Here is a 72,089-nt window from a genome sequence, read left to right as displayed (position 1 = left end):
CTAAGTCAAATATTTTGGGCGAGAGAATTAATTTAATTACACTACATGCAGTAGACGAGCTCTGAACTTGCTCTTTGGAGATACGCTATCGCTATAGTTTTATAGTTATTCAGTTGAAACTTCTCACATCTTTATGATCATAGCGAATCTCCCTCCTACTTAAATTTAAACATCCTAGCTTTATTTATTCGCCTACTTAATCTATCTTGCTTCCTTAATTTCTAAGACAAAAACCAGAAAATCATGAATTTCAACTAAAATGTTAATTTGTGAGATCCAGAATACTGTTTCTACTAAATTATTATGCAAAAGGAATCCAAATATAAATTTTTAAGTTTCTAGCTCTTTTCTGTTGCGCCAATGATTTTTACAGAAAAACATCCAAATTTCGAAAATGGTTAAAGTTATTGAACTGATATCCAACACATATAGATTTTGTATTAGTCCTGACATGCTAGAAACGTTTCAGGTTATTTACTTCATTTTAAAGTATTGCGCAATATTTATGATGTCAGAGCTAGTTACAGCGGACTGGCTGGCACACAATGGAAAGACTGATGTGAATTTTATAAGGCTTGAGTATGCTACTTCCCTACAAAGTTACAAGTAATATTTGTTGCCTGAGTGCAATTAGTCATCCTTTACAAGATTTACACGTTTTGTAATATAAATAAAATAAAATTTAATGTTAACTTTCAGCATGACATTTTACGAGGGTCACTCCAAAAGAAATGCACACTTTTTTTTTTAAAATCCATCCTTTATTCTATATTTTTGAAAGTTTTACAGTATGTAGATACATCCTTTAGGAACAATATTTTCATTTCTCCACATAATTTCCGTGCCTCTCCGCTGAATTACGCCATTTTGGAACCAGCGCATGTGTACCCACACTGTAAAATTCTGGACCAACCTGTTGGAGCCACTGTTTGGCAGCGTGCACAAGGGAGTCATCATCTTCAAACCTTGTTCCACGAAGAGAGTCTTTCAGTTTCCCAAAGAGATGATAGTGACACGGAGCCAGGTCAGGACTGTAAGGTGGGTGTTTCAGTGTTGTCAATCCGAGTTTTGTGATCGCTTCCATGGTTTGCTGACTGACATGTGTCCTTGCATTTTTTAACGCCAACACGTCCAGTATTCTGCAAACACTTCCTTCCCCTATCCCAACGTATCGTGACAATTCGTTCACTGTGATGCGTCTGTCAGCAGTCACCAATTCGTTAACTCTCTGCACATTGTCTGGAGTGTGTGCAGTATGAGGCCTGCCGCTGCGAGGACAATCATCAATATTGACGTCCCCGCTTTCATCATGTAACCTGCTTGCCCACCAACTAATTGTACTGCGATCGACAGCAGCATATTCATTCACCTTTTTCAACCTCTTGTGGATGTTTCCCACTGTCTTGATTTCACAGCACAGGAATTCTATGACAGCACGTTGCTGCTGACGAACGTCAAGTGTAGCAGCCATCTTGAAGACATGCTGTGACGGCGGCACTCATGGGAATAGGTTGAACTAGGTTTGAGAACAAGTGGGAAGGATGTATCTACACACTGTAAAACTTTCACACATTCAGAAGGAAAACTATTCTTACAAAAATACTGTGCATTTCTTTGGAGTGACCCTCTTATAATAAAAAAATTAAATTGTAATTTCATATCTAAAATATTGTTTACTCATATTTGGCGGGTTATGAAGTTACTATATTGATAATTATTAATAATAATTAGTTAATCGTATGTTTAAAGGTGTCATTTTTAATTACGCTTTTGAACTGGATAAAATACTTCTACAAATTAAATGACATTAAATGGAGTAACTCAGGTGAATATGTATAAAAATAAGTGTATTTAAGTAAGTAATTGCGGGATAAGTTAGTCGATACAAAGGCTGAGTGTAGGCATCTTTGGATTATATTGGTGCCGTATTATGGGGTGCAGTCTTAGTTGCTCACACAGTGATGCATTACAATTGGTAGCTAATGGTGTCGATTAGATGATGACAGTTTCCGTTCACTTTGGCTGCTTGTCGGCGTGAAGAGCGGTATTGGGGTACTTATAACCCTACTCTTGGTTCTATAGCTATCTTAATTGTAGTGTGCTTAAATCCTGCGTGCTAGTACTCGTATATGTGTGTGTGTGTGTGTGTGTGTGTGTGTGAGAGAGAGAGAGAGAGAGAGAGGTTCAAATGGTTCAAATGGCTCTGAGCACTATGGGACTCAACATCTTAGGTCAAAGTCCCCTAGAACTTAGAACTACTTAAACCTAACTAACCTAAGGACATCACACACACCCATGTCCGAGGCAGGATTCGAACCTGCGACCGCAGCAGCCTCGCGGTTCCGGACTGCAGCGCCAGAACCGCACGGCCACCGTGGCCGGCGAGGGAGAGAGAGAGAGAGAGAGAGAGAGAGAGAGAGAGAGAGTAAGCGTTTTGATCTAGCCTGGGGGTGAGTGGGGGTGAGGGGGAATGGGAGGGATATTGATACTTCTCTTTTTAGAGGTTCCATTGCGGGGACGGGATCAGGATACTATTTGGAAATGTTGCGGGCAACTGTATGTGCTAGTTATATATATTTGAATATGGGTCGCCTTGTTGGTCGTGATCTTGTTGTCAGGATTTCTTCCGTATCTGGTCGATTATGTCCTTGGATGGATCGGGTCAAGTATTTAAGCCTTGGTGGCGCTTTGTCTAGTTTTTATGCCTTGATGGTTCTAGCCGCTCCGTCTGCCGTCCGCAGCGCCGCAGGCACTATATTCACGGTCCGCGCCCTTCATGGGCGACTCTAGTTGTGTCCTCCTTCCGCTGGTGCTCCGACTTCCATTCGCACCCGGCTTGGCCAATGCCGGATCCGTCGTCTGATGCTCAGTTTCGGATCCGCGCCCCGCCAGGGGTTGCATTCTCTCTCCTCCGCTTGTCTTGGGCGCTCTGTATGAAGCACTATCAGGCTGGGACAGGGCTTCGGTGTTGCATTTTTCATCGTGCGCTACAGGTGTTCCGTCTCCGTCCGGTCTGTAGTGTCTGGTGCTCTGTCCAAGGCCCATGTTCTCGTTCTCCACCCCCACCTCTGTTTCTCACGGAATCTTGATGTCTTACATCGAACAGATCCCCAGGACTGTGATCATGAGGTGAAAAGAAACCGGTGGCATACTAGACTAAGTCATTCAGCCAAATCAGAAATAGCGGAGCACTGGGTACAACTCGGTCGCTCAATGAACTGCAATGACATCAAGATCATGACACAGATACCGAGATAGAGTGACAGTATCGCAAAACAATCTATCGAGGTAAAGGCTGCGGAGAATCTCATCAACCGTGGCACGGGATTCCAGGTCAGCACCGCCTGGTATCCGAAACTCGAGCCGCTGATAACGAAGACATTGAGATAAATAATCAAATTAATTGTATTTGTACATCAAAAGGTTAAAAGGAATATTGCATGCCTTCAAGCAGATCACTCCTCCCATTCAGCGAAGAGCATTATTCAGCAACAAAACTCTTTGATCATTCGCCCAACAACATAAAGTGTCTGGCAGGTAGCAGATCAAGTTTTAAATCTAGCTTAAAATCACTTCTTTTAGACTACTCCTTCTAGTCCATGGACGAATTTCTGCTTCAGAAATAGCAAAAAAAAAAAAAAAAAAAAAAAAAAAAAATTGTACCTCTAAATGTAGTTGCAAATGTAGAACTAAAAATTTCAGTAATATTAATATTAGCACTATTCATGTATCCATACATATCTTGTAATCTGACTTGTTCCACATCATATCGATAAAGTAATCGGAAAAATGATCTACGGAACATGACGTAACTAAAACTAAAAAGGTAATGAAAAGAAATTCTTCCAATCCACATGTGGCATGCAGCAAACCAGTGCTTAACAGTATTGGTTAAAGACGGTCTTCGTTGCAAGTTTAGTTTTTTTATTTTTCAACGACGCATTTAGCCTTATTTAGGCATCTTCAGGCTATCTTTTCTAGATGGACGTGAGAGGCACCAAGATCTGCATAACGCGTTCCCGTTCACAGGAGCGAGTAACAGAATAAGATGGGGGCTCAGGTAGTAAGCTTACTACGGCGAAACGCGTCGTTGAAAAATAAAAAACTAAAATTGGAACCAAGGCTGTTTTTAACCAATACTGTGATGAAAACAAAAAACACGCAAGGACCAGTCTCAGAGAGCATTTGAAAAAGACAGCAAGTCACGCCGTTGAAATATCGTGCGGAAACGACAGGAACAACCGGCAGAAGACACAAAAAACATGTCACCTTCTTTCTTAGTCACTAAGTGGCAATTCCCTTGTGAATGATAGGAGTAAACGGCCAATGACTGTCATCAAGGAAACTGTCTGTCGATTCTTTGGTGGCTGAAAATCATGTGCATAAAACAATTTTTAGCATGCTTTCTCGTTTCCCTTTTCATTTTCGTTGACAGAAGTCAGGTCAGTGATTACTTAGAACAGCGATGACAATTGCAGTAGGATTTGTTACACATAAAGGAGAAGTCCGTTGCACTCAGTGTGTTGTACATTAGTGAGTGATTTGAAAGCGCTGTGTAATCTCATAACGCGATATCTTGTTGTTCCATCCACACCGCCACCCTCCAGTGCAATCGTACTTCTTCTTCGTGCTATCTGTACTTGCGTCACACAGTCAAAGAGGACGTGATGAAAGCTACAAAAACAGTAAGGCTTCTTCCCGCAGTGACAGCAAAATATTATTCTACTACAGTTTCAAAACTACAAAGGAGTAGACCCATTACACGAGGGAGGGGGGGTTCAAATGGCTTTGAGCACTATGGGACTTAACTTCTGAGGTCATCAGGCCCCTAGAACTTAGAACTACTTAAACCTAACTAACCTAAGGACGTCACACACATCCATGCCCGAGGCAAGATTCGAACCTGTGAGCGTAGCAGTTGCGCGGTTCCAGACTGTAGCGCCTAGAACCGCTCGGCCACTTCTGTCGGCGGTGGGAGGGGAGGGGCGGGGGTGAATGGAATAATAAGATATACGATTGTGAAGAAATAGCACATGAGCTGCGTTAAACAACAATTTTTAACGCAACTAGTACCCTATTTCTTCACATCGGCATTCTTTTCAAAAACAGTTGCTGAAAAATGGTTCAAATGGCTCTGAGCACTATGGGACTCAACTGCTGAGGTCATTAGTCCCCTAGAACTTAGAACTAGTTAAACCTAACTAACCTAAGGACATCACAAACATCCATGCCCGAGGCAGGATTCGAACCTGCGACCGTAGCGGTCTTGCGGTTCCAGACTGCAGCGCCTTTAACCGCACGGCCACTTCGGCCGGCAAACAGTTGCTGAAACTGATGAACAAAAATATAAATGACAAAATTGGTTTTTGCAGTGGGCGGAGACGTATGAAGAGTAATGCTACCAACAGAAACTGCAGCGTTTAACTTCACCACGCAATTTTGACACTACTACTGCTAGGTCACTACCGTTGACTGAAGTGGAAAAAAAAAAAAAAAAAACAGGGAAGTCGGCATGAAGTGTTCCACGCAAATCCGATCTGTGACGAAACCGAACGACGGACCCATTTTATTATTTTTTGATCGTTGAGTCGACTTCGATGCTGATTTGTCTTCTTCCCATCTTTGGCACGCCGGCCGGTGTGGCCGAGAGGTTCTATGCGCTTCAGTCTTGAACCGCGCGACCGCTACGGTCGCAGGTTCGAATCCTGCCTCAGGCTTCGATGTGTGTGATGTCCTTAGGTTAGTTAGGTTTAAGTAGTTCTAAGTTCTAGCGGACTGATGACCTGAGATGTTAAGTCCCATAGTGCTCTGAGCCATTTGAACCACATCTTTGGCGGCGGGGGATTTTAACTGCAGTGCCCGCGCTGTGCAGGGGCTGGTATGCGAGTATCCGAGGTGTGAGGTAGAGTGACGTGGGACTGTTTGTATGCAGCATGGCGAGAGGCCGGGTCGGCACGACGAAGGAGCGTGGCCAGCCGCTATTGTGAGTTTAGCCGTTGTAATGCAAGTTTTCTGATCATGGTGATTGGGACTTCCTCGAGGTTGGAAGGACAGGTTCCGTCGAGTTGGTTAGAAGTTACACAGGCCGAATGAATTGGAGTCGTCGAGTTGCTTCGGTGGGTAGTTTTCATGTAAAAAATATTCCAGTGTACTAAAAACCATTTGGAATTGTTCCAGTTGCTTGTCACTGAATTTTGGTGTCGTCACTTGATACCTAGACGGCAGTTAAGGAAGTGTAACGACGCCCACCAAACAGACACGAAGCATGGCTAAACACGCAGCTAGTAGCGTAACTAAGTAGTGCGTAAAATTGTGTTTGGCGTTCCAAGATACGCTGAAATATTTTTCCTATTCTACCTATTACGTCATTACTTTAGTCTGGCCTTTAAATGTGCGCCCAGATTATTCTTGCTATTCTTTTACGTCATTATTTTAGTGATGGTTTTAAAGGATTCGCTAACCAAAATTTAAGAGTCGTGACTGCCCAAGTAAGTCACGGAGGTTAATTCTGTTGGTTTCATTTGTGGAGTATATCATAGAAAGATATTAATAATTAGTTGTGCAGTTAGGACTGTGTATCTCAAGCCTCATAATATGAAATGATACGAACCTGCTATATGCAAGTAGCATTGTTCTAGTTAATCAGAAGTTGGTAGAGTAAAGATTAATAATTTTGGGGTTTGTTGAACTGACAACTTTGATGTAAGTTAGTCATGTTAGTCATATTTTATGAACATTGTATTAGTTAATGAAAAATTGGCATAGTAAACCTTAAAATTTTGATGTTTTGTGGACTCAGAACTTTCTGAGATAGTTACGTTAGTCATATTTTATGAGCATGCTTTTATGAATATTGTGTTTGAATTATGAAAAGTTGGTCAAGGAAGCCTTAAAACATTACTGTCTTTTGAACACTGGGTTGGTTATACAAGCCATATTTATCTTAATAAAGGATTTATGAATAGTGTTTCATTTAAAGAAAAGAGGCCTGAGTAAACCTTAAAAATATTGGTGTTTGTTGAACTCAGAACTTTTATCTGAGCTAGTTAAGTCAGTTTTATTTTATGAAGGATTCTTTTATGAATGTTGTCTTTAAATTATGAAACGTTGGCCACAGAAGTTTTAAAATATTACTGTCTGTTGTACTCCGAACTTGGACGTGAAGAAAAGATAGATAAAGGGGTTTCCATGCAAGTGATGAAATAGGTATGATTTATTTGTCAGTCAAATTGAACTAATTATGGGTCCATGGATATGGTTTAAATTAATGTAAGTGGTTGAAAGAAAACGGATGTGGAAGATATCTTCAAAGATTTTTGTGTTTTATAAGACAAACTTTGTTGCAATAATGGTTCCTGTGAATGTATTATGAGCAAGCTGTTTGTAATAAAGAAGTCTGTGGCAACCACAACTGGTTTCGATCGTGATTTCGATGAGTCCTTAGGGACCACACACCAACCTGTAGTTACCATTGTTAGCAAAGTGGTTATCACCAAGTGTGAACGTGCATTGTTAATTCTTGCTGTAAGGGGATAAGCGAGCTTGTAGCTTGTTGATGTACAGAATATCTAATAATAGATCAATAAAGCTGTAACACTGACTGTATATTTACAAGGTGCAGCCGATATTTCTTTTGGTCGGTACGTCGATATTTTCCATGTCTCTATATCGGTATACCAATAGTCGATAATGATACTTTCTTGAATATCGATATGTCGGATTCCCAATATTTTTAAAAATGCAAAAGTCATAGCGGACAGCACAGAGCGAAATGGCGCAGCAGTTAGCATTTGAGGCTTGGATTTAAAATCACTGTCTCGTCGCAAAGAAATAAATGTTTCGAGGTTTCTCCAAATCTATTACGACGAATGTCCGGTAAGGAGGCTAACGAGTTACTTCTGCATCCTAGTCCCTGCCAAGCTTTTGCTCCATCTTTCAATTTTCTCGTCGTCGACGGAATCTTAAATGCGAATATTTGCAACTTTCTAACGTGCTTATCAGATCACTCAATAATGAAGAAAGTAACTAGCAGACTGATGCGAGTTTTACCGCATATCGAGAGGACCACTGTATGTATCTATATACACACCGGAGGTGAGGAAAACAGCACGGAAGGGCAAATTCGTTGAGTTTCCGAGCACGAGTCACCTTCTGGAAGTTCAGAACTTCGATAGGTTTACGTACAAGTGCAGAAATGGCTCGAAAAAATGAAGAAGATGACAGTAAAGTAAAGGAAGTGTTTTCCCCGCTTTTGTGAGGAAGGAAAATCTCCGTGAGAGAGTGGCAAAGTTGTAGAAAGCAGCAGCGCACGGCGTCCTCAACCGGTTGCCGGGTTAAACTTGCCTCGTAAGTGGAGGAAGACGAAGCCGGCTGCTGAATTTCAGTTCAAGAGAACAAAGGAGCGTCACAGAACTTGTTAGAAAGTGCACCAACACTGTCTGTTTTGTAATGCGGGCGTATATCGGTCTGCGGGAGCTAGGGATGAAAATACCGATATATATGAAAATACTACAAGTAAATGTGCAAACTAACCGAGCACCGCTTGTCAGTTTGTACTTGCAAAAGGGCATATAGCTAAAGTACGCTGCAGAGATTGGCCAGCTGTTGGCACTGCACACTCGACTCGAGCAGAATTTGCCGAGACCGTTAACAACATATCTGCACGCGTCTCATTTTCCTGTTCAGCCTCAGTGGAATTCTTAGCACAGGGTGTGTATCATAACCGGTATTATAACTGACAGAGTCAAATCTACCCGGTACTAGATGAATAAATGATGTCGGTAAATAGGAGTCTGCACGCAGAGCGTTTGCGAGCTAATGTAAAATTTGTTCTCATCACTCTTATAATTTCTTTGTTTGTAAACATAACACTTAGGAAGACATAAATTCTTAAAAATTTATCGAATTCTTTGCTGAAATTAAGATTGCTACTGATGAACAATCAACACAATCGTACTTTAGCATGATGTAGTTACTTGTTCAATAGCTTTAGACTCATATTGTTAAAGGATGGGCCGGCCGCTGTGGCTGAGCGGTTCTAGGCGCTTAGTCCGGAACCGCGCTGCTGCTGCTGCTGTGTGTGATGTCCTTAGGCTACTTAGGTTCAAATGGCTCTGAGCACTATGGGACTCAACTGCTGAGGTCATTAGTCCCCTAGAACTTAGAACTAGTTAAACCTAACTAACCTAAGGACATTACAAACATCCATGCCCGAGGCAGGATTCGAACCTGCGACCGTAGCGGGCTTGCGGTTCCAGACTGCAGCGCCTTTAACCGCACGGCCACTTCGGCCGGCAGGCTACTTAGGTTTCAGTTTTTCTAAGTCTAGGGGACTGATAACCTCAGAGTGATTAGTGTTGTGGGTTGGCAGGAGAGCCAACACCGAGTTGCTAGAGGAAGCCGAAAGGCACGCGTTTTACCTCACGCAGGCTGGCGTGAGGTCTGGAACAAGACAAGGAAATTAGACTTTAGACAAAAAACGGACGTAGCTGGTGGAATACTTAACTTTAAGGTGAACGTCGCTCTTGACTGTACATTATTCACAATATCAATAGTAACTGAACATGCCGCCTTGCTAGGTCGTAGCAAATGACGTAGCTGAGGGCTATGCTAACTATCGTCTCGGCAAATGAGAGCGTATTTTGTCAGTGAAACATCGCTAGCAAAGTCGGTTGTACATGGGGCGAGTGCTAGAAAGTCTCTGTAGACCTGCCGTGTGGCGGCGCTCGGTCTGCAATCACTGATAGTGGCGACACGCGGGTCCGACGTATACCAACGGACCGCGGCCGATTTAAAGGCTACCACCTAGCAAGTGTGGTGTCTGGCGGTGACACCACATTCCTCCCCCGCAAATCGGCGCACGGTTGTGGCATAAGGCTTCCGCCCGCCTTGGGGAGGACCCCATGTTGACGTATGCGACGAGGTGGGGAGCCTAACAACAGGCGAGGCTGTGCCATCCGCACCCTGCCATTCGGACCGCGGGGAGCTAGGAAACTCCTGAAAACCTGCTCCAGGGTGCATGCCAACATGCGGTGTATGCGCCCGCAGAGAGACAGGAGGGGCCGAAGGGTCGATCTCCATCGGGCCGGGGCAGCCGACGGGCGAAGACGACATATGGTCCGGAGCGGGCAAGAGGTCCATGTCGGAGGACAACTGGGCACGGGAAGCGATCGGCGGCGCGTGACCCAGGGGGCGCCCGGCGGTTGCAGCGACGCGTCCACTGCGGGCGTCGCCGGCGGGAGAACCGGTGGCGGCGGCGACGGCGGCGGCGGCGGCGGCGCGTCGCCATGGGGCAAAATGGAAGGCAGCGTCGGTAACACCTTGGGCTGAGGCGAGCCAGTAGATGGGTCCCTAGAGCGCTGACCGGACGGCACCGTCGCTGAAAGCAGACGGGGAGCGGCAGATCCCGTGCGACGACAGAGGTGCAGCTGATTGAGATGCCGACACACCTCACCAGAGGGCACCAAAACCAGATACATAGCGCGGCCGAGGCAGCGAAGAATGCGCCCTTCGAGCCAACGCCGTGAACCTCGATAGTGGCGGTAGTAGACAACGTCGCCTGGGGCAAAAGCAGGTGTCGGCCGCTGCACAGGAACCTGATGCGGCGGATGCAGCAAAGACATCAAGGTTCGATGAAGGAGACGGTGGAGCAACTCGGCCGGCGAGCGACCATCTCGGGGCTGAGAGTGATACGAGGACAAAAAGAGCAATAACGCGTCCTCCCGAGAATGCGACTCTTTTCAACTTCAACATCTGTGACTTGAAAGTCCTGACCAATCATTCAGCGGCACCGTGTGACTGTGGCGAAAAAGGCGCGGACGTCAGATGTTGAACACCATTGGCCTTGTAGAATGACTGAAATTCTGCAGACATGAATTGTGGGCCATTGTCGGAAACAATAGTCTGTGGAAGACCTTCAATGCAAAAGATAGCAGATAACGCTTGCATGGTGGCAGATGTCGTGGAAGACATCCGGACAACAAAAGGAAAATTACTGAATGAATCTACCACAACCAACCATCGAGCATGTCAGAATGGACCAGCAAAATCGATGTGCAAACGTTGTCAATGGGAAGTGGCTTTTGGCCATGCAAAGAATTTCCGCGGTGGGGCTGATTGTTGTTCGGCACACACCATGCAAGAAGAACACGTATTGGTAATCGCGGCATCGATTCTGAACCAAGTACAGTGCTGACGAGCAAGTTGTTTCGTTCTCACTATAACCCAATGTCCTTGGTGGAGAAGCTGTAAGACAGAGGACTGTAACGAACGTGGTACCACGACCCTGGACTGATCATTATCTGAACGCAACAGCAAAACACCACGTCGTACAAAACGTCTCTCCTGGTGAGCAAAAAATCGGCGAACCAACGGATCCCTGATCTGTGACTTTGACAAGGGCCATTGCGTAGCAACAAAACGCAGAACGGTGGCAAGGACAGGGTCGGCAGCTGTGGCTGTAGCTACACGACGAAAATCAATCGGAAACGATTCGATCACGTCATCGGTTTCCGAATCAATGAACATGCAAGCAAGTTCGGAGGAATCGAATGCTCTATCCTCAGCAACAGGCAAACGGGACAACGCATCGGCGTTTCCGTGCTTAGCAGTGGACCGATACAAGATATCGTAGCGGTACTGCGAGAGGAAAATAGACCAGCGAATGAATTTCAGCGCTGTACGTGGAGGTACAGGCTAGGTCGTATGAAAAAGTGATGTCAAAGGTTTGTCGTCTGTGTTGGTGGTAAAGTGACGACCATACAAGAAATCATGAACCGTTGTAACACCAAATACGAGAGCCAATGCTTCTTTCTCGATCTGGGAATAATTTCGTTACGCAGACGAGAGCAATTTGGACGCAAAGGCAATAGGGCGATCGTGCGATCCATCTTTGTGCGCAAGCACAGCACCGATCCCGAAATCCGATGCATCCACCATCAACAAAAGGGGCTTCCGGGGATCGAATGGCGTAAGGCAAGTATTGGAAAGCAACGCCGATTTCAACTGGCGAAAGGCGCGTTCGCATTCCGTCGTCCAGACGAATGGAACACCTTTACGGCGTAAGCGATGAAGCGGAGCTGAAATGGAAGAGGCATGGGGAACATAGCGATGATAATAGTTAATTTTGCCCAGCACACTCTGTAGCTGCTTCAAATTCTGCGGCGAAAGCAAGTCTAGTATGGCATGGAGGTGCTCGGGACTGGGATGTATGCCTTGGGCATTGAGTACATTTCCCAGGTAGGGTAAGTCACGAGCAAAAATCACACATTTGTCCTTCCACAAGCGAAGACCATTTTGCCGCAAGACCTGAAATAATGTTCTGAGATTGGCTAAATGTTCTTCTTCCGTCTTTCCGGAGATCGCAGTATCGTCCAGGTAGTTTGCTGCAGTAGGGACCGACGCACAAACAGTTTGTAGATATTGCTGAAACAATGCAGGGGCGGATGCACACCCGAATATCAGTCGTTTGAATCGATACAAACCAAGATGCGTGTTAACCACCAAAACGCGCTGGGATTCTTCGTCCACCGGTATTTGCAAGTACGCATCTGCTAGGTCCAACTTCGAAAAATATTTACCCGGGCACAGTTTGTCAAAAAGATCTTCCGGGCGGGGTAAAGGAAAAATTGCAATCACTAGTTGGATTCACTGTTGCCTTGAAGTCAACACAAAGTCTCAATTTTCCCAAAGGTTTTGGCAAAATTACTAAGGGTGATGCCCAGAGAGAAGCCTGCACACGTTCAATTACACCTCGTGATTCCAAATCGTGTAATGCTTTTGCGACCTCATCACGCAATGCGTGGGGAACATGCGCGCTCTAAAAAATTTCGCCGGCCGCGGTGGTCTCGCGGTTAAGGCGCTCAGTCCGGAACCGCGCGACTGCTACGGTCGCAGGTTCGAATCCTGCCTCGGGCATGGATGTGTGTGATGTCCTTAGGTTAGTTAGGTTTAAGTAGTTCTAAGTTCTAGGGGACTGATGACCACAGATGTTAAGTCCCATAGTGCTCAGATCCATTTGAACCATCCATTTGAAAAATTTCGGTTGCGCGTTGACTTTCAGTTCCAAATGTGCTTTATAGTTCTTAGCGCAACCGAGGCCCTGTGCAAAAATGTCTCCAAATTCTTCACATAGACGAGAAACACTGTCAGAAGGCACAGTCTGGTTCACTGATAGGACCTGATTTACTATAGACAAGTTAAACAACTGAAATAAATCGAAACCAAACAAGTTCACTGCAGAAGAAGAACGATGGACGTAAAATGACACAAGTTTTGTTTGTCCCTTGTAAGTTGCAAGAAGGCTGCACTGTCCTAACACAGGGATCTTGTGACCTGAATAGGTAGTTAACTGAACAGTTGCGGCACGCAACGGAGGTGTGCCCAGCAGTTTGTAAGTGTCTTGATTGATCAGTGAAACTGCAGCCCCGGTATCGAGCTGGAATGGTATGACTTTGCCATTAATGTCCAAGTCCACAAAAAGTGTATTGCCCTGCTGACGACAAGAGCGACTGTCTCGTGCAACGTGAACTGACACTGGTACAAAATCACTTGCGACTTGATGGGGGTTCCTGCGATGTCGACGCACACTATTTGTGGGACGAACACAGTCACTGTCAGAGAGAGTGGCACTAGGCGGATTCCGAATCCGGCGCGAAGCAAAGGGCCTGGAATGATTTTGAGTTTCCGATCTGAGCTTTTTCTGGCAAACACTTTGAACATGTCCTTTTTTATTACAGTAAAAGCAAATAGCTTGGCGTGATGGGCAATTCCCACGCGAATGTCTAGTAGCACACCGCGGGCATGATTTTAGCACTGCATTTGTTGCTACACACTAGTGAAATCAAGGACACAGTAAAACTTCTGCTCACACACACCTTTATTCTCACACGTCCATTTTACAGTTATAGTTGAAATATATCCGCTGCAGAGGGCAGCACAATGTACAGACTTAACAGAATACCAACAGATGGCGTAGGAGTCTTCTTTCCCCGACATCCTCCCCACCCTGGTCCATCTCGAGGGGGATGACCAGCTGGACCAGTCGACAGATCTTCATACCATCTGGCTGGCGGAGGATGATGCACCGTATTTTACTGTCTCTGCCATGCCGCGCTTCTTCTACCACAGCCCTTTTCCACAAGTGCCGTGGTTTGCTGTCTTCTTGGAGCGGAACAACCTCTCCAATTCTCGGTTTCCTTTGCTAAGGGTATCCCTTCACCTCATGATATTGCCTTAGCAGCAGGAGGTATTCTGTCTTCGACCTGCGCCTGATGTCGTCATTGACCTTTTGTCTGAGTCGGAACTCCTTGGCAAGGTCCTTTCTAGTTGTTGGCTCTGGCCCACATGAAATTGTTACCAATTTCCCACCATTCAGAAAGTGAGCTGGCGTCAATGCAGTGTCGCTCTCTCCTTGAGTGATGGGTCGTGAGTTTATTGCGGCTTCTATGCTGATCAAGGTGGTGTTTAAGCTCTCTTCATCCACCTGGGAGCGACCAAGAACTTTCTTCAGGCAGCGCTTCACTGAGCCTATTATGCGTTCCCACCAGCCTCCCCACCAAGCCGCACGTGGTGGTATGAATTTCCAAGTGATTTCATGGTGGGCGCAGTAGAGCTGTACGTCAGTATGCTGCATGGTTTTGAAAAGCTCTGACATTTCTGAGTTGGCTGCATGGAATGTTGTAGCATTGTCTGAGTAGAAAGTGACTGGTAGGCTCCTACGTCCTGCAAAGCGTTGCATGGCCATCGAAAATCTGTCAGTGGACATGTCACTTGCAAGTTCAATATGAATGGCCCGTGTTGTTGCACATGAGAATAGGACCATGTAGGACTTTTTTGTTTGATGTCCAGATTTGACATATAATGGTCCGGCAAAATCGATGCCTGTTACTGCAAATGGTCTTGAAGGCTGAACTCTGTCCAGTGGTAGTGGGGCCTGCATCTCTTTATACCGGCGACTGTGTATTATCTTGCATGGTAGGCAAGAGTGAAAAACTCTCCTAACAGCTTGTCGTCCTCGCAGAATCCAAAATTCTTCTCGCAGTTCCCCTAACACAATCCGCACACCGAGATGATGCAGTCTTACATGTGTGTATCTGATGAGAAGCTCAGTGAAATGGTGGCGTCCATCCAATATAACTGGATGCTTCTCTGAGTGTGACAGTGCAGCACATTGCAGCCTACCACCAAGACGAAGGATGCCATCCGATATAAAGGGATTGTATCGAGCAGTCTTTGATTCCTTGGGCAATTGTTCTCCCTTACGCAATGCAGGCAGTTCACTAGTGAATAGTTCCTCTTGAACTCTTCTGATCCAGTAGGTGCGGGCATTTTGTAATTCTAAAGCACTAAAACTTCCGGAGATTCTATTTTTGTTTCTTGTTGCGCTGATAAATCGAAATACAAAGGCAGTTATATGCAGTACTCGCCAATATGAACTAAACCTTGCAATGTTCAGTAGTGGTTCAGTGATGGTGATCAGAGTGATATTTGCTCTCGTTTTGGCTTCTGGCATTGATGGAGGTGGGGATGAGATTTCCAGTGGCCACAACTGCTTGTCTTCTGAAAGCCATGGTGGACCACCCCACCAGATATCAAGAGTGGCTAGCAGATTTGCTTCTAGTCCCCGCGTGAGATGATCTGCAGGATTTTGGCTTCCCGGACAATGCCTCCATTGGCTGGGTGTGGTGTATGTCAATATCTCTGTCACGCGATTACAGATAAATGTTTTCCGTTTGTTTGGATCACTCCATACCCATTCCAAAGTGACTGTCGAGTCGCTCCACAAGGTAGCTCTGTTGGCATCAAACCCTGTTTCCTGGAAAAAGTAATGAAGGAGTCGTGATCTGACCAATGCAGCAAGTAACTCCAACCTGGGTAGAGTTACCTTCTTGATAGGGGCCAGTTCTTGCTACAGAGAAGGTGCACAGTGTATTCAGTTTCAGTAGATGTACATATATACAAAACAGCGCCGTAGGCTCTTTCAGATGCATCACAGAATACATTCACCTCCGCAGAGCCACCTGTGCCCAGCGTCCCTATCCATCTAGGAATATGTAGTGATGACAAGTGGTGAAGCTTTGAGACCCATGAGTGCCAACGACATGCAAGATCTGTGGGCAAAACTTCCTCCCATGTAAGACGCCTCAGCCATGTGTCTTGGAAAATTATCCTTGAAACGATCCCAACAGGAGTGAACAAACCCAGGGGGTCATAAAACTGAGCAGCAGCTCGAAGAACATTTCTCTTGGTAACCAGTTTGTCCATCAGATTTTCAGCTATCTTCTCATAGTCACTGCAGATGGAGTCATCTTCTGTGTTCCAATTAATTCCTAAAACTTGGGTTGAGGTCTTTGTTTCAAGGCCTTTGACATCCCATATTGCCTTCAGATCATTCGAATTAGTCGCCCATTTGGACAATGGAAGACCTATCTGCTGGAAAAGTTCTGTCAGTTCATGGTAAACACTTGCAGCGGTGTCGCTGTCTCTAACACTGGCTACGAAATCGTCCATGAACACTGACTTGTTTACAAGTCCTGAGGATAGTGGATATTTTTCACTATTTAGTGCTGCTAGCTCCCTTATGGGAGCTGACAACAGGAATGGGCTTGGTGCAAGTCCAAATGGCAAACTTTTGAAGCGATATGTAATCACGTCATTTGTGGTCATGTAGGCGCCACTTCCAGCTTGCTCAGCACGATACGAAAGGAACCTCGTGAGGTCTCTGTCTTCTTCTTTCAACGTTAACTGCAGGAGAGCTTGGTCCACATCACACACTAAACCCACCGGAAGTGTGCGGAATTGTAGTAAGATTGCTAGAATATCCAGAAGTAAATTTGGTCCCTTTTAGAGGGCATCATTCAGCGATAGAGACTCTGGCTCATGTGAGGATGCATCGAAGACTATTCTGTACTTCACACTTCCACTGACGCATTTCTTCACAATGTGGTGTGGCAGGTAGAATGTGTTTCCAGCAGTACAGTCCTCAGGTGCTACCTCTACCTGGTTCTTCCCAATATATTTCGACACGGTCTCGTGGTAAATGACCTTCAGCTCTTCATTCCCTCGCAGCTTGTTTTGTAAGGAGCGAAGACGCGCTTCAGCAGTTGTTCGGTTGCAGGAGAGAGGCATATCCTTCTTTCGAGGCAGAGATACAACTCTGCGGCCATATTACACACAGTATGATTCTCGGAATTCCTGATAAATGGGGTGGTCCATGGGTTTTAATGCTCGCTCTTGATGTTCTGTTATCCCGATTGTCTCCAGGTCCCAAAATCGGCGCACTGACTCATCAAATATGTCACTGCAGCTGCCCTGAATAAAGTTGACAGTTGCTCTGTTGACGGTGGTGCTAGATCTGTTTCCACTCAGAACATATCCAAAGATTGTTGGGAGAAGAGGACAACGAAAAAGGCTGCCGCTCGTCACCTTGAATTCTGTAGGTGGCGAGATGGAATCCAAATTGGTGTGACCACTCTGTCCAGCTTTCCAGTGCAGCATCAAAACGACGAAAAGTTGGTGCAACTGCGTGTTGTGGCTGCGTTAGCTGTGGGACGACAGCTGCCGCATCGTTTTGCATTGCACGTTGACCCTGGACGAGCTGTCCAAGGGCATCCAGTAAGACCTGCGTCTGCTGATTCTGTAAGCGATAAAATTCGGACAGTACATCTGGAGATGGTGGCGATGCCATTACACAAGTAAATCAGGGCAGTATACCTAAGAACGCGGTATGGCCTCGTCGCCAATGTTGTGGGTTGGCAGGAGAGCCAACACTGGGTTACTAGAGGAAGCCGAAAGGCTCGCGTTTTAGCTCACGCACGCTGGCGTGAGGTCTGGAACAGGACAAGGAAATTAGACTTTAGAAAAAAAAAAAAAAAAACGGACGTAGCTGGTGGAATACTTAACTTTAATCCATAACTGGTGAACGTCGGTCTTGACTGTACATTATTCACAATATCAATAGTAACTGAACATGCCGCCTTGCTAGGTCGTAGCAAATGACGTAGCTGAGGGCTATGCTAACTATCGTCTCGGCAAATGAGAGCGTATTTTGTCAGTGAACCATCGCTAGCAAGTCGGTTGTACAACTGGGGCGAGTGCTAGAAAGTCTCTCTAGACCTGCCGTGTGGCGGTGCTCGGTCTGCAATCACTGATAGTGGCGACACGCGGGTCCGAAGTATACTAACGGACCGCGGCCGATTTAAAAGGCTACCACCTAGCAAGTGTGGTGTCTGGCGGTGACACCACACTTAGAGCCATTTGAACCATTTTTTTTAGCTGTGTTTTGGTTCTCCACGAATGGGACATAAATGGAAACGGAAATTTACGGAACATAAAGATTTTGAAAAAAATTAGTTGCTAGAATTTTATTTAGATACTACGACAGAAGAGCACGTAAGACGGCTAGAAAAATGCAGGGCGATCTTGATTAAAAAATTAATTATTATGAAAAACGTCCGTTCTACGTCTTCTCCGCTCACCTGGTTATTAATTCAGAAAGTGTAATAGTGGACGAAAATTTTTGATGAAATATAGAAATTTTGCAGTGGGAGGAACCAAGTATTCTGTACAATGCTAAGGACAATAGTCTAGTAATATACTTCGACAAACCTTGAGTTTCACAAAACCATCGCACAAAATATTTTCTCGATTTCAACGAATGTAGCGACCTAAAGTACCTACAGTTACTTTTTATTGTGTATATCCGCGATATAGGTTATGTGTGCAATGACGAAGGATCAGTAAGCGCTGGAAACAAAAAAACCAAAAAATAAATAAATTCAGGCGGTAGAGTATTTCCTCTGCCTTATTAAGGAGAGTCGCGCAACAAAAATCCTCGAGGTGGCATACAAATTCACGCACGCTGAGGCGCAAGAAGACTCTCGCAAATAATATCCGATCATAGGTGACATGATACAATAGTGTCTCATATGTTACCAAAATTAATTTTATAATTCCCTTAGAAGATTTCTTGCTGCAACTTTCTACAAGGTCCTACAGAATGCAAATTCATCAACGACAATATGTTGTTGCTGTTGTGGTCTTCAGTTCTGAGACTGGTTTGATGCAGCTCTCCATGCTACTCTATCCTGTGCAAGCTTCTTCATCTCCCAGTACCTACTGTAACCTACATCCTTCTGAATCTGTTTAGTGTGTCCATCTCTTGGTCTCCCTCTACGATTTTTACACTCCACGCTACCCTCCAATACTAAATTGGTGATCCCTTGATGCCTCAGAATATGTCCTACCAATCGATCCCTTCTTCTAGTCAAGTTGTGTCACAAACTTCTCTTCTCCCCAGTTCTATTCAATACCTCCTCATTAGTTATATGATTTACCCATCTGATCTTCAGCATTCTTCTGTAGCACCACATTTCGAAAGCTTCTATTCTCTTCTTGTCTAAACTATTTATCGTCCACGTTTCAATTCCATACATGGCCACACTCCATACAAATACTTTCAGATACGACTTCCTGATACTTAAATCTATACACGATGTTAACAAATTTCTCTTCTTCAGAAATACTTTCCTTGCTCCACAAATAGCAAAACACTATTTTAAGCGTGTCATTTCCTAATCTCTCAGCACCGTCCGATTTAATTCGACTACATTCCATTATTCTCGTTTTGCTTTTGTTCATGTTCATCTTATATCCTCCTTTCAAGACGCTGTCCATTCCGTTCAGCTGCTCTTCCAGTTCCTGCGCTGTCTCTGACAGAATCACAATGTCATCGGCGAACCTCAAGGTTTTTATTTCTTCTCCATGGATTTTAATACCTACTCCGAATTTTTCTTTTGTTTCCTTCACTGCTTGCTCAATATACAGATTGAACAACATCAGGGAGAGGCTACAACCCTGTCTCACTCCCTTCCCAACCACTGCTTCCCTTTCATGTCCCTCAACTCTTATAACTGCCATATGGTTTCTGTACAAATTGTAAATAGCCTTTAGCTCCCTGTATTTCACCCCTGCCACCTTCAGAATTTGAAATAGAGTATTCCAGTCAACATTGTCAAAATCTTTCTCTAAGTCTACAAATGCTAGAAATGTACGTTTGCTGTTTCTTAATCTAGCTTCTAAAATAAGTCGTAGGGTCAGTATTGCCTCACGTGTTCCCATATTTCTACGGAATCCAAACTGATCTTCCACAAGGTCGGCTTCTACCAGTTTTTCCATTCGTCTGTAAAGAATTCGTGTTAGTATTTTGCAGCCGTGACTTATTAAACTGATAGTTCGGTAATTTTCACATCTATCAACGCCTGCTTTCTTTGGGATTGGAATTATTATATTCTTCTTGACGTCTGAGGGTATTTAGCCTGTCTCATACATCTTGCTCACCAGAAGGTAGAGTTTTGTCAGGGATGCCTCAACCAAGGCTATCAGTAGTTCTAATGGAATGTTGTCTGCTCCCGGGGCCATGTTTCGACTTAGGTCTTTCAGTGCTCTGTCAAACTCTTCACGCAGTATCATATTTCATCATCCCCTACCTCGTCTTCCATTTCCATAACATTGTCCTCAAGAACCCTCTATATACTCAGTCCACCTTTCTGCTTTCCTTTCTTCGTTTAGAACTGGGTTGCCATCTCAGCTCTTGATATTCATGCAAGTGGTTCTTTTTCATCTAAAGGTGCCTTTAATTTTTCTGTAGGCAGTATCTATCTTACCCCTAGTGATACATGCTTCTACATCCTTACATTTGTCCCCTAGCCATTTTGCACTTCCTGTCGATCTCATTTTTGAGAGGTTTGTATTCCTTTTTGCCTGCTTCATTTGCTGCATTTTTGTATTTTCTACTTCCATCAATTAAATTCAATATCTCTTCCGTAACCCAAGGCCTTGTCTTTTTTACGTACTTAATCCTCTGCTGCTTTCACTATTTCATCTCTCAAAGCTACCCGTTCTTCTTCTACTGTATTTCTTTCCCCCACTCTTGTCAATCATTCCCTAATGCTCTCCCTGGAACTCTACACAACCTTTTTCTTTCAATTTATCCAGGTCCCATCTCCGTAAATTCCCTCATTTTTGCAGTTTCTACAGTTTTAATCTACAGTTCATAACCAATAGATTGTGGTCAGAGTCCACATCTGCCCCTGGAAATGTCTTACAATTTAAAACCAGGTTCCCAAATCTGTCTTACCGTTATATAATCTATTTGACACATTCCAGTATCTCCAGGTTTTTTTCCATGTATACAACCTTCTTTTATGATTCTGGAACCAAGTGTTAGCTATGATTAAGTTATGCTCTGTGCGAAATTCTACCAGGCGGCTTCCTCTTTCATTCCTTAACCCCATTCCATATTCAACCTACTATGTTTCCTTCTCTTCCTTTTCCTACTATCGAATTCCAGTCACCATTTCCCTTTTTAAATTTTCTAACCTACCTGCCCGATTAAGGGATCTGACATTCCACGCTCCGACCCTTAGAACGCCAGTTTTCTTTCTCCTGATAACAACGTCATCCTGAGTAGTCCCCACCCAGAGATCCGAATGGGGGACTATTTTATCTCCAGAATATCTTACCCAAGAGAACGCAATCATCATTTAACTATACACTAAAGCTGCATGCCGTTGGGAAAAATTATGGCTGTAGTTTCCCCCTGCTTTCAGCCGTTCGCAGTACCAGCACAGCAAGGCCGTTTTGGTTAGTGTTACAAGGCCAGATCAATCAATCATCCAGACTGTTGCCTCTGCAACTACTGAAAAGGCTGCTGCCCCTCTTCAAGAACCACACGTTTGTCTAGCCTCTCAACAGATTCCCCTCCGTTGTGGTTGCACCTACGGTACCGCTATCTGTATCGCTGAGGCACGCAAGCCTCCCCACCAACGGCAAGGTCTATGGTTCAGGGGGGGGGGGGGGGGAGGGGGGAACGACAATATATTTTGTTACAAATACAGAAGAGTTTCGCACCTCTTACGGTATTTTGTTTTTTATCTTGGAATACCTTTATGTTCATACCTTTATGTTCATATATTTTTTTCAGGCCGAATGTCAGTGGACTTTTTTCTTAACAGGTTTAAGTACAAAACTACTTTTCTTCAAAGTTTGCAACATCAGTTTTTAATCTTTTAGTTGCGGCTGACAATAATGTTCTTTCGGAAACGTTATTAACATTCTACATCTCTATTCTTCATGTCTGCGTATTTGTTTTTGAACACAGTCACCCTGGCGAAGAGCAAATTTGTCCAAATGAGCGAGCAGATTGTTGATATCGCCACTGTAGAAGGTTTGACCTAGTTGAGGGTGTCGCAACCTCACCTTTGCTGACCCCGCTTCATCACTATCAAAGTGAAGGCCTCAAAGGAGTTCTTTAAGTTTTGGGAACAGATGAAAATCGTTTGGGACCAAGTCGGGACTATACGGAAAATGATCGATGACGGTAAAGCAAGGCATCGGATTGTTGCAGGTGTCGCAGCGGTCCTGCGTTGCCTGTCACTGTCATGCTGAAGGTGAGGGTGTTCCATGTGTGGACGAGCTCGAAACTCCATTACAGCACGTTGTTTCTCACGCACAAAGATAGTTACGTGGCACACCGCCTTGTTTCACACTACGATTTGAATCCCTCTAGCGGCAAGGGGCTGAAAATATGTAGACGTGAATAATAAAGATGAAGAATGTTAACAACGTTTGTTTTATTTTAAAAATTTCAAGAGACTTCACATAAAAACATTCGAGGCGTTATTTTTCAACACTCCCTTGTAGACAGATCAGGGGCGAAAGAAAGTATCACTATTTAACATCCTTTTTAATCTGAAAACTGCTCCATGGTCTTTCAGCCTTATTGTTCTTTCTTGGTTCTTGAACATATTTTATATCACCCCGATTTCCCTGTAGCTTACCCGCGTTTTTCTCAGAACTTTCAACATTTAACACTGTCGAACGCACTTTCTGTGTCTACAAATCCAATGATCGTTCATAGTTTTTTCTTCATTCTTGCTTGCGTTATCAACCGCAAAATCAGAACTGCCTCTCTGATGGCTTTCTTTCCTAAAGCCAATCTGATCATCATCTAACAGATCCTCAATTTTCTTTTCTATTCACCTGTATATTACTGTTGTCAGCAACATGGATGCATGAGATGTTACTGATTGTGCGGTATCCTCGGAATTGCGTGGATGATATTTTTGCGTTTAGTGGTACGTCGATTGTCTCAGTCTACACACTAGCCTGAGTAGTCGTTGCTATTGCCCCCAATTTCCCCTCATGATTTCATAAATTCCGATAAAATGTTCCGTGTATCTCAAGCCTTACAGAGCTGTTTTAAATGTTGACTCTAATACTAGATCCCCTATGTCTTCCATACCGACACCAGTTTCTTCTTGTATCAAGTCACCAGACAAGTCGTCACGCAGTGTAGTGCTTCCACTTATCCGCTCCTTCCGCTCCCACTGCATTCTTAATGATATCACACTCACATTTAATTTTGCCGCAGGTTGTTTCTATACGCTAAGTCAGTCCTTCCGACAGTAATTCTTTTTCGATTTCTTCACATTTTTCCTGCAACCATTGCGCTCTGTCTGCCGTACACTTCCGATTTATTTCGTTACCGAGTCATTTATATTACTGTATTTCTTTGTTTCACTGACAAATTTTGTATTTTTTTTTCCTTTGATCGAACAACAGAAGTATTTCTTCTGTGGTTTTCCGTTACTTCAGTATCCTACTTCCTTCCACACTGATTTATCCGTGCGATTTTCTTAAACTTCTTACGCCGCAATTCTTCACCTGTCATTACTGATGATTTTTAATCATGATTTAAGCAGCGACCAGTTTGGAAACCGGGATCCATGGCGTTTTGATTACTAGTCAGAGACGATACCCATAGACCAACGCTTCGTCATAAATCGTAGCTGGTAGACAATTTTTAATAATCGGTAAGATCAATTATTCGATAATGATGTCTACAAAAGTATATAGGAAAAATTTTGCTGGCATCCATATCGATTTCTAGTAACTTTGCAAAAATAAAAGAAAAAAATTCACTAAAATATTTTAGTTAATTGTAAAAGTCGTAATCAGAATTTGTCATTTCAGTGCTGGTCAGCGTCTTATTTTATATTTGGTATTTATTGGGATGGAAATACGATTTTAAGTTGTCACCTAACCTCATCTTGACGCTGAATGCAAGCGTATTTTGATCACTGGATATAACAGGTATCAAGATGAAGGATTTACTCAGCTTTTAGAAAAGTCAAAACAACCTTCGGTGAAATTAAAAGCAAGGGAGGTAACATTCAGAGTGTAATAGGAATTCCAATGTTAAACGCAGAGGAGAGGACGGATAGGTGGGAAGAGTACATTTAAGACCTCTCTGAGGTGGCGGACATATCCAATGACACGATAGAAGAAGAAACAGAAATCGATATAATCAGCCTAAGAGCAGCCGACCATTTGCAAAGGATAAAGTAATCTTTACCTAGGTTTCAATAGATATAAATCTATCTTCTTCAGAAGACGGCCTGGGGACAATGAACATCGTAATATATATTAAGGTATGGAACATGAGTCAAGATTATTTTTTTTTTTTTTTTTTTTTTTACTTTATTGTTATTTTGACACCTGAACAACCAGGTAGGCTGGCAGTGGCACAATACGCCGCTCTTCAGCCGAAGAGAGTACATGGAGATAAACAAAGAAGAGACATCATTTAGTAAACGGTGGGAAAAAAACAGGAGACACAAGAACATAAAAGAACAAGAAGCCGTTCACACTTGATGACAATCCACACTACGAACTGGAGACCCGACGCACAAACACTGAAGAAGACGATGGCACTGGTGAACAATGGAGCGTGACGGCGAAACTGAACACTAAACATGACGGCACACACGATACACTAATGGCAGTGGTCTCCGGCGCGCGAATGTCCACTGAGCGTGTGCGAGTCCGGGGACCTGCCAAGAGGGGAACAGGGGAGAGGAGGGGGAGAGGGGAGGAAAAGAGGATGCCACGGCTTAGGAGACGGGGACAGGAGGAGAGGGACAGGGGAGGGGAGGCCCGGGAGACGAGGGACGAGAAAAGGAGGAGGGAGGGAAAAGGGAGAGAAGGGAGGGAGGGTGCCCAGAGGAGTAAGTACAGGAGGAGGTTGGGAGGATCAAAGTTGGTAGGAGGGGTAGATGGAGGGGAGGAGGGCATCGTCAGGGAGAGGGAGCTGGCGGAAGCCACCTTGGGAGAGGGTAAGGAGGGTGGAGAGATGGAGACCGGGCGGGACGTGGGAATACAGGCGCGGCAGGGGGCGGGGGTGGGAGAGGAGCGGGGAGACGAGCGGGTGAGGAGGATCAAGTTTACAGGAGGTGTACAGGATCCGTATCCTTTCAAGGAAAAGAAGGAGGTGGGGGAAGGGGATGAGATCATACAGGATCCGTGTGGGGGAGGGGAGACGGATGCGGTAGGCGAGGCGGAGAGCATGGCGTTCCAGGATTTGGAGGGATTTATAAAAGGTAGGGGGAGCGGAGATCCATGCTGGATGGGCATAACAAAGGATAGGGCGGATGAGAGATTTATAGGTATGGAGGATGGTGGAGGGGTCCAGACCCCACGTGCGGCCGGAAAGGAGCTTGAGGAGACGGAGGCGGGAACGTGCCTTGGCTTGGATTGTCTGGAGATGGGGAGTCCAGGAGAGGCGACGGTCGAGGGTGACGCCAAGGTACTTAAGGGTGGGAGTGAGGGCGATGGGACGGCCATAGACGGTGAGATAGAAATCAAGGAGGCGGAAGGAAGGGGTGGTTTTGCCTACAATGATCGCCTGGGTTTTGGAAGCACCAAGCAGTGAACCGGTCAAGATGGGATTGGAGAAGGCGTTGAGAGCGTTGCAGGGTGGGGGCAAGGGCAAGGAAGGCGGTGTCATCGGCAAACTGGAGAAGGTGGATGGGGGGTGACGGCGGTGGCATGTCCGCCGTGTACAACAGGTACAGAAGGGGGGAGAGGACGGAGCCTTGGGGCACACCGGCGGAGGGGAAAAAGGTGTAGGAATCGGTGTTATGGATGGTGACATAGGAAGGACGGCGGGAGAGAAAGGAACCGATCAGACGGACGTAGTTAATGGGAAGGGCGAAGGTTTGGAGCTTGAAGAGGAGACCGGAATGCCATACGCGGTCATAAGCGCGTTCGAGGTCAAGAGAGAGGAAGATTGCGGAGCGACGGGAATTGAGCTGTTCGGAAAGTAGATGAGTGAGGTGAAGGAGAAGATCGTCGGAAGAGAAGGACGGCCGAAAGCCACACTGGGTAACGGGAAGGAGACGGTGCTGGCGGAGATGCTGGTGGATGCGACGGGTGAGGATAGATTCCAGGACCTTGCTGAAGACCGAGGTAAGGCTGATGGGACGGTAGGAGGAGACGGCGGACGGCGGTTTGCCAGGTTTAAGGAACATGAGGATTCGAGAGGTTTTCCACAGGTCGGGGTAGTAACCGGTGGACAGGACTACATTGTAGAGCCTGGCCAGGGTGCAGAGAAAAGAGACAGGAGCTTCACGAAGGTGACGGTAGGTGACACGATCGTGACCAGGAGCGGTGTTGCGTTTTGTGCGGAGTGTAGCAATGAGATCCAGTGTAGTGATAGGAGTATTGAGGTCCGTGTGTGCAATGTTGTCCAAGTACTGGAAACCAGGAGCGAGGGGAGGGACAGAGGTGTCAGTTCGATCGCGGATATCCGGGAAGAGGGAGTAGTCGAACTGGGGATCATCGGGGATGGAAAACACATCGGACAGGTAGGAGGCAAAGTGGTTAGCCTTACTAAGGGCGTCAGGGAAGGGGTGATCATCATGGAGAAGAGGATGGTAGGGGGAGGGCTTAGTTCCGGTAAGGCGACGGAAGGCGGACCAGAACTTGGACGAGTTTATAGGGAGGGTAGCATTTAAACGGGTGCATGTCTGTCGCCAGTCCCGGCGTTTCTTAGCAGCGAGCAAATTACGAATGTGTCGCTGGAGTTGCCGGTGGCGTCGTAGTGTGTCCGGGTCACGCGTGCGGAGGAAGGCACGGTAGAGACGACGGGATTCACAGAGGAGGTGGACGGCCTGTGGGGGTAAGGTAGGACGGTGGGGGTGGATGGCAACAGTAGGGACGTGGGCCTCCACAGCCTCAGACAAGGTCTGCTGGAGAAAGGAGGCGGCACGGGTGACATCGTCAGGGTGGTGGTAAGGGAAGGGGTGGCTATCGACCTGGGTGGAGAGGGCATCCCGGTAGGCATTCCAGATGGCACGGGAATAGTCATGGATGTACTTAGGGGGAGGGTCATTACGAGGGTCAGGGTGGGGGCGACGACCGTCGGAAACAGTGAGGAGGACAGGGAGATGGTCGCTACCAATAGGCTCCAGGACATCCACCGTAATGCGACCAAGGAGGTTGGGGGAAGAGAGAAGAACATCAGGAGTGGAGTTGGATTCGGGTCGGGTGTGCTGGAGGATGGGGATGAGGTCGCCTTGAAGGGAGGAGAGGAACCAATGCCACCGCCATAACTGGGCAGCGGAGCGACTATGGATGTTGAGGTCGGCGGCGATCACGTAGGAGGAGAAGATACGGTCAATGTGGGAGAGGAAGTCGAAAGGAAGAGGGGCGTTGGGGCGGACATAGATGGTGGCACAGGTAATGGTAAGGCCGGGGAAGAAGAGACTAAGGATCAGGTGTTCGGTGGGGTCGGGAAGGAGAGGTTGGAGCCGAACGGGGATCTGGCGGTGGTGATCAATGGCCACTCCGCCATGCGCAACTGGGAGGGGATTATCGGAGCGGTGGAGGAGATAGGGGGATATGTGGATGGAGTGGTGGGGTTGGAGGAAGGTTTCATTGAGGAGGAAGGCATCCACACGGTGGGTAGCATGGGTGTGCAGGAAGAGGTTCTTGTTGGCGGGAAGGGAGCGGATGTTGTTGAAAAGGATACGGTGCTGTCGCGCCATGACAGGGTTTTAGACGAGGGTGTCAAGATGGAAGAAGGTGAAATGGGCCTGGTTGTTGGAATAGGTGGCGTACATTTTAAGGTGAAAAATGGAACGGGCGGCGAGGGAGATTTGTTGGAGGGTGTGGGGCGCTGAAAGGGTTGAACATTCTGGAGGACGATGGTGAGGAACCTGATGATGTCCTCAGCGGTGGGTGGGGGACGAAGGGAATTGCCAGGAGGGGTGGGGGCGTCCAGAGGACGGACAGGTACGGTGAGTTCAGGAGTGGTTGGAGGGGGTCGGACTTTACACTTTCGGGAGTAGGTGGGATGAGGGAGAGTACAGGTATTACGGGAGGTAGGGGATTGGAAGTTAGGGCACTGCCGGAGGAAGTGCGCTTGCCGACAATGCGGGCAGGTGGGGCCTCGCGGCACTCAGCTGTGGGGTGCGCATTATAGCGCAGACACCTCTGGCAGCGCAGGGATTGAGAAGGGGAACGGGAGGGGTCGACCTTGTACCGCTGGTGGAAGAGGAGAGCACCCTCCTTCAGGAGACGGTCAATGGAGGGGGCGTCCTCAGAGAAAACCCGCATAAGGCGGGTGGGGCCGGCCGAGTTGAAAATGTGGTGGACCGCCCTCACCTCCAGCGTGGGATGGGCCTTGAGCTCCGCCAACACCTCCTCCTCCGTGATCGACGGACTGAGCCGCGTGATCACGGCGGTGAGGGTCGGCGGGCGACGCGGGGGATGGGGTTGGCGGGTAGGAGATGGAGAAGGAGCAGGGGTAAGGGAGGCGTTGGGACCAAAACGGGTGATGGGGAGACGGGAGAGGATGTCAGTATGGAGGGTTGGGCTGGGGGAGGAGATGAGAACAGAACCTCGGCGAGGAGTGAGGAGGGAGATGGGGGCACCAGGACAATGCTGGCGAAGGAAGAGGGTGAGGTTCCGGGCTTCAAGGAGAGAGGGATCAGGACGGGAGAGGAAGTAGCGGTAGGAGGAAGGGGGAGAGGAGGAGGATGAGGGGGCAGGGACAGGCGGGGAGACTTCCATGGCATCATGGGTGGGGGAAGGAGGACGAGGCGCAGCCTTTTTGGAAGCAGAGGAAGCAGGGGTGCCACCGGGGCGCTTGACGGCGGTGGAGGAGGTGTGGGGGATGGGAACAACGGGAATGTGGCGGGGAGGGGCAGGTCCCGGGGCCGGAGTCGGCGCCGGAGATGGTGACGGTGACGGTGAAGGCGACGGCGACGATGACGATGACGGTGGCAGTGGCGGCGGTGATGGCGAAGGTGACGGGGAGAGCTGGGCGTGGGCAGTGGCCCGACGGGCCATCACCCGAGCTGGAGCTGCAGTGACAGGCTGGGGGAGTGGGGGGAAGGGATCAGAACGAGAGGAGCGGGAGGAAGAAGCGGGAGAGGGGGCGACAAAGATAGAGGGTGAAGGGAGAGTGAGGAGAGGTGGAATGGAAGGAGGGGGGTGGGACTGGGCACACCAAGTTATAGTGGTGGAGGCGGCGGAAGGGGAGGTATAGACAATGGCGGTGGTGGTAGTAGTGACAGTGGTGGTGGGGGCGGACATGACGGGAGAGAGAAACAACAACGAACAGAACGAAGAGGAGAGGACAGAAACTGGGGACAGACAAAGACGAAGACGGATGACGGATGAAGACGAAGACGGCCGTAGACCAGGGTCAGGACGGCGGCACCGGACGGCGGCGGCGGGCACCGGACGGCGGCGGCGGCGGCGGCGGCGGGCACCGGCAGGCGGCGCCCAGGCGGGGGCGGCGAGCCCCAGCAGGCGGCGACGGCTGCGGCGGCTGCAAGGACCGGAAGGCGGCGACCAAGCGGCGGCGGCGGTGACGGCAAGCAGACGACACGGCAGGGATCTTCCACGTCGAAGGCGCACCCTGAGAGTAGCCCAGGCAGTGAAACTCTTCGATGAAGAAGAGAGGGAATCCAACCCTCGAATGCCGATGAGTCAAGAATAAAGTTTAACATATATTAGGAAAATATTGTATTACAAGATGTGAGAAAGATTCCTGGAACTTACAGTATTTTAACAACATGAAGTGATATGTCCTTATCGTTTAGGAAAACATCTGCATAGTTATATTAATCATATAAAATATAGCCCTGAAAACAGGGTTTGTTAGACAAATAAAATAGGTACATGGAAGTTGGAGGGCGCATAAGCGACTGAGTAAAATCGGCCAGCGTAGTAGCACAGCGGCCAGGGCAGGTGGCGCTCATGTCGCGAACTATGTGCCGATAGGCGTTCTGAAGTAACATTTGAAACATCAATATTAAATGTGTTCCTAAATAGAGTGATAATAAATAAAATGGCAAGCATTTAACACTCCCGTTATGACATTGTGGGAGGTATAGGAACAATAACGTAGATGCATACATCAAAAAGACAGGTGGCGCTTCCGCCGTGAGTTACATGCAGTGGTCTATATAGCCAGAATATAAAAGTTATATTCCCATATTAGTGAAGCACATAAAACGTATATAAGTCAAAACAACAAGAACAATCAGTAATGGCTTTTAAGAGAATTACGAGCCTGGTTCACAATCCAGTTACTACGTAATATAGAATAAGAGAAAATTGCATGACGGCCGCTGTAGTGGCAGCCATACATCGTGAGAAGAACACATTATATAAACGGTAGTAAATTGAAAGATTTGAAAGTGCATTAATAGCTTCCTGAGGAAATAGACTACTGAGGTTACTAGCATTAATGTTATATATTAAACAGTACGGGTTTAAAGCCTTCGAAAAATTGTTTACAGGCAAGGTTCAACTGATCATTCAGTATATTGCCGTCTTTGAGCTCTAGATGTTTAAAAATAAATAGCTCTTCCCACAGATCTAGTCTCCGTCCTTTGACCTGTCTATGTAGGATAACCGTGTCTTCTAACTGTTTAGGCGTATGGCCGGTTATCAAGAGGTGTTCAGCAAAGGTAGAGTTGCGAATATTCGTTCCTTTTTTACCTAAAAGATGTTCTTTATATCGTGTTTTCACAGCTCTGCCGGTTTGACCAATATAATATGAGGGGCAGTTATTACAGGTTAACTTGTAAATACCTGAATTAGAAAACCAATCGCTGGCAATCTCTACTGACTGTATAAGATTTCTTTTTAAACTGTTATCTGTAGAAAAGGAGACATTACAGTTGTATTTTTTATTTAGAAGACGTTTAATCCTATACGATACGTTACCCAGGAAAGGGATGGAAATAAATTTTTTAGTTTCTGTGGTATCCGTGGGGAGATTATTTCTCAAAGTCGAACATTTTTGGGAGATTTTCTTATTGGGCACGTAATCGATCATATTCTGGTTATACCCATTATTAACCGCAATCGCTTTGATGACGTTCAATTCCTTTTTTTGATCCGTAGGTGATAAAGGAGTGGTTACCATTCGGTGAATGGCGGAATGAAAAAATGCCAATTTATGAGCTTTTGGATGGGTTGAGTCAGCAGGAATGACAATATCTGAATATGTTTCCTTGCGGAAGATATTAAAATGGAAGGAATTATCTTCTATAGAAATTGTTAAATCGAGAAAATTAAGTTCACGTTTATCGTTTTGAAGTTCTTTTGTGAAGGAAATTTTTTCATGTAAACCGTTGAAAGTGTCAAAGAGATGCTCTAACTCATGATCAGTGCCATCAAAAGCAATGAAAATGTCATCAACATACCGCGCATAATAGCGGATTTTGTGGCGTAATTCTGAACTTGAATTGAAGAACGTTGTTTCCAGGGCGTTAATGAAAACCTCTGCTAGAATACCGGCGAGGGGGCTACCCATTGCTAGACCATCTGGCTCTACATACATTTTCCCGTTAAATGTGAAGTAATTGTATTTTAAAATGACCTTAAGCAAATCAATGAGTTCCGCAATCTGAATTTCACTTAATTTTTTATGTTTAAGAAGATTCTCTTTTACAAGTTCTATGGTTTCATCAACCGGAACATTTGTGTAAAGCCTGACGATGTCAAAGGACACCAGTCTAGTGTCAGGTGTACAACTTATAGATTGAATATTGTTAATCAATTCCTTACTGTTTTTTACAGAAAAATTATTTTCAAAAGTGAAAGCATCTTTAATTTTAAAATGGAGGCGCCTAGCAAGTGTGTGATGTGGACTGCCTATACCATTCACTACAGGGAGGATCGGGTGATTTTGTTTATGCAGTTTAAACTGACTTCTGAGCACTGGTGGTTTAGGGTTCATATTTATAAGCCCTTTCTTTTGGAACTTATTGAACAAGCTGACGGAATTCGTTAAAGTACGCCGGATTTCATTTTGCAGTTCGGTAGTAGGATCTACAGTAACCTCAGTGATGTCGTTTTCCTGAAAAAACTTTACAGTCTTCTCTATATATTCATTTTTATAAGCCACGACAACGGTGTTCCCTTTGTCAGTCTTAGTGACTAAGGCGTCGTGCTCTCTAAGTTTATGATTAATGCTTTTTATTATACTATATTCGACCGATTGCTTATTAGGAGATAATTTAATTTCTTTTTCTATTATGTTGTTACATTCGTAGGCACATTTGACTTGCTCTGTTTTCTCTAATTTCAGAGATTCTAAACCGATTTTTAGATCTACAGTGAGATTACAAATAACTGGATATTTATCGAGTTTAGCAGGCAAGTTATATTTAAGGCCTTTACACAACAAGTCATTTTCAGCCTGCGTAAAAGAAATATTGGTTTTATTTAGTACTCTATAGTAAAATAGGTGCTTAACACTATTGTCTGCTGTATTATCACTTTTACTTGTGGTCCTATTACTAAACTTTAGAAGCTTTCTTTAATGTCTGGCCTTGATTATTTCTTTACGATTAGAGAGCCATTCATTAATACCATTCCACAGGTGGTCAATTTGAAAATTACAAAGATCTTTAAAGGCTTTAGTTAAAAATAGGTGTATACAGTAGGCTTCACTATTAAGAACATCTTTTTCCTTTTTTGTACAAATTTACTGTGCTCTCGGAAATGACTAAACGCACTAGCTTCTTTTTGATAGAAGGCACTCTATTACACTGTTTAAAATTTACTTACGCCTTCACATAATCAGGGATAATGTATTTCTCTAGGCACTGGTGATTAAAGTCAATAGCCATACCTGCTGTCACAATTTTTAATTTGATGTCCATATACCTGGATGTAGCTTTTGATACCTCGGCAGGAAAAAATTCAGTACTTTAAACATAGCTGCGCTACAGCAACGGTTCCACGTAATCAGACTAAGAGCAGCCGACCAGTTGAAAAGGATAAAGTAATCTTTACCTAGGTTTCAATAGATATAAATCTATCTTCTTCAGAAGACGGCCTGGGGACAATGAACATCGTAATATATATTAAGGTATGGAACATGAGTCAATTTTTTTTTTTCATTTCTTGAATTTCAATTCCCCCGAAGGGGGCGGGCTGGCAGCAGCTTAGTATGCCGCTCTTCAGCCGACAGATTTTGTGACAAAGATCAAGAGAACAAATAATAAAAAACAGGCGATAAAATCGGAGACTTAGAGAGTAACAAGGCGAAAAGAAATCGTGGAACTTAAAACAACAACAGAGGGATGATGATGCCAAGAAAAATGCATATGAAGCAGACAGGGAAAACAATAGACAATTAAAAAACACGGCGACAGTCTGGATTCTGTTCGCAAAGGACATAAAATTCACACCCAGCGATAGCATGGTTTCTGTTCGCAACACGAGAAAGACAAAGAACACTGAATAGTCACTGGAACACTGCACTAAAAAGTTGGCAAATGTGACACCACAGTCGAGAGCAGGTGGGGGGAAACTGGACAGAAGATGGGAAAACAAAAAAAGGGGGGAAAGGAGAGTAAAAGCGAAGGGGGGAGCTGGGAAAGGAGCTGAAGGAGGATGAGGACCAATAAGAGGGGTGGGGGGCAGACGCGACAGGGAGTGGGGTAGGCAGAGGAGGGGAATACAAAAGGACTGGGGGGGGGAGAAGGGAGGTAGGGAGAGGGTTAGTGGGGAGAAAACAGGACGGAAGGGGTGAAGGAAGATGGAGCCCAGGGAAAGGACAGAGGAAAGGAGGGGGATTGAGGATCAGAGTTGAAAGGAAGGATAAATGGAGGGAGAGAGGGCATCATCCGGGAGGGGGAGGTGACGGAAGCCACCTTGGGAAAGGAGATGGAGGTTGGAGAGATGGAGGGTAGGGGGGACACAACGGTGAAGACGTGGCAGGGGGCGGGGATGGGAGAGGAGAGGAGCAACCAGGGGGTGAGGGGGTTCGAGAAGGCGGGAGGTGTAGAGGATGCGGATATGTTCGAGGAATTGGAGCAGATGGGGGAAAAGAATGAGATCATAGAGGATCCGTGTGGGGGACGGGAGGCGGATACGGAAGGCGAGGCGGAGTGCATGACGATCAAGGATCTGGAGGGACTGATAGAATTTGGGGGGGGGGGCAGATATCCAGGCAGGACTGGCATAACAGAGGATGGGACGGATGAAGGATTTGTAGGTGTGGATGATGGTAGAGGGGTGCAACCCCCATGTCCGGCCAGAGAGGAGTTTGAGGAGTCGGAGGCGGTTGTGGGCTTTGGATTGGATGGAGCGGAGATGAGGTATCCAGGTGAGGTGACGGTCAATGGTGAGGCCAAGGTAGGTGAGGGTGGGGGTGAGGCGGACAGGATGTGCGCAGACAGTAAGGGAGAAATCAGGGAGCCGGAAGGAGCGAGTGGTACGACCTACGATGATTGCCTGGGTCTTGGAAGGATTGAGTTTCAGGAGCCATTGGTTACACCATGCAGCAAAAACGTCAAGGTGATTCTGGAGAAGGCGTTGGGACCGTTGGAGGGTAGGAGCGAGGGCGAGGAATGAGATGTCATCAGCATATTGCAAGAGGTGTACTGGAGGGGGGGGGTTGGGGCATATCTGCCGTGTACAGGAGGTAGAGGAGAGGGGAGAGGACAGAGCCCTGGGGCACACCGGCAGAGGGGTAGAAGGTGTGGGAATTGGCATGATGGACAGTAACATAGGAGGGGCGGTGGGAGAGGAAGGAGGCCACCAGACGGATGTAGTTGATAGGAAGGGCGTAGGTTTGGAGTTTAAACAGGAGACCGGGATGCCAGACACGGTCGTAGGCCTTTTCGAGGTCAAGTGAGACATAAATGGCGGAGCGACGGGAGTTAAGCTGGAGGGAGAGGAGATGAGTGAGGCGGAGGAGTTGGTCATCAGCAGCGAAGGAAGGTCGAAACCCACATTGGGTGTTTGGGAGGAGGTGGTTTTGGTGGAGGTGGAGATGGATGCGCCGGGAAAGGATGGATTCCAAGAGCTTGCTGAACACCGAGGTGAGACAGATAGGACGATAGGAAGAGGCATCATATGGAGGCTTATTGGGTTTGGAGAACATCAGGATACGGGAGGTTTTCCACCGGTCGGGATAGAAACCAGTGGCAAGGATGACATTGTAGAGGGTGGCAAGGAGGGAAAGGAAGGAGGGAGGGCAGTGTTTGAGGTGGCGGTAGGTAACGCAGTCGTGGCCGGGAGCAGTGTTGCGTTTAGTGCGGAGTGTGAGGCTGATGCCCTGTGTAGTGATGGGAGTGTTAAGTGCAGAAGGTGGGGTGTGGCCCAAGTACTGGAAGCTAGGAGCAAGGGGAGGAACAGAGGTATTCGTACGGTCCATGACATCAGGGAAGAGGGAATAATCAAAGTGGGGATCATCTGGGATGGAAAAAACATCAGAGAGGTGGGAGGCAAAGTGGTTGGCCTTACTGAGGTTGTCAGGAAAGGGACGGTCATTAAGAAGGAGAGGGTACTGGGGGTGGGGCGGTTCCCAGTAAGGCGGTGGAAAGCAGACCAATACTTGGAAGAGTTGATGGGGAGCGTGGTGTTGAGTTGTGTACATGTCTGGCGCCAGGCTCGGCGTTTCTTCGCAACAAGCAGGTTGCGGATGTGTCGCTGTAATTGCCGGTGGCGGGTAAGTGTATCCCGGTCACGAGTGTGGAGAAAAGAGCGGTAGAGGCGGCGGGACTCTCGAAGGAGAAGGACGGCCTGTGGAGGCAGGGCGGGGCGGTGAGGGTGGATGGCTTTGGTGGGGATATGGGTGGCGACTGCGTCAGACAATGTCTGGTGCAGGAAGGCAGCAGCGCGAGCGATGTCATCAGGAGACTGGAGGGTAAGGTCGTGGCCGTCAATCTGGGTGTGAATGGAATCCCGGTAGGCATCCCAGTTGGCACGGGAGTAATCATGGACAAGTTTAGGAGGGACGTCAGGGCGAGGAGCGTGGCGGGGATGGCCACCGTTAGAGATAGTGAGGAGGACAGGAGCATGGTCACTGCCAATGAGGTTAAGGACATCCGCGGTGATGCGCCCAAGGAGGTTTGGAGAGGCAAGGACCACATCAGGAGTGGTGTTAAATTCGGGCCGGGTGTGCTGAGGCAGGGGAACCAGGTCTCCCTGGAGAGTGGTGAGAAACTGATGCCACCGTCGGAGGTCGGCAGGATCACGGCTGTGGATATTGAGGTCAGCGGCAATCACGTAGGTGGAGAAGGTGCGGTCAGTGTTGGCCAGGAAATCGTATGGGATGGGGGTGCGAGGGCGGACATAAATGGTGGCACAGGTGATGGTAAGGGTGGGGAAGAAGAGGCTGAGGGTGAGATGCTCGGCAGGATTGTTAAGGAGAGGTTGGGGCCGGACAGGGAGGTGCTTGAGGTGGCCTATAGCAACTCCGCCACGCGCGAGAGGGTACGGGTTATCGGTGCGGTGTAGAGTGTAAGGAGCTGTGGAGACGGAGAGACGGGGTTGAAGGAAGGTTTCATTTAGGACGAAGGCATCCACGCGGTGCTGACGTAGGGTGTGGAGGAAGAGGAGTTTGTGGGTGGGCAGGGAGCGAATGTTGTGGTACAGGATACGGTACGGTTGTTGTGCCATGGGAGTGGAGAGTTAGACAAGGGTGGTGAGGGGGGTGAAGGTGAAGTGGGCCTGGTTGTGGGAGTATGTGGCATAGGTGGTAAGATGGAAGATGGAATGGGCAGCGAGGGCGATTTGGGAAAGAGTGTGTGAGTGCTGGAAGGGGTGGATGTTTTGGAGCACAATGGTGGTGAAACGGATGATGTCCTCAGCAGTAGGGGGGGGGCGGAGCGAATTGTTGGGGTGGATGGGGTCATCAACAGGACGGACAGGCACGGTGAGCTCAGGGGTTACTGGTGGAGGTTTCGCTTTACACTTCGAGGAATAGGTAGGATGTGGTTCGTTGCAAGTGTTGCAGGAGGGGGGAGAGGTGAGGTTGGGGCAATGCTTGAGGAAGTGGGAAGCTTTGCAGTGGGGACAAGTAGGGGTTTCCAGCAGGCAGAGGTAACGTGGTCGTTGTAGGTGAGACAGCGTTGGCAGCGGTAGGATTGGACGGGGGAACGGGAGGGGTCCACCTTATGGTGCTGATTGTAGATGAGGGCTCCCTCAGTGAGGAGGCGGTCAATGGCGGAGGAGGATTCGGTGAATATCCGCATGAGAAAAGTCGGCCCGGCATCATTGAAGATGCGACAGGCCGAGCGGATTTCAATGTCGGGCCGGGAGTTGAGTTCCGCCAACACCTCAGCCTCCGTGATCACGGGGCTAAGCTTCGTGATCACAGTGGTGAAGGTCAGCGGACGCCGGGGAGGTTGAGGCTGACGGGGAGAGGACGGGGTGTGGTAGGGGGTGAGGGTTGCACGTTGGCCAAATTGGATACGGGGGATGCGGGAGAGGAGATCGGTGTGGAGGGAAGCACTGGGGGAGTTGATGAGGACTGAGTCCTTGCGAGGAATCAGTTGGGAGATGGGAGCATTGGGGTAGTATTTCCGGATGGCGAGGGTGAGGGAGCGGGCATCAAGGAATTGAGGGTCAGGATTGGAGAGGACCAAGGTGTGGGTGGCAGGCGGGGCGGGGGCGGGGGTTGGAGCCGCGTCCATGGGGGTGGGTGGGTCACGGAGCCTGGGGGTTTTTTTGGAGGAGACTGCAGGGGAAGGGTCAGCATTCTGGCGCTTTGAAGGTTTCGCGGGCACGACCGGGTGGAGAGGGGGCAGGGGTACGGGTTGCAGGGGGAGATGGCGGGGGGCAGGACCACCCTGAGCAGCGGATGACGCAGACGGAGGGGGCGTGGGTGTCACTGAGACTGTGGAACGTCGAGCAGAGATCCGTGCTGGCTTGGAGCCTGTCGGAGGCGGTGCGGGGAGCGGTGGAAAGTCAGTAGCTGTCGATGGGGCGACAGTGATAGGGGAGGAGGAGTTGGGGGTGGTTACAGCCGAATGTGGTGCAGGGGTGGGGTGGACAGGGAGAGAAGGAAGGACGGGAAGTGGGGTGGAGGAGGAGCTCCATATGATGGTGGTTGGAGCAGCGGAGGGAGAGGTGAAAATGATAGTGGTGGTGGTGGTGGGTTGGGACATGGCGGCGGCGCGCTAGAAGGGCGGCGGCGGCGACCAGACGGCGACGGCGGCGACCGGCAGGCGGCGGCGGCGGCGGCGGCGGCGGCGAGCCCCGGCAGGCGGCGGCGGCGGGGAGCCCCGGCAGGCGGCGGCGGCGGCGGCGGCGGCGGCGGCGGCGAGGACCGGAAGGCGGCCAAACGGCGGCGCAGACGGCGACGGCGGCGATCAGCAGGCGGCTGCGGCGGCGGCGGCGGCGGCGGCGGCGAGCACCGGCAGGCGGCGACCAGGCGGCGGCGGCGGCGAGCACCGTCAGGCGGCGACCAGGCGGCGGCGGCGGCGGCGGCGGCGGCGGCGAGGACCGGAAGGCGGCGACCAAGCGGCGGCGGCGGCGGCGGCGGCGGCAAGCAGACGACACGGCAGGGAAACGGCGGGGATCTTCCACGTCGAAGGTGCACCCTGACAGTAGCCCAGGCAGTGAAACTCTTCGATGAGGAAGAGAGGGAATCCAACCCTCGAATGGGGGGAAATGACTAGACGCACAAGCGTCTTTTTAATAGAAGGCACTCTGTTACACTGTTTAAAATTTACGTACGCCTTCACATAATCGGGTATAATGTCTTTCTCTAGGCACTGGTGATTAAAGTCAATAGCCATACCTGCTTTCACAATTTTTTTAATTTGATGTCCATATACCTGGATGCAGCTTTTGATACCTCGGCAGGCAAAACTTTCAGTACTTTAAACATAGCTGCGCTACAGCACCGGTTCCACGTTTCAAATGTTACTTCAGTACGCCTATCGGCACATAGTTCGCGACATGAGCGCCACCTGCCCTGGCCGCTTTGCTACTACGCTGACCGATTTTACTCAGTCGCTTATGTGCCCTCCAACTTCCATGTACCCATTTTATTTGTCTGACAAACCCTGTTTTCAGGGCTATATTTTATATGATTCATATAACTATGCAGATGTTTGCCTAAACGATAAGCACATATCATTTCATGTTGTTATAATACTGTAAGTAACAGGAATCTTTCTCACATCTTGTAATACAATATTTTCCTAATATACGTTAAACTTTATTCTTGACTCAGCCCCCACCTCGTCTTGTTCCTCCAACATCTCCGCATCCTTTACATTGTTCGCAGGGTTGATCCCGCCCACCCTCTGGTTTCCTCCTACCTCTCCACCCCCCCCCCCCGTTGCCGCGCCTCTATCGCTGTATCCCTCCCTCCCTCTCTCCACCTCCACACCCTCCATCTCCTTCATCAGGGCAATTTCCGACGCCTCCCCCTCCCGGATGACGAACTTCGCCGTGACATATACCCTTCCTTCCAACTATAACCCGGCCTTGTCCCCCCCCCCCCCAGGGCCCCCTTCTCCTCTTTCCTCCTTCTCCCACAGCGGATTTTCCTCCATCCCCCCTCCCCTGAGACCCTGCACCCCCCACTTGCCTCTCTCCTTCCCACATCCCTCCCTGCCTGGCCCTCTTCTGAGCGCCCCCCATTCCCCTCCCCAATCTCTTCCCCTCCCTCCCTTCTTCAGGTCTCCCTCATCTCCTTGAACCTGGCAGATCCTCTGTATTGATCATCAGTGTGCCACGTCAGTGCTGTGATTCGTGCTGTTTCCCGTGTGCGTCAAGAGGTGTGATTTTAATTGTGTACTGCCTTGAGGTTCGCCGTCAGTGTTACGTTGTGTGCTCTGCCATCCGTCAACACCTTTATGCTCCAGTCATACTGTGCCTTGTGCTCCTTTAATCGTCGCAGTGTGTGGCTTTTTGTGTGTGCTACTTCTAAACAGTTTTTTATCTCCATTTTACAGTCACCCCGTTTTTTTTGTATATATCCTTCCGTGATGTTTCTCCCTTTTTTATATCTATGTTCGCCTTCTTCTCTCCTTTGCTGTTTTTAAATGTCTTCTATTGTTTTGTTCTATGTCTTTCGGCTGAAGAGCAGCGCATATGCTGCTGCCAGCCCGCCCCGATGGGGAATTGAAATACAAAAAAAAAAAAAAAACTTGACTCGACTCAGATTCGAAGGTTGGATTCCCTCTCCTCTTCATCGAAGAGTTTCACTGCCTGGGCTACTCTCAGGGTGCACCTTCGACGTGGAAGATCCCCGCCGTTTTCCCTGCCGTGTCGTCTGCTTGCCGTCCATACTGCCTGCCGGTGCTCGCCGCCGCCGCCGCCGCCGCCGCCGCCGCTTGGTCGCCGCCTTCCGGTCCTCGCCGCCGCCGCCGCCGCCCCCGCCGCCGCCGTCGCCGCCTTCCGGTCCTCGCCGCCGCCGCCGCCGCCGCCGCCGCCGCCTGCCGGTCGCCGCCGTCGCCGTCTGGTCGCCGCCGCCGCCCTTCTCGCGCGCCGCCGCCATGTCCCAACCCACCACCACCACCACTATCATTTTCACCTCTCCCTCCGCTGCTCCAACCACCATCACATGGAGCTCCTCCTCAACCCCACTTCCCGTCCTTCCTTCTCTCCCTGTCCACCCCACCCCTGCACCACATTCGGCTGTAACCACCCCCAACTCCTCCTCCCCTATCACCTTCGCCCCATCGACAGCTACTGACTTTCCGCCGCTCCCCGCACCGCCTCCGACAGGCTCCAAGCCAGCACGGATCTCTGCTCGACGTTCCACAGTCTCAGTGACACCCACGCCCCCTCCGTCTGCGTCATCCGCTGCTCAGGGTGGTCCTGCCCCCCGCCATCTCCCCCTGCAACCCGTACCCCTGCCCCCTCTCCACCCGGTCGTGCCCGCGAAACCTTCAAAGCGCCAGAATGCTGATCCTTCCCCTGCAGTCTCCTCCAAAAAAAACTCCAGCCCCCGTGACCAACCCACCCCCGTGGACGCGGCTCCGACCCCCGCCCCCGCCCCGCTTGCCACCCACACCTTGGTCCTCTCCAATCCTGACCCTCAATTCCTTGATGCCCGCTCCCTCACCCTCGCCATCCGGAAATACTACCCCAATGCTCCCATCTCCCAACTGATTCCTCGCAAGGACTCAGTCCTCATCAACTCCCCCAGTGCTTCCCTCCACACCGATCTCCTCTCCCGCATCCCCCGTATCCAATTTGGCCAACGTGCAACCCTCACCCCCTACCACACCCCGTCCTCTCCCCGTCAGCCTCAACCTCCCCGGCGTCCGCCGACCTTCACCGCTGTGATCACGAAGCTTATCCCCGTGATCACGGAGGCTGAGGTGTTGGCGGAACTCAACTCCCGGCCCGACATTGAAATCCGCTCGGCCCGTCGCATCTTCAATGATGCCGGGCCGACTTTTCTCATGCGGATATTCACCGAATCCTCCTCCTCCATTGACCACCTCCTCACCGAGGGAGCCCTCATCTACAATCAGCGCCATAAGGTGGACCCCTCCCGTTCCCCCGTCCAATCCTACTGCTGCCAACGCTGTCTCACCTACAACGACCACGTTACCTCTGCCAGCAGGAACCCCCCTACTTGTCCCCACTGCAAAGCTTCCCACTTCCTCAAGCATTGCCCCAACCTCACCTCTCCCCCCTCCTGCAACACTTGCAACGAACCACATCCTACCTACTCCTCGAAGTGTAAAGCGAAACCTCCACCAGTAACCCCTGAGCTCACTGTGCCTGTCCGTCCTGTTGATGACCCCATCCACCCCAACAACTCGCTCCGCCCTCCCCCTACTGCTGAGGACATCATCCGTTTCACCACCATTGTGCTCCAAAACATCCACTCCTTCCAGCACTCACACACTCTTTCCCAAATCGCCCTCGCTGCCCGTTCCATCTTCCATCTTACCACCTATGCCACATACTCCCACAACTAGGCCCACTTCACCTTCACCCCCCTCACCACCCTTGTCTAACTCTCCACTCCCATGGCACAACAACCGTACCGTATCCTGTACTACAACATTCGCTCCCTGCCCACCCACAAACTCCTCTTCCTCCACACCCTACGTCAGCACCGCGTGGATGCCTTCGTCCTAAATGAAACCTTCCTTCAACCCCGTCTCTCCGTCTCCACAGCTCCTTACACTCTACACCGCACCGATAACCCGTACCCTCTCGCGCGTGGCGGAGTTGCTATAGGCCACCTCAAGCACCTCCCTGTCCGGCCCCAACCTCTCCTTAACAATCCTGCCGAGCATCTCACCCTCAGCCTCTTTTGCCCCACCCTTACCATCACCTGTGCCACCATTTATGTCCGCCCTCGCACCCCCATCCCATACGATTTCCTGGCCCACATTGACCGCACCTTCTCCACCTACGTGATTGCCGCTGACCTCAATATCCACAGCCGTGATCCTGCCGACCTCCGACGGTGGCATCAGTTTCTCACCACTCTCCAGGGAGACCTGGTTCCCCTGCCTCAGCACACCCGGCCCGAATTTAACACCACTCCTGATGTGGTCCTTGCCTCTCCAAACCTCCTTGGGCGCATCACTGCGGATGTCCTTGACCTCATTGGCAGTGACCATGCTCCTGTCCTCCTCACTATCTCTAACGGTGGCCATCCCCGCCACGCTCCTCGCCCTGACGTCCCTCCTAAACTTGTCCATGATTACTCCCATGCCAACTGGGATGCCTACCGGGATTCCATTCACACCCAGGTTGACGGCCACGACCTTACCCTCCAGTCTCCTGATGACATCGCTCGCGCTGCTGCCTTCCTGCACCAGACATTGTCTGACGCAGTCGCCACCCATATCCCCACCAAAGCCATCCACCCTCACCGCCCCGCCCTGCCTCCACAGGCCGTCCTTCTCCTTCGAGAGTCCCGCCGCCTCTACCGCTCTTTTCTCCACACTCGTGACCGGGATACACTTACCCGCCACCGGCAATTACAGCGACACATCTGCAACCTGCTTGTTGCGAAGCAACGCCGAGCCTGGCGCCAGACATGTACACAACTCAACACCACGCTCCCCATCAACTCTTCCAAGTATTGGTCTGCTTTCCACCGCCTTACTGGGAACCGCCCCACCCCCCAGTACCCTCTCCTCATTAATGACCGTCCCTTTCCTGACAACCTCAGTAAGGCCAACCACTTTGCCTCCCACCTCTGATGTTTTTTCCATCCCAGATGATCCCCACTTTGATTATTCCCTCTTCCCTGATGTCATGGACCGTACGAATACCTCTGTTCCTCCCCTTGCTCCTAGCTTCCAGTACTTGGGCCACACCTCACCTTCTGCACTTAACACTCCCATCACTACACAGGACATCAGCCTCACACTCCGCACTAAACGCAACACTGCTCCCGGCCACGACTGCGTTACCTACCGCCACCTCAAACACTGCCCTCCCTCCTTCCTTTCCCTCCTTGCCACCCTCTACAATGTCATCCTTGCCACTGGCTTCTATCCCGACCTGTGGAAAACCTCCCGTATCCTGATGTTCTCCAAACCCAATAAGCCTCCATCTGATGACTCTTCCTATCGTCCTATCTGTCTCACATCGGTGTTCAGCAAGCTCTTGGAATCCATCCTTTCCCGGCGCATCCATCTCCACCTCCACCAAAACCACCTCCTCCCAAACACCCAATGTGGCTTTCGACCCTCCTTCTCTGCTGATGACCAACTCCTCCGCCTCACTCATCTCCTCTCCCTCCAGCTTAACTCCCGTCGCTCCGCCATTTTTGTCTCACTTGACCTCGAAAAGGCTTACGACCGTGTCTGGCATCCCGGTCTCCTGTTTAAACTCCAAACCTATGCCCTTCCTATCAACTACATCCGTCTGGTGGCCTCCTTCCTCTCCCACCGCCCCTCCTATGTTACTGTCCATCATGCCAATTCCCACACCTTCTACCCCTCTGCCGGTGTGCCCCAGGGCTCTGTCCTCTCCCCTCTCCTCTACCTCCTGTACACGGCAGATATGCCCCAACCCCCCCCTCCAGTACACCTCTTGCAATATGCTGATGACATCGCATTCCTCGCCCTCGCTCCTACCCTCCAACGGTCCCAACGCCTTCTCCAGAATCACCTTGACGTTTTTGCTGTATGGTGTAACCAATGGCTCCTGAAACTCAATCCTTCCAAGACCCAGGCAATCATCGTAGGTCGTACCACTCGCTCCTTCCGCCTCCTGGATTTCTCCCTTACTGTCTGTGCACGTCCTGTTCGCCTCACCCCCACGCTCACCTACCTTGGCCTCACCATTGACCGTCACCTCACCTGGATACCTCATCTCCGCTCCATCCAATCCAAAGCCCACAACCGCCTCCGACTCCTCAAACTCCTCTCTGGCCTTACATGGGGGTTGCACCCCTCTACCATCCTCCACACCTACAAATCCTTCATCAGTCCTGCCTGGATATATGCCCCCCCCCAAATTCTATCAGTCCCTCCAGATCCTTGATCGTCATGCACTCCGCCTCGCCTTCCGTATCCGCCTCCCGTCCCCCACACGGATCCACTATGATCTCATTCTTTTCCCCCATCTGCTCCAATTCCTCGAACATATCCGCATCCTCTACACCTCCCGCCTTCTCGAACCCCCTCACCCCCTGGTTGCTCCTCTCCTCTCCCATCCCCGCCCCCTGCCACGTCTTCACCGTTGTGTCCCCCCTACCCTCCATCTCTCCAACCTCCATCTCCTTTCCCAAGGTGGCTTCCGTCACCCCCCCCTCCCGGATGATGCCCTCTCTCCCTCCATTTATCCTTCCTATCAACTCTGATCCTCCATCCCCCTCCTTTCCTCTGTCCTTTCCCTGGGCTCCGTCTCCCCCCCCCTTCTGTCCTGTTTTTCCCGCAACTAAACCTCTCCCTACCTCCCTTCTCTCCCCCAGTCCTTTTGTATTCCCCTCCTCTGCCTACCCCACTCCCTGTTGCGTCTGCCCCCCACCCCTCTTATTGGTCCTCATCCTCCTTCAGCTCCTTTCCCGGCTCCCCCCTTCGCTTTTACTCTCCTTTCCCCCCCTTTTTCGTTTTCACATCTTCTGTCCAGTTTCCCCCCACCTGCTCTCGACTGTGGTGTCACATTTGCCAACTTTTTAGTGCAGTGTTCCAGTGACTATTCAGTGTTGTTTGTCTTTCTCGTGTTGCGAACAGAAACCATGCTGTCGCTCGGTGTGAATTTTATTTCCTTTGCGAACAGAATCCAGACTGTCGTCGTGTTTTTTAATTGTCTATTGTTTTCCCTGTCTACTTCGTATATATTTTTATTAGCGTCATCATCCCTGTGTTGTTGTTTTAAGTTCCACGATTTCTTTTCGCCTTGTTACTCTCTAAGTCTCCGATTTTATCGCCTGTTATTTTATTATTTGTTCTCTTGCTCTTTGTCACAAAGTCTGTCGGCTGAAGAGCGGCGTACTAAGCTGCTGCCAGCCCGCCCCGTTCGGGGGGAATTGAAATTCAATAAATGAAAAAAAAAAGGGGGCTTGACTTATCATCTAGAGGGTTGGATCCCCTCCTTCGAAAGCGTCAGATTGCAAAGCCTGGGCTACTCTCAGGGTGGAATCTCCGTCTTCGAAGATTGTGTGTGTCTGTCTGTCTGTCTGCCCGCTGCTGTCGCTGTTCGTTCGTTCGTCCGTCCGTCCGTCCGTCCGTCCGTCCGTCCGCCCGCCTGCTGGCTGTCCATCGCCGTCGTCGCAACCGCAACCGCCGCCGCCACCGCCGCCTGCTGTTCGTCCGACTGTTCGCCGCCGACGCCGACGCCGACGCCGCCTGCTGTTCGCCGCTGCCCATCGCCGACGCCGACGCCGCCTGCTGCACGTCCGTCTGTCCGTCGCCGTTCGTCTGCAATGAGTACTCCCACCTCCACCGTCATCTACACCTCCCCCTCCCCCTCTCCCACAGTCACTTCCTGGAGTGCCGCCTCTGGCCTCCCTCCTTCCACCTCCCCTTCTCTTCCTCCACTTACCCACCCCCCTATCTCCTCCCCTGCTATATACCCACACCTCTACACCCTTCCTCCAGCCTCCACACCCTCAACAGCTCCCACTACTACCCCCGCCCTCACGTACGCCTCTGTTGCGCCTCTGCTGCCGCCCCTCAGGTGGTTGGCTTCCCCTCTCTCACCGACCCTGTCGTGTCGTCTTCTGCAGCTCCCGCACGCATCACGTTGCGCCGAGCCACCATCGCCACCACTGAACCAGCTGCTTCTCCCGGTGCCTCCACTACGCCACAGGGATCTGCCACCCGCCACCTCCCTCTCCTCCCCGTCCCGCTCCCCTCCTCCCAGCCTCCAGTCTCCAAAAAACCCCAAAAGCGCGTCCTTACCGACTCTGCTGCCGCCACTTCCCACAAAAAATCAACGCCACCTCCCCCTCCCCCTGCCATCACCATGGACACCACCCCTCCTCCTGCCACCCCTACCTTGGCCCCCACCCTCCACACCTTTGTCCTGTCAACTCCCGATCCTACGTTCCTCGACGCTTGTATGCTCACCAAGGAAATACGAAAGTACTTACCTGGTGCTCCCATCTCCCAACTCATTCCCCGCAGGGACTCAGTCCTTATCAAGTCCCCGTCCCCATCATTTCACACAGACCTCCTGCGAAAACTCCCACGAGTTATGTTTGGCCCCCACGCCTCTCTGACACCCTTCCTTTCCGCTTCCACTCCTCGTCAGCCCCAGCCTCCCCGTCGCCCTCTCACCTACACTGCTGTGATCACCAAGCTCAGCCCGGTGATCACAGAGGATGAAGTGTTGGTAGAACTGAACTCCCACCCAGACTTGGAAATCCGCTCTGCCCGCCGTATCCACAATGCCTCTGGTCCCACCTACCTCATGCGGGTATTCTCAGAGTCCACCCCGTCCATAGACCATCTCCACACCCAGGGTGCCCTGATATACCACCGTCGCCACCCTGTTGAATCCACCAAATCCCCTCCCCAATCCTACCGTTGCCAACGGTGCCTGATGTACAATGACCACCTGACTCCCAACTGCAAAAACCCCCCCACCTGTCCCCATTGCAAGGCCTCCCACTTTCTCAAGAACTGCCCCAACCTCGCTGCTCCTCCTTCCTGTAATACCTGCAATGGCCCCCATACCACATACTCCCACAAGTGTAAAGCTAAACCCCCTCCAGCCACCACTGAACTTACAGTCCCAGTTCGTCCCGTCGATCCTCCTGTCCATCCTAACAATTCCCTCCGTCCACCCCCCACGGCCGAGGACATCATCCGGTTCATTACCGTTGTACTCCAAAACATTCACCCTTTTCAGCGCCCGCACACCTTCCAACAAATATCCCTTGCCGCTCGCTCTGTTTTCCACCTGAACACCTTCGCCACTTACTCCCACAACCAAGCCCACTTCACCTTCACCCGCCTCGACACCCTAGTTTAAGTCTCTTCCCTTCCCTCTCTTCCCCCCCTCCTTCCCGTCATGGCGCGGCACGAGTCTCGCATCCTCTTCCAGAACATTCGCTCCTTCCGCTCCAACGAATACCTCCTCATGCACACCCTCTCCCACCACCAGGTCGACACCTTCCTCTTGAACGAAACCTTTCTCCAGCCCCACCATTCTATCCGCACCTCCCCCTATATCCTCCACCGCACTGATGCTCCTGGTCCTCGTGCACAGGGTGGAGTCGCGATTGGCCACCTTAAGCATATCCCCGTCCGGCCACAACCTTTCCTCAATGAGCCCACTGAACACCTTATCCTTAGCGTCTTCTTCCCCTCCCTCACCATTACCTGTGCCACCATCTATGTCCGCTCCACTGCTCCTCTTCCTTATGACTTCATCTCACACATTGACCACACCTTCTCCACCTATGTGATTGCCGCCGACCTCAACATCCATAGCCGCACTCGTGCTGCCCTTCGGCGGTGGCATCAGTTCCTCTCCACAATCCAGGGTGACCTTGTTCCCATTCCCCAGCACACCCGACCCGAAAGTAACACCACCCTCGATGTTGTCATTGCCTCCGCCAACCTCCTTGGGTGTATCACTGTCGCCGTCCTTGACCCCACAGGTAGCGATCACCTCCCTGTCCTTCTCACCATAACGTCTGCAAACCGCCCCCCTCCGGCTCCGCAACCTGCACCCCCTCCCAAGGTCGTCCATGACTATCGCCGTGCCAACTCGGATGCCTACCGGGACTCCATCTCCACCCAGGTCGAAAGCCACCCTCTTACCTATCGCCATCCTGACGACACCATCCGCGCCTCGTCCTTCCTTCAGACGGTAATTACTGACGCCGTGGAGGCCCATGTTCCTACCAAAACCATCCACCCACACCGTCCCACTCTCCCTCCGCGGGCTGTCCTCCTCCTCCGTGAATCCCGCCGCCTCTATCGCTCCTTCCTCCGCACTCGTGACAGGGATACACTCCAACGCCACCGGCAAATACAGCGACACGTACAGAACCTTATTACAGCAACGAAACGCCGGGACTGGCGCCAGACCTGCACACGACTCAATGCCACCCTCCCTATCAACTCCTCCAAGTACTGGTCCGCCTTCCATCGTCTTACTGGTTCCCTTTCCGCTCCCCACTACCCCCCTCTCCATAACGATCGCCCCCTTCCAGACAACCTCAGTAAGGCCAACCACTTCACTTCCCACCTTTCTGAGGTCTTCTCCATCCCCGATGATCCCCACTTTGATTATTCTCTTTTCCCCACCATCATGGAACGTGCTGATACCTCAGTCGCTCCACTTGCTCCTAGTCTCCAGTACTTGGGGCAGTTGCCCCCCTCCGACGTCAACACTCCCATCACAGCACAAGACATTAAACTTCTCCTCCAGTCCAAACGCAACACGGCCCCTGGTCACGACTGTGTCACCTACCGTCACCTTCGAGGAAGCCCCTATTCCTTCATAACTGTCCTCGCCCATCTCTATAATGTCATCCTCTCTACTGGCTTCTACCCTGACCTGTGGAAGACCTCCCGCGTCCTCCTCTTCCTCAAACCCAACAAACCCCCCTCTGCCGCCTCTTCCTATCGTCCCATCTGCCTCACCTCCGTCTTCAGTAAGGTCCTTGAATCCATCCTCTCCCACCGTATCCATCGGCACCTTGCTCAACACCACCTCCTCCCCCTTACCCAGTGTGGCTTCCGACCCTCCTTCTCTGCTGACGACCAACTCCTCAACCTTGTTCACCTTCTGTCCCTCCAGCTCAACTCCCGTCGCTCCGCCATTTTTGTTTCCCTTGACCTCCAAAATGCCTATGACCGTGTATGGCATCCTGGTCTCCTCTTTAAACTCCAAACCTACGCCCTGCCTATCAATTTTGTCCGTCTGGTCGCTTCCTTCCTCTCGCACCGTCCTTCCTATGTCACCCTCCACAACACCATCTCCCGTATCTTTTATCCCACGGCTGGCGTCCCCCAGGGTTCTGTCCTCTCCCCTCTCCTTTATCTCTTGTATACAGCTGATATGCCAAAGCCACCCCCACCAGTTCACCTTCTCCAATATGCTGATGACACTGCCTTCCTGGCTCTCTATCCTACCCTTCAACGGTCTCAACGTACCCTCCAAACCCACCTTAACCAGTTCACCACTTGGTGTAACCAGTGGCTCCTCCGTCTCAACCCCTCCAAAACCCAGGCAATCATCATAAGCCGTACCACTCGCTCCTTTCGCCTCCAAGATTTCTACCTCACCCTTTATGGTCGTCCTATCCAACTCACCCCCACCCTGAAATACCTTGGCCTCACCCTTGACCGACACCTCACCTGGACCCCTCATCTCCTGACCATCCGGCAGAAAGCCCATTCCCGCCTCCGCCTGCTGAAACTCCTGTCCGGCCGGACATGGGGATTGCATCCTTCTACCATCCTCCACACCTACAAACCCCTCATCCGTCCTATCCTCTGTTATGCTAGCGTCGCCTGGATCTCCGCCCCCACCCGCTTTTACAAGGCTCTCCAAATCCTTGAACGCCATGCGCTCCGCCTTGCCTTCTGTATCCGCCTTCCTTCCCCCACACGGCTCCTGTATGAACTGATCCCCTTCCCCCACCTCCTCTTGTTCCTCCAACATCTCCGCATCCTTTACATTGTTCGCAGGGTTGATCCCCCCCACCCTCTGGTTTCCTCCATCCTCTCCACCCCTCGCCCGTTGCCGCGCCTCTATCGCTGTATCCCTCTCTCTCTCCACCTCCACACCCCCCATCTCCTTCATCAGGGCAATTTCCAACGCCTCCCCCTCCCGGATGACGAACTTCGCCGTGACATATACCCTTCCTTCCAACTATAACCCGGCCTTGTTCCCCCCCCCCCTCCCCAGGGCCCCCTTCTCCTCTTTCCTCCTTCTCCCAGAGCGGATTTTCCTCCATCCCCCCCTCCCCTGAGACCCTGCACCCCATACTTGCCTCTCTCCTTCCCACATCCCTCCCTACCTGGCCCTCTTCCGAGCGCCCCCCTTTCCCCTCCCCCATCTCTTCCCCTCCCTCCCTTCTTCAGATCTCCCTCATCTCCTTGAACCTGGCAGATCCTCTGTATTGATCATCATCAGTGTGCCACGTCAGTGTTGTGTTTCGTGCTGTTTCTCGTGTGCGTCCAGAGGTGTGACTTTAATTGTGTACTGCCTTGAGGTTCGTTGTCAGTGTTACGTTGTGTGCTATGCCATCCGTCAACACCTTTATGCTCCAGTCATACTGTGCCTTGTGTTCTTTTAATCGTCGCAGTGTGTGGCTTTTTGTGTGTGCTACTTTTAAACAGTGTTTTTATCTCCATTTTACAGTCACCCCGTTTTTTGTATATTGCCTTCCCTGATGTTCTCCTTTGCTGTTTTTAAATGTCTTCTATTGTTTTGTTCTATGTCTTTCGGCTGAAGAGCAGCGCATATGCTGCTGCCAGCCCGCCCCGATGGGGAATTGAAATACAATAAAGAAAAAAAAAAAAATCTTGACTCATCGGCGCATCAGAGGGTTGGATCCCCTCAGTCGACGACGTCAGGTTTCAACGCCTGGGCTATTCTCAGGTTGTAATCTCCGTCTTCGGCGGTTGTGTCTGTCTGTCCGTCTGTCTGTCTGCCTGCCTGCCCGCCCGTCGCTTCCTGCTGTCGCTGTTCGTCCGTCTGTCCGCCAGCCTGCTCGCTGTCCGCCGCCGCCGCCGCCGCTGCTGCCTGCTGTCCGTCCGTCCGTCCGTCTGCCTCTTCGCCGCCGTCTGCTGTCCGTCCGTCCGTCCATCCGTCTGTTCGTCGCCGCCGCCAGCCGGTGCCCGCCGCCGCCGGTGCCCTTCGCCACCGCCGCCGCCGCCAGCCGGTGCCCGCCGCCGCCGCCGCCGCCGCCGCTGCCAGCCGGTGCCCGCCGCCATCCGGTGCCCGCCGCCGTTGCCGCCTGGTCGCCGCCGCCGCCGCCGATGCCGCCTGGTCGCCGCCGTCGCCGCCGTCCTGACCCTGGTCTACGGCCGTCTTCTTCTTCATCCGTCTTCGTCTTTGTCTGTCCCCAGTTTCTTGGCCTTTCCTCCTCGTTCTGTTCGTTATTGTTTCCCGCTACCGTCATGTCCGCCCCCACCACCGCTGCCACCGCTACCACCACCGCCATAGTTTATACTTCCCCTTCCGCCGCCTCCACCACTATCACTTGGTGTGCCCAGTCCCACACCCCTCCTTCCATCCCAACTCTCCTCACTCTCCCTTCACCCTCTATCTTTGTCGCCCCCTCTCCCGCTTCTTCCTCTCGCTCCTCTCGTTCTGATCCTTTCCCCCCACTCCCCCAGCCTGTCACTGCAGTTCCGGCTCGGGTGGTGGCCCGTCGGGCCACTGTCTACGCCCAGCTCTCCCCGTCACCTTCGCCATCACCGCCGCCACTGAAACCGTCATCGTCATCGTCGCCGTCGCCTTCACCTTCACCATCACCGTCACCATCTCCGGCGCCAACTCCGGCCCTGGGACCTGCCCCTCCCCACCACATTCCCGTTGTTCCCATCCCCCACACCTCCTCCACCGCCGTCAAGCGCCACAGTGGCACCCCTGCTTCCTCTGCTTCCAAAAAGGCTCCGCCTCGTCCTCCTTCCCCCCCCCCCCATGATGCCATGGATGTCTCCCCGCCTGTCCCTGCCCCCTCATCCTCCTCCTCTACCCCCTCCTCCTACCGCTACCTCCTCTCCCGTCCTGATCCCTCTCTCCTTGAAGCCCGGAACCTCACCCTCTTCCTTCGCCGTGATTCGGTCCTCATCTCCTCCCCCAGCCCAACCCTCCACACATACCTCAGTTCCCGCATCCCTGTCACCCGCTTTGGCCCTCATGCCTCTCTCACCCCTGCTCCTTCACCACCTCCCTCCCGCCAACGCCAACCTCCACGTCGCCCGCCCACTCTCACCGCCGTGATCACTTGGCTTAGTCCAGTGATCACGGAGGAGGAGGGGTTGGCGGAGCTCCAGGCGCATCCCCATTTGGAGGTGCGTGCGGTTCGCCGCATTCATAACGCTGCCGGCCCCACCCGCCTTATGCGGGTTTTTTTTGAGCACGCCCCTCCATTGACCGTCTCCTGAAGGAGGGTGCCCTCCTTTTTAACCAGCGGTACAAGGTCGACCCCTCCCGTTCCCCTCCTCAATTCCTGCGCTGCCAGAGGTGTCTGCGCTATAACGCGCACCCCACAGCTGAGTGCCGCGAGGCCCCCACCTGCCCGCATTGTCGGCAAGCGCACTTCCTCAGGCAGTGCCCTAACCTCCAATCCCCTCCTTCCTGCAATACCTGCAATCTCCCCCATCCCACCTACTCCCAAAAGTGTAAAGCCCGAACCCCTCCAACCACTCCTGAACTCACCGTCCCTGTCCGTCCCCTGGACGCCCCCACCCCTCCTGGCAATTCCCTTCGTCCCCCCCCCCCCGCTGAGGACATCATCAGGTTCCTTGCCATCGTCCTCCAGAATGTTCATCCCTTTCAGCGCCCCCACACCCTCCAGCAGATCTCCCTTGCCGCCCGTTCCATATTCCAACTCAAGATGTACACCACCTACTCCAACAACCAGGCCCATTTCACCTTCCCCCGCCTTGACACCCTCATCTAAATCCCTATCATGGCGCGACAGCAATGTATCCTTTTCAACAACATCCGCTCCGTACCCACCAACAGGAACCTCTTCCTGCACACCCTTGCCACCCACTGCGTGGGTGCCTTCCTCCTTAATGAAACCTTCCTCCAACCCCACCACACCATTCACACTTCGCCCTACCTCCTCCACCGCTCCGATAATCCCCTCCCAATTGCTCGTGGCGGAGTTGCCATTGGTCACCACCGCCAGATCCCCGTTCGGCTCCAACCTCTCCTTCCCAACCCCACCGAACACCTGATCCTTAGTCTCTTCTTCCCTGGCCTTACCGTTACCTGCGCCACCATCTATATCCGCCCCAGCGCTCCTATTCCCTTCGACTTCCTCTCCCATGTCGATCGTACCTTTTCCTCCTACGTGATCGCCGCCGACCTCAACATCCATAGTCGTTCCGCTGCCCAGTTACGGCGGTCGCATCGGTTCCTCTCCACCATTCAAGGCGACCTGGTCCCCATCCCCCAGCATACCCGTCCCGAATCCAACTCCACTACTGATGTTATCCTCTCCTCCCCCAACCTCCTTGGCCGCATAACGGTGGATGTCCTGGAGCCTATTGGTAGCGACCATCTCCCTGTCCTCCTCACTGTTTCAGATGGTCGTCGCCCTCGCCCCGACCCTCGTACTGACCCTCCCCCTAAGTTTGTCCACGACTATTCCCAAGCTGACTGGAATGCCTACCGGGCTACCCATTCCACCCAGGTCGATAGCCACCCCTTCCCTTACCACCACCCTGACGATGTCACCCATGCCGCCTCCTTTCTCCAGCAGACCTTGTCTGAGGCCGTGGAGGCCCACGTCCCTACTGTCGCCATCCACCCCCACCGTCCTACCTTACCCCCACAGGCTATTCTCCTCCGTGAATCCCGTCGTCTCTACCGTGCCTTGCTCCGCACGCGTGACCCGGACACACTACGACGCCACCGGCAACTCCAGCGACACATTCGTAATTTGCTCGCAGCTAAGAAACGCCGGGACTGGCGACAGACATGCACCCGTTTAAATGCTACCCTGCCAATCAACTCGTCCAAGTTCTGGTCGGCCTTCCGTTGCCTTACCGGAACTAAACCCTCCCCCTATTATCCTCTTCTCCATGTTGATAACCCTTTCCCTGACACCCTTAGTAAGGCCAATCACTTTGCCTCCTACCTCTCCGATGTCTTTTCCATCACCGATGATCCCCAGTTCGATTACTCCCTCTTCCCGGATGTCCGCGATCGAACTGACACCTCCGTCCCTCCCCTCGCCCCGGGTTTCCAGTACTTGGACAACATTGCACACACGGAACTCAATGCCCCTATCACTACACAGGATCTCATTGCTACACTCCGCACAAAACGCAACACCGCTCCTGGTCACGATCGTGTCACCTACCGTCACCTTCGTGAAGCTCCTGTCTCTTTCCTCTCCACCCTGGCCAGGCTCTACAATGTAGTCCTGTCCACCGGTTACTACCCCGACCTGTGGAAAACCTCCCGTATCCTCATGTTCCTTAAACCTGGCAAATCGCCGTCCGCCGTCTCCTCCTACCGTCCCATCTGCCTTACCTCGGTCTTCAGCAAAGTCCTGGAATCTATCCTCACCCGACGCATCCACCAGCATCTCCGCCAGCACTGCCTCCTTCCCGTTACCCAGTGTGGCTTTCGGCCGTCCTTCTCTTCCGACGACCTTCTCCTTCACCTCACTCATCTCCTTTCTGAACAGCTTAATTCCCGTCGCTCCGCAATCTTCCTCTCCCTGGACCTCGAACGCGCATATGACCGCATATGGCATTCCGGTCTCCTCTTCAAGCTCCAAACCTTCGCCCTTCCTATTAACTACGTCCGTCTGATCGGCTCCTTTCTCTCCCGCCGTCCTTCCTATGTCACCATCCATAACACGGATTCCTACACCTTTTTCCCCTCCGCCGGGGTGCCCCAAGGCTCCGTCCTCTCCCCCCTCCTGTATCTTTTGTACACGGCAGACATGCCGCTGCCGTCACCCCCCGTCCACCTTCTCCAGTTTGCCGATGACACCGCCTTCCTTGCCCTTGCCCCCGCCCTGCAACGCTCCCAACGCCTTCTCCAATACCATCTTGACCGATTCACCGCTTGGTGTAACCAGTGGTTGCTCAAGGTCAATCCTTCGAAAACCCAGGCGATCATTGTAGGCAAAACCACCCCTTCCTTCCGCCTCCTTGATTTCTATCTCACCGTCTATGGCCGTCTTATCGCCCTCACTCCCACCCTTAAGTACCTTGGCGTCACCCTCGACCGTGCCTCTCCTGGACTCCCCATCTCCAGATGATCCAAGCCAAGGCACGTTCCCGACTCCGTCTCCTCAAGCTCCTTTCCAGCCGCACGTGGGGTCTGGACCCCTCCACAATCCTCCACACCTATAAATCCCTCATCCGCCCTATCCTTTGTTACGCCCATCCAGTCTGGATCTCCGCCCCCCGTGTCTTCTATAAATCCCTCCAAATCCTTGAACGCCATGCTCTCCGCCTTGCCTTTCGCATCCGTCTCCCCGCCCCCACGCGGATCCTGTATGATCTCATCCCCTTCCCCCACCTCCTCCTTTTCCTTGAAAGGATACGGATCCTGTACACCTCCCGTAAACTTGATCCTCCTCACCCACTCGTATCCCCGATCCTCTCCCATCCCCGCCCGCTGCCACGCCTGTATTCCCACGTCCCGCCCGGTCTCCATCTCTCCACCCTCCTTACTCTCTCCCAAGGTGGCTTCCGCCAGCTCCCCCTCCTTGATGATGTCCTCCTCCCCTCCATCTACCCCTCCTATCAACTTTGACCCTGCCCCACCACCCACTTCCGGTGTCCTTTCCTTTCGGCACCCTCCCTCCCTCCCTTCTCTTCCCTTCCCTCCCCTTCTCTTTCCTTTTCCCCCGTCCCCTCCCTCCACCACTCTTCCCCCCGGGCTTCCCCACCCCCTTCCTCCCTCCCCCCCTTTCTCCCCTGCCCGTGGCATCTCTGCTCTCCCCTCTCCCTCTCCCACTCCCCTTCCTCCTCCTCCTCTGTTGGCAGGTCCCCGGACTCGCACACGCATAGTGAACATTCGCGCGCCGGAGATCATCGCCGTCAGTGTCTAGTGTGTGTGCTTCGTTTTGTGTTTCGTGCAGTTACAACTCAACTGTTCACATGTGCCGTCGCAGTTCTCCGTGTTTTGTGCGCCGTGTCAACAAGTATTAGTGTTTTTATCGTCCAACGTGAACGGCTTCTTGTTTTTTGTTTTTTGTAACTACCTTCTTTGCCCGCCATTTTTTGTATTTTCTGTGTCACCTATCTCATATTATTGTACCCCATAAGGCTGAAGAGCGGCGTATTAAGCTGCTGCCAGCCCGCCTTGTATGAGGTGCTGAAAATTACAATAAAGGAAAAAAAAAATCTTGACTCATGTTCCATACCTTAATATATATTACGATGTTCATTGTCCCCAGGCCGTCTTCTGAAGAAGATAGATTTATATCTATTGAAACCTAGGTAAAGATTACTTTATCCTTTGCAACTGATCGGCTGCTCTTAGTCTGATTACGTGGAACCGTTGCTGTAGCGCAGCTATGTTTAAAGTACAGAAATCGATATAGAAGAAACAGTATATCCAGCATTAGAATCAGCATTTAAAACAGATCTGGAAGATTTTAGATCGAATAAGGAATAAGGAACAAGGAAGAATAAAATTCCATCAGAACCCCTAACACAATTGGGTGAAGTGGTAACAAAACTGGTATTCACGTTCGTTTGTAGGATGTATGTCTGGAGATACACTATCCGACATTTGGAAAAACATAATTCACACAACTTCGAAGATTGGAAGAGCCGACAAGTGCGAGAATTATAACACAATCAGGTTATGAGCTTGTGCATCCAAGTTTCTGACAAGAACAAAACGCAGAATAATGGAAAAAAGTGTGATATTTGGCTTTCTTGGGAAATCAGTTCTTTGTACTGTTGTTGGGTGACCAGCCGTATGCAGTCGTTTTCGTTGGTTTCGTGCTTGCTGGCGCTCAACGGCGAGGTTACCGGTGCCGTTTCCGTAACAGGATATTTCGACAGCGTACCTTGAGCTTTGCTTAGAGTGATCCCAATGTCTCTACTGACCAACCCGTCAGCCGCCGTAAATCAAGTATTTACCGTATTTCATGTAAATGCGGTAAGGCTTATATTGGGGAGACAGTACGGGCAATGGAAGGAAGATGTAAGAAACGTAGAAGACACACCGAACTTAAGCAATCAATAAAATCTGTGGTTGCAGAAAGAACAGTGCATGCCTACAGGGCATACGGAAGTACAAGACAGTCCTCGTGTTTTGGGACTATGTTCTGAAGGAGGAGCAACAAATACCACGCTGACTGTCAGCAAAACTTTGAGCCAGCATTCAGTTAACTGAAATCACAGCGTGGGCCGTGAGTGACTTCCGCGCCCGACACATGCAACAGGCTTAGAGCCCAGCTTCATCTGCATCTACATCTACATCTACGTAGATATTCCACAAGTCACCGTACGGTACCTGGTGGGGGGCGGCATGTACTATTACTAGTCATTGCCTCGCCTGCTACAGTCTCAATTACAGCGAGGGAAAGACGACTATGTACATGCCTCCACATGAGCTCTTAGTTCTCGAATATTATCCTCGCTGTCCTTACGCGCAATGTATATTGGCGGCAGTAGCATCGTTCGGCAGTCAGCTTCAAATTCTAGTTCTCTAAATTTTCACAATAGTGTTTCTCGAGAAGAACGTCGCCTTCCCTCCGGGGATTCCCGTTTGAATTTCCAAAGCATCTCTGTAACAGTCACGCGCTGTTTGAAACTACCGGTAATAAATCTAGCAGACCGCCCTCTGAATTGCTTCGATGTCTTTCTTCAGTTCGACCTGGTTCAGATCCCAAACACTTGAGCCGCACTGAAGAACAAGCCGCACCTTTCCTAAAATAATCCCAGTAAACCGAAGACGACCATTCGCCTTTCGCACCACAGTTCCCACATGTTGGCTTTACAGCGTTACGCCCACGTATTTTAAGGACTTCACTGTGTTGAGCAGAACACAGAGCATGCATCTGCATTAACTTACGTTTTTCCTCATTTAGAGCTAGCTGCCATTCAACACACAAACTAGAAATTTTGTCTAAATCTTTTGTGTCTTTCTGCAGTCATACAACTGTAACACCTTCCCATACACCACAGCACCATCAGCTATCATACGCAGATTGCTGCCCACCCTGTCTACCAAAGTAATTTACGTATGTGGAGAACAACAGCGGTCCTACCACACTCCCTGGGGTTCTCCTGACGATACCCTTTTTCTGATGAACACTCGCCGTCGAGGACAACATATTGGGTTCTGTTACTTACGAAGTCTTCGAGCCACTCACGTATCTGTGACTTTACTCCATATGCTTGTACATTATTTAAAGGTCTACAATAGGTTACCGTGTCGAACGCTTTACGAAAATCTAGAAATATGGAATGAACCTGTTGCACTTCATCCGTAGTTCGCAGTACATCATGTGAGAAAAGGACAAGCTGAGAATCGCACGAGCAATGTTTTCTGAAACCATGCTGATCCGTGGACATAAGCTTCTCAGTGTCAAGAAAGTTTATTGTACTTGAACTGAGAATATTTTCAAGGATTCTGCAGCAACCCGAAGTTAAGGATATTGGTCTGTAACTTTGTGGGTCTGTTCTTTTACCGTTCTTATACACATGAGTCACCTGCACTTTCTTAAAGTAGCTTGGAACTCCGTGCTGGGCGAGAGATTCACGATAAACTCTTTGTAAAACCGAACTGGGATTTCATTCGGATCTGGTGATTTATTTGTTTTCAAATCCACCAGCTGCCTCTCTACGCCTATGATGCTTTTTAATACGTCGTCTGCATGATGCTCAAATGACGGTATGATTGGATGGTTCCCCTGTGTGAACGGTTTCTCGAACGTGAAATTTAAAACTTCGGCTTTCGTTTTGCTATCTTTAACTGCTACACCAGGATGGTCAACAATAGACTGAATGGACACCTTAGACTCACTTAGCGAATTTACATACGACTAGAATTTTCTGGGTTCTCTGCTAGATCTCTGGTAGTCGTTGTACGCTTCGCGCATAGATATTTGCATAGACGCACGAAGCTTGTCGTTATTTGTGTGTTCTCTGTTGAACCGTAGTGCAACAGCCTCTACTCCTTCAGCAACTTATTAAACCAAGGTGTGTCTTTCCCATCCCTGATCCTTTTACTAGGCACATAGATCTCCAGATCACGAGTTACAGTCTTCTGAAAATTTTCCCGCAATTCCTATACGTTCATCTTCCTGGAATTAAGTAATATCAGTTCACTGTCTTAGCTACTTATCTGGTCTATCTCGTACAAACATTCTCCTAGCCTTCTTGACTGGTTTATTAACCTTCGTAACCACAGTTGCTATAATGACAAAAAAAACTTCGTCCTAACAGGTCTCGGAAGACGGTAATGACCGAGCGCCGTGGTCACCCTCAACTTAAAGGCGTCACTGTATGTGGATATGAAGGGGCGTGAGGTCAGCATACTGCTCTCCCGGCCTTTGTCAGTTTTCGTGATGGGAGCCGCTACTTCTCATTCAAGTAGCTCCTCAATTTGCCTTAAAAGGGCTGAGTGAACCCCACTTGCCGACAGCGCTTGGAGTCCTGATGGTCACCCATCCATATGCTAGCCAAGCCAGACAGAGCTTAACTTAGGTGATCTGACGGGAACCTGTGTTACCACTGCGGCAAGGCCGTGTGCACGCTTTAATGACTTCATGATCGCTAATCACCTTTTCTATACTGACATTATCGACAAGGTCGACACTATTCGTAGCTACAAGGTCTAAGATATTTGCACTCCTTGTGGGCTACCGAGCTAGCTCCTCAAGACTTTTCAGAAAACGTGTTCAGAAGTATTTCGCACGATTGTCTGGCTGTACCCCTGCAATGATAGATCTCCAGGTCTATACTTGGTAGGTAAAAATCGCCTCCAACTTGTAATGCACGATCTGGGTATTTCCCTGCTGCTGACCGTAGACTTTCTTTGAATGACTATTGAACTGTCGCTGAGGAACTGGGTGGCCGATAAAAAAATCGAACAATTAACGTGATTGTACCTACACCTATTATACGTGACCGCATAACTTCGCTGTCACACTCAACTTCGACTTTATAACCTTATAACACCTCCTCTTTTCTAATCGGCCTATTGGATTGCAATATAACTGACTGTCATTGCGTATGCCTACTGAAATTTTACAGTGAGTAAAGGTATCGATAGCGAAGGTAAATAATGCCGGTTAGTAGAAGGAAAGCGTACAACAGGCCCTTTTGAAGGAAGAATCTAAACCTAATCGAAATGATAATTTTGAAATGGGTGTAAGTTTAATGGTTCAAATGGCTCTGAGCACTATGGGACTTAACTTCTGAGGTCATGTCCCCTAGAACTTAGAACTACGTAAAACCTAACTAACCTAAGGACATCACACACATCCATGCCCGAGGCAGGATTCGAACCTGCGACTTACACACAGGGGAGAAAGGGTATCAAGTAATATTTAATGAAAAGGAAATACTGATCGGTAAGAAAAATATAATTAAACGGTCAGCAGCCTACTAGGGAAATCCGGATCTAAAATCCTAAGAAAGGCAATGGTAAAGAAAATTAACAAATAGTTACTGGTGTGGCAACTGAAGGTTTTCCGCAACACAACGGTTAACGAGAAAATAAATGAATCAGAAAGCACTGAGTTTGCCGATACTTAATCTGAACTACTAAATTTTGAAAGCAAAGTGAAATGAAGTTATTGGTTAAAGAAATGACTGAAACTCTGATACATAAAAAAAGAAAAAGACTTTGAGTACCCTCAGCGTAACGTAATGCAAAATTTAGAAAAGTGCGCCTTTACTGCCTCGATCGTAGCTGCTCACCGCGTGTGCAGGAGCGCTCAACACACTCTTCCGAACTCTTTCACTACTCAAGCTGCTCTACGTCCTCCCTGCTCGCGGCGCGACAGACTCTCCATCCGCAAAGGGAAACAACGGCACAGCTACTGCGATTCGGTCGTTGCTATCGATACATTTAAATAATGTTCCCTTGGCTATCACTCAGCAATTTACAATATTTTCACTATAATTACAATCAATTATATACAGGGTGGAGAAAAATTGTCACGAAATTAAAATCCAAGATAGCTGACGCCAGTAGTAACGGAAAGGACTAATATTGTGTAGGTCGACAATGCACCATTTTTAAACTACGTAAACTTGGCGCCAAGCGCTCCGATTGACCATGGAATTGCCCTATTGTCGTTCTTAGGTTGACGGGCAGCGCAGTTTCCTTAGTTTAAAAATGGTGCGTTGTCGACCTACACAACATTAGGAATTTTCGTTCTTACTGGCATCAGCTATCTAGGGTTAAAATTTCGAGACACAATTATTCTCCGCCTTGTACATTCATAAATAAATACACTATTACACCCGTTAGGTATTACATATAGTTTCTGTAATTAAGCTTGCAGATTCACAATTATCAGTACAGTACAAGTTATCAAAGGATATAAGACGAAAAATTTTCGATGGCGCAGAAGGTGCTTTATCTGCATTTTCGGTTTTGCAATCTCAATAGAGACAATATTTTTGTCAACTGTGATGAACACTCCTCCTCCTATGGCCTCTCAAATGTCTTTCCGATTAATATTCCGTAACTCGCTCAATATCTCAGATCTTCTCACTTCGCGTTTCGCCGACCATTGTAGCCGAGCGGTTCTAGGCGCTTCAGTCCGGAACCGCGCTGCTGCTGCGGTCGCAGATTCGAATCCTGCCTCAAGGATGGATGAGTGTGAAGTCCTTAGGTTAGTTAGGTTTAAGTAGTTCTAATTCAAGGGGACTGATAACCTAAGATGTTAAGTCCCATAGTAGTTAGAGCCATTTGAACTTCGGGTTTCAGCCAGGTCTCAGGCGCAAGAATGATTTGAGCGCCAGAACTTTCCTGGAGGGCAGTAAATTCGGGATATTTATTCGAATACTTCGACAATTTACTGATATAATTGTCACAGTCGAAGTATCTTTACTCTGAATGCGGTCAGCCTTCCCTTGCTGTGTACTGACTAGCGAATATTCATCGGAACTCCTCAATCGTCTACCCTAAAATCTCATGTGCACAAGTGCTCTGCTACCCGGGTAGCTCCTTCCTTTAGGTAGTGCACCTCTGACCTATCAAGGGGAGTCCTACAAATCCCCACACGATAACGCAGGTCTAGAAATCTGCAGCCAAGAGCGTCACAGAAACGAGAAAGCCTTTGGTTGAGACCCTCCACTCGGCTCCAGACCAAAGGACCCCGATCAACTCTGGGTACGATGCTGAAAATTGCGAGCTCTTATTCCACCCCTCAGGAGAGGCCAGCAGTCTCCACCATCTCCGCCGGCCGCCTCGGAACACATGCGGCAGGAGTCGTTGCTGCCGACGTGAACCACAACTTTACTGCTCCGTGCAGTCTCGGTAGCCACGGCAAGGCAGCCTCCACATCTCGGATGAGGCACCCCGCAGACATACCGAGTGTAAATCGGCTTCCTATCCAGCCCTGAACGCTATTTGGCCTAAGGGGCTCCATAATGCGCCTAAAATTGGCCCCTCCCTCCGTGTCTCTGCTATGCTAAGACCCTGCTTAAGGAGCGGCCGCCTGTCCGCTTACAGTTACAGGGTGAATGGGCGTGGCCAGGCGGCCAGTCCCCACATTGGCCCTCCGCCTCGTGCGACGCGAACCGTTACCACCTGCCACTCACCCTGCTTTGAAGAGGGATCCAATGCGATGTGTGCGGAAGCAGAGTCTGTGGGCAAATTAAGTAACATCCGACGTGTCCCATGCGACGGGCGGTTCGAGACAGCATGTTCAGCTGTTTGTGAACTGCAGCCAGCTCCTTCTGCATCCTCACACAGGCTGCACACATCCTAACCATCCTTGCAAGACTAACTGAAGAATTATAAAAGCAGGCAGAATCCTATACATCCAACTTGCTACCCTCTCGATGCATCACCAATGGACGCTGACGCGTTAATGAATGATGTAGCAGGTTGGCTAGTGACGCTACAGAGTGAATGAAGTTACACTTACAAAAACGTGAGAAAAATACGCACAAAATTTAATAAATATACTGTGACGGAAATACAGAAAAAGATAAACACTTAACTTGCTGCTCTGTTGACGTAAATCAGCCGAGAGCTGGAGCCTGACTGGCTTACTAAAAGAACGGACTTTTCTCTTCAAAACAAAACAAATGAGCAACTACCGCACTACAGACGGAATGAATATACACTTACAAAAACGTGAGATTAAACTTCTTAAGATCAAAAACATGTAGGATATTTAGTAAACATACTTCGTGAAAAAACAGGTAAAGTTACACTCCCCCACAACTCCACCCGCCACTGTGTGCGACTGGCAGTGGAGGAAAGGGTGGGGGCTATTACAGTGTACAGGAGGCGGGATGTGGTAAAAACTCTCAATCTACAGGTATCATCTGCAGGTGACGTCAAGGTACGCTGTCAAAACATCGTTTTACGAAAACAACTGCACCCGGCTGTATACCCGACAACAATGGAAAACGGAGGATGTGTTAGGTAACGATAAGTTTGGCTTTAGGAAAGGTAAAGGCACCAGAGAAGAAGTTCTGGTGTTACTGTTGACAATGGAAGAAAGACTGAAGAAATATCAAGGCACGCTTATAGGATTTGTCGACCTGGAAAAAGGGTTCGACAATGTCAAATGGTGGCAGTTTGCAATGCTGAGGAAAATAGTGGTAAACTATAGGAAAAAAAGGAAGAGTAATATACAATATGTACACGAGCCAAAAGAGAGTAATAAGAGTAGAAGCGCTCGGATCAAAAATGGTGTAAGGTAGGAATGTAGTATTTCGCCACTACTGTCCAATCTATACATCGAAGAAACAATGACGGAAATAAAAGAAAGGTTCAAGAGTGGAATTAAAACTCGATGTCAAAGGATTCTTCTTAGATGTATAAATTGAACAGTAGGGGCGAAATACTACGTTATTACCTTACACTATTTTTAATCCGAGAACTTCCACTCTTATCGAAGCTGTGAGGACGTGTCGTGAGTCGTGTTTGGGTAGCTCAGTTGGTAGAGCACTTGCCCGCGGATGGAAAAGGTCCCGAGTTCGAGTCTCGATCTGGCACAGAGTTTTAATCAGCCAGGAAGTTTTATGTCATCGCACATTCCGCTGCAGAATGAAAATCTCATTCTTCCACTCTTATTGTTCCATTCTGGCTCGTATACATATTGTATATTACCCTTCCTTATCAATGATAAGATTCGCTGATGACATTGCTATCATTGGTGAAAGTGAAGAAAAATTGCAAGATATGCTGAATGGAATGAACAGCCTAATGAGTATAGAGTACGGACTGACAGTAAATCGAAGAAAGATGAAAGTAATGAGAAGTAGTATAAATGAGAACAGCGAGAAACTTAGCATCAGGTTTGGTGATCACAAAGTAGATGAAGTTACGGAATTCTGCTACCTAAACGGGAAAATATCCCATGACGGACGGAGTAAGAAGGACATAAAAAGCAGAGTAGCACTGGCAAAAACGGCATTCCTGGCCAAGAGAAGTCTACTAGCATCAAATGAAGGTCTTAAGGTCAGAGAGAAATTTCTGAGAATGTACGTTTTGAGCATAGCATTGCACAGTGATGAAGCACGGACAGTGGGAAAACTGGGAAAAAAGAGAATCGAAGCTTTTAGATGTGGTGCTACAGAAGAATGTTGAAAATTAGGTGGACTGATAAGCTAAACAATGAGGGGGTTGTCCATCGAATCGGCGAGGAGTGGATTATATGGAAAATTCTGACAACAATTTTAAGCGCTGGAATGACAGGACGTCTTTTATGATGTGACGGAATAACTTCCATGTTAGTACAGTGTGCTATAGAGGTTGAAAACTGTAGAGCAAGATAGAGATCGGAATCCATCCAGCAAATAATTGAGGATGTAGGTTACAAGTGCTACTCTGAGATGAAGAGGCTGGCATAGGAGAGAAATACGTAGCGAGTCGCATCAAACCAGCTACAAGACTGATGAACGTATTGTAAATGTAGTTTGTGTGGGAAGAAGTGAACCTCATATCCACCCAACACGTCGGGTAGGTTACATGACAGTCTTCAACAATAACTTCAGTTGAGACCAAAACACAGTTACAAGTTGTCAAATATGTTGTCAGTAACGTGTCTTTCCAGTTTTATATCGAGTCCTAATCCAAAAGGGTAATGACGGACCGTTGAACAGTAAGTTTCAGGCCTTGTAGCGGAGTGTAAAATTTCTGATGCGCTCTAGTGTGAAAGTCACGCTACGTGGTCACGCTGATAGACGCTACTAGCCATTCATAGCGTTACGTTTGACAAGCAGATGTAGACAAATGTTTTATCGCAAGATTGCGTTACTAAGTATTACTCAAGGGAAAAACTACGTGAGGTTACAACAATATCTCGTAATATTTTATTGTGATAAACATTAAAATGTTGGCAGTTAATACAGAGCCTTTTTCGGTGCATGTACAAGAACTTCACCATTTAATAATAAAATATACAGATAATTATTATCTGTATTCTGTTCTCACAAGGCTCTTCCACACAAGTTTGAATCCGGTAATAGTGTTTAATGTTGTTAAATGCATAATTACAAATGCTCAGAGTCTGTGTGCATTAATAACACAGCAATGAACATAGGTGTACTAGTCCATCTTCTGTTTGTTTTGAATCCGTTGCGTAAATTGTTTGGTCTTTGAACCTTTAACGAAAAATATTAATTTACTACATAACTATACCACAGTGAGGATCATATGCGGTTTTTCCTGACATAATGTAACACACGTATTGTTCTTTTTGCACAGTAAGTCTCTTTTATATCTTTACACTCTTTGCAAAGAGGCATTAATTGATGCTGTGGGTAATTCAGTTATTCATAACAATGGCAAAACGCAACTTAAACTTATGGCTGCCGTACATTTTGCGGCAACAGATCGCTGATGATTGTCACTAAAACAACTATATAAAATATTTGCTCCATCTGCTGATGATGGCTTGATAGTTTGTAAACTCCCCCCTCACTTATCGACCTTAATGACAGTGAAAAATTAAACCGCGTGTACCTAATGGAAATATGGGAAAAGCAATCGTCACCGAAGTTAATCTGTCGGTAAAGAGAGAGGAAAGGGTTACATCTAAATGAAAGGAAAAATGCAAATGAAACTGGTGGAAATTAATTTTGAAAAGGGGTAAAATTAATAAAGAAAGTAAATCTGCGGTCGTCACGTTAACAATTAATTGGCGTTAATTAGATATTTGAGATTTGGGGAAAATTACGGTCGCCAGTCCTGTGGACATCTACTATAATAACTGAAAAAGAAAGGTTATTGCACATACAATTAGCACTAAAAGCGTGGCAACTGAAGGTTGACACGTGTTGTGTGAAAACTGAAAGTTTGTCAGAAGTAATAAATTTCGCTACACTCCGACTTAGTTTAGCAAAAGAATTAATAAAACCGGAAAATTGAAAGTTAATTTAGTGACTGAAATTAATAGTGAGATTTGTTTCTGAAGCACTACGAAATTCAGTAAAATAAGGTTAGTCTTGGGCTACCTCAACAATCATTTCAAAAGCTACTTGAATCTACGCAATTTAGAAATAAGAGATTTAACTTTGAAATTGAATTAAATGATTCTGAACAATTAACAATAGTAAAATTTAGTACGTACCAAGCTGAGCTGTAGTCACAGGTAAGCTAAAATATGGTAACAAAACTCGCACTCATAATTTGTGCTTGTGTAATCTAAATATTGTAGTCAGATATGAATACTTTAACTGAACTTTGAAATTAAAGCAGTGAAATGGAATAATATTACTTTAATGCAGGCGTTTGAATTTCAACGACACTCGGGTTCATTCCGGAAAAGGAAGGGACCCTGCTTGGTAATGCAATTGGGACAATAAGCAACAAATGTTCATGCTAAGTTGCTGTGATTATAGTTACGAAAATGGAACAGTTTGAAAAGCTGAGGTCTGCCATACAGTTCTAAGACTTTACGTGCTTCCAGTCTTTCTTGTTGGTTGATTGAAGGTTTGAAGCCGTCGATCGAGGAGGAAGCTAATGCTTCCCGTCCGCGACACTGTGTCAGAGACTATCATAGCAAGTCGAGCGCAATTACGTGCTGCCAAACCCCAAAAGCGCGGCAACTCGCGGGAGCGTCACACAACACACCTGCTCCACTGCCCTCCTCCAGCCAGACTCTCTCTGCTCTGAATGCACTCCACGCGGCCGAGTTCACACTACCAAAGATCCTAAACACTTCGGTTCTCCACACGACCTATCGATGTATTCGTTCGATAGCATAGTTTTCCCTAGGCAAGACCCAGCGTAAAAATACAAATAGTATTTACAAAACAAACCAATTGTACATCGACATAAATGCTTAAATATACATATATATATACATATACAAATAGTAAAACAATTACAATATATAAAGACACAGAAATGTCATATCTTGAGGTAACAAAACAAGGAAAAAAATTATAGTACAATAGATGGAAATAGGAGGATATGCATTTCCGGCGCTACAAGCTGATGGCGTAACAACTCCGTGAATGACGCAGAATTCGGTTTTAGTTCTCACAACATAGTCCATAGTTGGTTAAAGCGTTGAACGAGCTTGGCATTGAGTTTGTTGGAGCGTTGTAATGAGAGTAATGATTAGAGTAAATTTGTTTTCGATTTCACGAAGTATAAGAAATGATAGTCTGATCCTGAAAAATTCTTGAATGCAGTCTTCTGGTAAGAGATGATTAATTCTACGTTTACGCAAATGCTCACTACCGTCATTAAAAATAATAATATGGGGAAATGGCTGTTGTCAGAAAACTATTAGTAATGGATGATGTTTTTCTTAGGCCCGACGGGCTCTCGAAGACAATGTTTTGAGAAACTAATATGTCAAGTTATGAATCTACTTCTCTAGCCGTTCGAAGTCCTAAATCGGGCAGGTATTGGACAAGACATGTGAAGAAAAAAAAAATCCAGATTTTAGGGAACGACCAGCACCGATCCGTCCTTTGTAACTAGAAATGAACTCCCCTACAGCACTTTAGTAAAGATTAATTATTGTGTTTGGTATAAACTGTAGTTTTTTAATTTATTATTGGATTCATGGTCTTTTCTTTCTTTCTTTCAGACTATGGACTTTTGATGCAGTTCATGAAAACTAGAACTTCGATTCCCCTCGGCCTGTCTCAGTTTCTCTGTTAGTTAATGTGATATTTGTAACTGAGTTTTCAATGTGAAAAAGTCAATGAAACAGTAAATTTTTTGGTTGAGCTGAGCATGGCATTTCGGTGCAATGCATTCGAATTAGGAACGAGTGAAGTTCCTATCTGTGTTACTCTTTTGGATTTTCCGCGAATCCAAGAAGAAATTAAAAAACTACCGTTTATACCAAACGCAATAATTAATATTTACTAAAGTTTTTTAGGGGAGTTTAGTAAATTCATTGAAGCTTCTTAAATCGTGGCTGTCAATTAAAAGAAGCTTTATAACGTGATATGTGCCTTTATTAACAGTTCCACTAGCTTACACCTGATGATATAGGCGAAAGCAGCAAGTGGGTAACAAATAAAACTGAAGTATGATTGAAAGTGAATTTCTTCGCAAAAAAATTTTTGATAGAATAAATTAAAGAAATGTCCATATTCTTACAGGAGACGCAGCTCGAACGGAAAAAATACTTGTTGAGGTATGGGTCATTCCGGCACTTGATACCCATCTATTTTTCGATGCTACCGGGAGAGCTCAAGCTAGTTACTACTCATTAGTGCAAATTCTTCAGCCGTCATTCAGAAAGAAATGACGAAATCATGGGAACACACATTAGGTCACGTACATGGGAGACAAGCTTCTGAAATGTGTGCTCGTTGCTGTTGTCATGGTTATTTTAAATACCACTCCATAAATGTAAAGAAGTAATTCAGGTGAACGGAAGGCCATCCTACTAGAACTATTAGATCAATACAGCATTTTTAATGGTTTGTGTTGGTTACTGTGGTATGGAAAATGAGACAATGTCCCGTCGTGTACAAAACACATCAGTTGTCTATAGCAAGTATAACGTTAATCCATTGTGCTGCTTGTAGTGCGAAAACTGGTAGTAATTAGCGCCTGTCAACTTGTTTGGTAAGGTTTAGGGCTCTATGAGTCACTCACCGTCAATTTCTGTGGGCGAATTTATACTACTACACGGGTAAGGTGGTGTACGATGTGCAGTCCAACTTTCATATTGTCTATATAACGGATTCCAGGGGCAACAAAAATTTGATTTTCCAATAGTTCATATGATTATGAACCGAATTTAAAATGCTGTAACAATCTTCTCATTAAAGAGTATAATCTTATGTTTAAGATTTAGCATAGTAAAACAAGAATTACAATTAGAAAGTATGTATATGAGAACTTCACAAAATGATGGAAGGATATACGTTTATGGCTTACAACGTTTTCGCTCCTAATGCAATAAAATTTCAACACCGGGCATGAACATTTAATTTATTATTTCTTTACATCTTTATTCAGACTACGTCCGCACATACCAATGAATATACTTTAAAATTATATCAATGTACGACATATAGTTAAGGAGATATGACGTCATAAAACACTGTACTCGTGAAATGTTTGATAACATCACATATTTAACACATCAACTCATTTGACGGGGTTGGGGGTTAATGGTTGATACTAGAGGTAATCTGATGTCTTGCTTCGACAAAAGCTCGTGGATTTGAATCCACCGACTTTTAGGTTGTAGTGATAATTTATTATCCCATTGTATGTGGACGCTGCTTGATCGGTAAATAAATTGGAAACGATGAACTGAGAATTTTCAGCTTATCTCTTAAACTCGATTGGCATGGTGATCTCCCGCCGTCAGAGCTTTTCGCCTGCTTTTACACCGTGAAAATGAATTAAAGCGTCACTTTTATGAAACACGGTCGTTTTCTCCAGTTTCGACGCAGAAGTGTGAAATTTGGCTCAGAGGTACTTACAACCTCCCGCTGCTCAGTGGGGTGTCACCTTTGGATCGGCGACGCTTCAAACGGCAGGATTTTGACGCTTGCGAGGAAGAGGCCAGAGCCCAGGTGTTCACGTGAATTATAAGCAGGGTTTATGAGGTCACAATGGCACCATATCTCACTACAATTCTGCCCAACGCCACCGTGGACGTGACCCGCGATGGGAAGGGCTTCACACTCACAATTAACCATATCTAACTCCTCTTGACGCCTATGTGACGGACGTCAGAATCACGATGCGCAGTGTTGAAATCGCGCTGTTATGTTATGGGTGACTAAGGGAAACATTTACAGACACGCAATCGCTCAAAACTGACACGAAAACACCTCACGAGATGGCATAAGGGCGTCAGTGAAACTACCTCTTCTTCTGAGGCGTTCATCTGCAAACTTTTCTCAGTTAAAAAAGACAGTGATATGTGCAACAGAATTACGTTCTTGACAACCTTTGACTCTGCTGATATCCCCTGATGAAGCAATCCTTCTCTTGGGATATCGTGGGGTTGCAACTTCACTGAAAATGATCTGAACCTTTTGGACTGCAGTGTGGATGCAGTTTTTATAGAGGTTGGAACTACTAGGGACCATACCAAGCCATTCGACAAAACTGAAAAGTTATCCGAAGCAGCGAAGGGTGTTTATGCACTTTTACCGTCCTTTTTCGTGCTCTCTTGTGGCATGATCACATGTGAGGGGAGGAGAATAGCGGGAGATGCAACATTTCATGAATAATAGAGCAAAGATTCCCTCTAACACCCCCTCACCCCCCTCGGTGCGACCGACGCATCTTTATTGAGCACTTAAAGAATATACTTGTACAGAGACAACGCTTGACCGATTCAAGGCACCTGTAGGCAGACATGTACAATTTACAGCTGAATAGTGTTACACCACTACTCTAGCGCCTGATTTCGGGCAGCTGATATTTAAAAAACATCAAAATGGTTGCCTGCCCAAAGGCGTTGTCACGTCCGAGCCTGAAGTTGTAAGGCGCCATGCATTCGCACTGGGACAGAAAATGTTGTAGGCACCTTTCAGCCAAGTTTCAAACATCTGCGTCGTAATGAGGGAAAACGACGGGGTTTCAAAAAAGTGACGCTTCAATTCTTTTACATAGTGTATATAAACAAAGTAGCTGTCAGGCAGATTTGACCATGCAAGAGTGTGATTTATAGCCACTGACGACCCAGTTCTTTGCGTACGCGTTTCAGTGCCATCCTCTACTTGTCTCACCTCTCGCTCCTTCACGACCTGTGTCTGCAAAGACCCTTTTTCCTAGTTGCGAATTATCCCGTGTCTACAAGTTGCTGGAATAACTTCCCGAAAAATGTTTCACATGGGGTGCAACATTAGGGAAGTCATTATCTGCACACGACGCATGCCTGTTGACTAGCGTCGAACAAAAACCGAAGCAAAATGCCATGTATGTGAATTTTTGCATAGAATATTAGTAGTCTATTTCGCAGTTTACGTTATTCACATTGCACACTTTCATAATGTTGTTCTGATGCCAGTAGAACCTCAAAATTATGCGTACAGTGATCCGGTCCGCTATCCATATTCAGAGGTGTTGGGCCGTGTATACCGGTAATGCTTTCCCCAGCATCCCACTAGACGGCAGTGGGGCCATGAGATGAGGCTATAACGCACTGTACAGCGCATCGGATTAGGATCTTGTCACCTACAGCTAAACAAAGGCGAGTGAGTCTTGGGGGAGAGCGGGGCAGTTGTCTGCATGTGAAGCTGATGCTGCAGGATTGGCACAGCGACAGTAGCTTAGCG

This window comes from Schistocerca serialis, chromosome 5 (assembly GCF_023864345.2).
Source record: "Schistocerca serialis cubense isolate TAMUIC-IGC-003099 chromosome 5, iqSchSeri2.2, whole genome shotgun sequence".
Classification (NCBI taxonomy): Eukaryota; Metazoa; Arthropoda; class Insecta; order Orthoptera; family Acrididae; genus Schistocerca; species Schistocerca serialis.
The sequence above is the reverse complement of the archived record's forward strand: the minus strand, read 5'-3'. Positions refer to the sequence as shown.